We start from the raw sequence: 72,089 nt of genomic DNA on the forward strand, positions 1-72,089 counted from the left end.
GAATTTGAACCAAGAAACATATAGGGTAGAAGATGAGAGCAAAATCAATGTCCCACAGAACCATCAACAAATTTACTTTTTTTCTTTCTTCTTTTTGTTTTTGATTTTGGCTTTGTTTTACTTTGGTTTGCTTGTCTTGTTTCAAGTGGAATTGAAGCTGTTACCATAAAATTCTTGACTAGGCCATATCTCTCTTGTGGTCATTTTATTTGTCCATGGAAGATGTAAAAATGACCAAGATTTTTGAGTGTCTGGATGAAGGCATTATAATTGTCTTTAAAAAATTCTCCAATGTTATTTATTTCTTAAGTTGGTGGCATTTTATTTTCATTCAGAAGAAAAAATCTCCTTGAGAGGCCCATCCTATAGAAGAGGTAACATGACTTAATCTCTTGAAAATAACAGTAATTCTTAGTGTCCTCAGCTTTGATAAGCACCTTCCGTCCAGTCTCTATGTACTGTCTGAACGTGGTTCTCCCAGGGCAAGAGCCAGACTCCTTCACTGCCCGACACGCATGGCCTCATCCCAGCCCAGCCAATGGATTTCTTTAGAAACCCCCAAAGTAGTAAAACACTAACTGAAGCCTTGTTATCCCCTTACTTTTGGAAAATAATTCCTGAGAACTCCAGATGAAGCAGAGAATTGCTTATCCCAATCACTGAGGTTGACAGTCCCTCTAAAAATATCTGAGCAGCCATGTTTGTAACAACTGTCAAGTCCTCTCACTTGGCCCTGACCTTGGCCCTGGCCACCCAGCTCTGCCAAGTTTCTGATCCTTACGGTCTGGCTTTTATTTTTGTCCTTGTACTGATGACAATCCACAGTCAACTGAACTTCATGTCACATTCTCAGAAACTAAAAAATCTCAACTAATGAGAAAGCCAGAGAGTTTTACTCCACTCAGCCTGTACCATGACCCCTTTATAGATCTTCAAAGCTTTACTCTCTTGGAAAAAAAGGCTAGAATCCATTAGAGACACTGCATGTTTCACTGGACAATGCTTTTCAAAAAGCTTTTTTGAAGTTTGCTAACTTATGGCAAAAACCGCCTTCTTCCCCTCTGCCGAGCATCAGGAGGCTTTATCTTCCCCCCATGAATGTCACAAGATCGTGCCTCCCCGACGACCACACTGCAATGTCCACAGGGGCCTTCTGTTGTATGTGTGGATGTTTTTAAGCCTGTAATTTGATGTGTTAAGGATCCGGGTGTGGTACTTCCCAGGCGTCTGAGCGGTGCATACAGTAATCCCCCCTTATCTGCAGTTTTGTTTTCTGTGGTTTCAGTTACCTACGGCCAATTCCAAAAATATGAAAGGAAAAGTTCTAGATATAAACTATTCATAGGTTTTAAATTGCATGCCATTCTGAGTAGCATGGTGAAATCTCACGCCAGCCCGCTGTTCCACCAGGGACATGAACCAGCCCTTTTCCAGCACCTCCACACTGCACATGCTACTCGCCCACTAGCCATTTAGTACATGCAGTAGCCGTCTCATCTATCGGGTCAGTTGGCAGATGTTTTCAGAGAGAGAGAAAGAGCATGTTCACATACCTTTTATTATAGTATATTGTTATAATTATTCCATGTTATTATTAGCTATTATTGTTAATTTCGTACTGTGCCTAATGTACAGGTTAAACCTGATCATAGGTGTGCATGTATAGGAAAAAACAGAGCATGGGTAGGGTTCAGTACTAGTTCCAGGCACCCACCAAGGGTCTTGGAACAGGTTCCCCATGGATAATGAAGGGCTCTGCTACTTTTCTCCTCCCTTCCTACAATGCAGGGGTTTTTTTCTATACAAACTTTTAGGTTAAAAGCAAAAATTGGCTTTTCTAGTTTTGACCTTCAGCTGTCCCTGGTACCAATATTCTACCCACTGTATTAGTTACCTATTGCTGTCTCAGAACTCAGTGGCTTAAAGCAACAGTAAATATTTATTATCACCCAGAGTTTCCATGGGTCAGGAACTCAGGAGCAGCTTAGCAGGGCCATTCTGACTTGAGAGTCTCTATTGGTGGCCAAGAGACTGACCAGGATGACTGTCAGTCTCCTGGCTTGACTGAGGTCGGAGAATTTCCTTCCAAAGTGGCCTTTTTATATGACTGACAAATTGGTGTTGGCTGTTGGCAGGAGACCCCAGCTTTCTTCACCTGGGCCTCTCCACAGGGCTGCTTGAGCTTCCTCAAGTCTTGGGGACTGGCTTCCCCCAGAGTGAGAGATCCAAGAGGCCAGGGTGGAAGTGGCATGGTTTATGATCTAGCCTCAGAAGTCACAAACTATATCAGCTGCCATACTTGATTGGCCCTATGAGTCATTTTGGGAGGAGCTTATACAGGGGTGTGAATACTAAGAGCCCAGGATCCCTGGGGCCATCAAAGAGGATGGCTCCCACATTTACCGTCTGATCCTTCCCTCCCTCTCTGCTCCTGGCCACCACTTCACAAATCCCATTTAAGTCCCTGGAAACCCATATAAGGAGTTGTCTACTTGGATGGACCACTATCCACCATGTTTATTTAAGCTGTTAATATTTAAAATTATTAAAAATGTCATTATTTATTAGAGCAAAGCTTTTCTCTTAAAAATATACATATAGATGATGGAAAATTAGTGAGAGCCACACGGTGTCAGCTTACTAGAGAAAAGATCAGGCTTCATTGGTTGAGCATAAGCTCAGATAATCAGAAGTGAAGCATAATTGACTAAAACAACCTGTCAAAAACAAAATGGCCATTGCAATTCTAGGCTATATCAATAGATGTAGAATACATTTGCCAAAGAAGCTGACAAGCATACTGATGACTAAAATAGTTAGGCCAGACTGGAACTTTGAGCTTAAGTTTTATGTTATACCAAAAGGGACTTTGATGACCCAGACTAGGCTGAGATGAGGGAACACAGATGGAATCTACATTGAAAGTATACTAAGGATGCTAAGCATTTTACAATCACTGCTATGATCAGAATGTTTTTGTCAGCCCCCATTCATCTTTCCATCCCCCTGTGGCATTCATTATAAAAAACACAACCCTACAACCCCACAGTCGTTTTGTTAAAGCTTAATGCCCCAGGTGATAGTATTAGGAGGTAAGGACTTCATGAGGTGATTAGGTCATGAGGGCAGAGTCCTCATAAATAGGAGCAGTGTCCTTGTAAAAGAAACCCCACAGACCTCCCTCACTCCTTCTGCAATGTGAGGATACAACAAGAAACTTGCAACCCAGAAGAGGGCCCTCACCTAAGTATGCGGTACCCTGATCTCAGACTTCCACCCTCCAGAGCTATGATAAATAAATCTCTGCTGTTTGCAAGCCACTAGGTCTTAGACAATCATTACCTCCAACGCATTGTCTGGCCTGTTTTCTTCCCATCCATTACTTCTCTTAGTCTTCCCTTTCCATATTATCCAGCTCTTACCCCACCTTACACTGACAATGGTGCATTCAGGCACAATACTTTACAGTTTGCCTACTGCTGGCACATCTATTATCCCATAAAGTTAAGGTTAGCCTTATTCTCTGGAACCCCAAGGAAAAGCAACAAATGATAGGCACCTTGGAGTACAGAGAGGGGATTATATATTTGCTTATTAATCTGAGGAAGAATATTTGCACATAGGTAGTAGTGCAACCTTAGGACATGGGAGAACAACAATGGAAGTGCTTTCTCCTGTTGCGGCAGCTTGGGAGCTCTGATGGTGGCACCCTGCGCCAGCCCCCAAGAGCTGAATGCAATAATAGTTTACACTTGTCAGCCCCCATTCATCTCTCCATCCCCCTGTGGCATTCATTATCAAAAACACAGGCACCAGGGAGGGGCAGGAGCTAGGATCAGGAGAATGCACGGGCGCCCTTTGCTGTTGTTAACGTCTTTCTTTTCCATTTCTAATAAATGCTATTAAAAAGCCTGTGCCTGGGAGTGTACAAAAGTGGAGCACAAGGAACAAAGCAAACATCTATTTTATTTGTGTGACAAAAGCTCATGGGAGAAGCCAGCTTTGGCATAACAACGCGGTTCTTCTCCATGTTACGTGAGCAAGAGAATTCAAAAGAGCTTATGGGAAAGACACAGGATTATTTGGAACATGGAAAGGTTTAGGGGGCAGAATCTGACAAGCTCTACCAGAGCAGGGGACCAACAGGGGTGGCAAGGGGTTTCTGAATTTAAGCAAAGCAAAGCATAAATTCCCCTTCTCCCAAAGACTTGGGACAGAGAAGGAAAAGGAAAGAGGGGGTTGCCAGAGGAAGTCAAGTACTGAAAATTATCTAAATTCTTGCCCTCCCCCAGTAAATATCACAGGTGGCTTTGTCCTTCCACACCCTCACAATACCAAGTATCAACTTCCCACTTCTTAACACACAACTGCAAAGGGCTGGGGACTGGGGCTAGCAATTTAAAAAAACCAACAACTGTCTTTTATCAACTTGGAGGAAGAGAAATCGGGCAGGTCATAGGGACTTGCCTGCTGGGGCCTCAGACCCCAAGGCAACCCCCAGAAGAAGCCTCCTGAAGGTAGGGGTATTTACTTCTGCCACCCCATTCCCTATCCACAAGCCTGCAGAGAAGACCCAGGTTGCTAGAGTCACAGGAGAACCCAGGCCTCAGAGTAAGTTAGCCCTTTCAAAGTTTAACGAGCCACCTGGAAAGTGGGTCAAAATGCAGGCGTGCCCTGGCTTGTGTGGCTCAGTGGGTGGAGTGCCAGACTGCAAACCAAAGGGTCACTGGTTTGATTCCCAGTCAGGGCACAAACCTGGGCTGAAGGCCAGGTCCTCAGTAGGAGGCATGGGAGAGGCAACCACACATTGATGTTTCCCTCTCTTTCTCCCTCCTGCTCTCTCTAAAAAGAAATAAATAAAGTATTTTTTTAAAAAAATGCAGGTCAACAAGAGGCCTGAAAATCTGCATTTCTAGCAAGTTTCCAGGTGACATTGACCCTGCAGGTCCACAGGTCACACTTTGAATAGCAAAGCCATAAGTTTCCATCTTCTCTGCTGTAAAATGGATTTGATTGATAATGATTACTGATTAACAGTGGTTAATGGTTAAAATGACTAATACAGTTATACCATCCTCACTCTCCCATTATGAGAAGTAACTAGAACACTGGTTCTAAAACTGCGTTGTAACCTGTAAAGCACCCTACATGGGTAATTAATATTCCTGGGTGTCCTCTGTACATCACCCGAATGCACCTGAAATACAGAGAAATATGATCTAAAGAAGTAATGGCAGGGGGAGAGTTCAGGCCACCAGAACACCCACCTGATGCTTCTCTTCTTTAATTAGGGGTGGCAGAGAGGAAGTTCATTTCTACAGTCCTATCACTAAATCTGTTTCTCTTTTGCTTCTCACTATGATTGTGATGGGACCAAAATTTATTCACCTGTAAGGCTCACTTTCCCCAACTCAGACAGAGCTTTCAAGTAGCAGAGATGACAGAACAGGGATGCTACGGGTGAGAAAGGGTCCTGGGCTAGGAGAGTGACAGGCTGCTGCTGTATGGGTGTTTCAGACACTGGGATAAAAAAAAAAATAATCACAATGGACTTGGGTTATGTACGGGGGTAGGTAGGATCCACGGTGACCTCCAGAGCAGACTCTGTCCCCTCAACATGCACCATTCCAAGCATGCTGGTAAATTGTTACTGCAGAAAACTGCAGCAGCTAACTCTGCCTGCTGGCATTCTCTGGTATGGAGAACTCACTCCCGTGATGCACAGAGCAGCCTGTGGAGCAAGGGAGTTGATGTCCCCAAGACATCGAATCTCTTAAGATTTGGTGAATAAATACTCCTGTTTTCTTGCCCCTCAGGTGAGGCAACTGGGAAGTGTTTCTTCACAGCTCCAAGAGAATCCCCCAAGTCGGATTAAGCCCAAGTTGCCCACAGACAAAACCAACTGATTAACACACCTGAATAACATTCTTCCTTCCCTGTTGTATGAGTTTCCTGGGTCTGCTGTAACAAATTACCATAAACTTGATGGCTTAAAACAACTAAAATTTATTCTCTTACTCATCTGGAAGGCATAAATCCAAGATCAAGGTTTCAGCAGGGCCATGCTCCCTCCAGAGGCTTTAGGGGAGAAACTTTCCAGCTTCGGGTGGCTGCAAGGATTCCTTGATTTTGGTCCCATCACTCCAACCTCTGCCTCTGAGACCACATGGCCTTCTGCTCTGTGCATGTATGTCAAATCTGCCTCTGCCTCCTTTTTATAAGAGTACATGTGATGACATTTAAGCCCCCCACAGATAATCCATTATTAGCCACCCATCTCAAGAACATGAACAATCACATCTGCAATGACTTTGCCATGTAATTTATCCACAGGTTTCAGGGATTAGGACAGTATGAAATCTGATGGGTGCCATTTTTCAGCCTATCACACTGTGTCCCTTCCCTATTGCCCACTGCACCCCCATCTACTAAAATCCTTGGGATCATTTCCCAAATAAAATCCTTGCACTCAAATTCTTGTCTCAGGATCTGACTCTGGAGAAATCCAAACCAAGACAACCCCCCCTATCTGTTTGACAACATACAGACTTGAATTTCTGTCTGTACCAGACTTTTTAAAATACAAACTTGCCATTGGACTACACTAGATGGGCCAGGGACTTATTGTGTTCTTGCAATAGAAGAGGAGTCCTTCCTCATAGCAAAAGCTATGGAACCCTCTGGTTCCACTGCAGATTCTGGTCCCTGCCACCTTTTCAGGATCTACGCCAAAGTGGCTGTCACTGCCTTGGTGGTCAGCCTTTTTCTCTTCATTGCCTCTGTCTCATCTACAGCAACACTCTCCAGCCTTTTCCATCATGGAAAAAAGGTGCCACCTCCAGATGTGAAGCAAATGGACACAGGCCATTGAGGTTAAATGGGGCAAGCTGATAGCTCATTCGCTAGGAAAAACACATCAACCTCACTTATGTACCCTTCAGCTCCAGACACTCTCACCAGCAGAGAGAAATAAGGGGTGCAGCTTAAAAGGTTAACCATGACTCTCCCTCTGAACTCCAGCCCCAAAGTATGACCACAGAAATACCAAAGGACTTCTCCATAATTTTCTTCCAGTGCCCTAATGTTTTCTTGAAAAATATTATTGACCAAGCAAGCTGTGCCTAGAAGGTAGTGGCCTAGATGGGCATCATAAAGGCCAATGCTCTGCGGAGCACCTTGTCTGCCTATTACACAGGTCCTCACCTTTTAGAGTAGTATTACTTCTGAAATCTCTATCATACAAATAAGAAAACTGAGTCTTTCAGAAATTAAGAAATTAATTTACGGTATCACAACTAAGAAGTGATAGAGTAAACACTCCAGACAAGGCTGATGGACTTCTGACCACTCCTCTAGAGACTTCCTCAATTATAACTATAGGATCAGCTTCAGGCTCACACCATGGCCACCTCGGGAATGTGGAGGAGTTCAGGCTCAGCTGGTCAGAAACCCTGCTCTATGCTGACTGCCATCCTGCCCTCTCCCCAAGCCACCTCCCAAGGCCTTGCTGATTTTCTGAGCTGCCTTTGACTGTTTCCTGGAAACTGATAGCAAGGTTGAGTGACAGTGTCAGGAGCTCAGACCTCTGCCAGGAAGAGAAAAAGGAGTTCTGATTCCAGCAAGGAGTGTCTACGCCCCTCTTGGTGAGCATCTGCCAGCCAGCACCTTATTATGCTGTGAGGGTACACACAGGCCTATTCAAGCCTATTCATCATTGTTCTGGAAAGTTCATGCTTTGATGCAGTAGCCTTGATGGTGTTTTTCCCATTGCTCCCAGCTTCAGCAATCTGGAAAGCGGAGCAATAGGTAATCAGTCTCTCTATCATTAGGGCGAATAGGAAAGATTCTCCTGTGGATTCAGCCTCCCAGAGTGGGTGAGCAAAAGGGCAAGCTGGGTTTTTTTAATGAAAGGGCTGGCTCATGGAGGCCTATCTCCAACCAGAGGCCACATGAAGATGAATAGTGTTGCAGCATAGGACACTGGGAGTGTCCTTCTATGTGGCTCATGGGAGAGGGATTGGCTGGGGCTGGGCCATGCATGGAGAGCCTAATCACTCTGGCATGTCAAGAAAGCAGCCCCTTGTTTCCAGAGATGGCCAGGAGAAGCAGAAGTCTGAGGCTGCCCAGAGAAAGGGCAGCCAGCAGGGCTAATGACTGGCACACAAGCCCTAGGGTTCCTAACCCAGGCTTCATTCCTGACTTGCCTCCTTGTCTAGTCATGCAATCTTGGGCACATTACTTATCTACTCTGAGCCTAGATTTCCTTAACAATAAAATGTATATGGTAAATGTCAGTGGATTTTTCAGGTTAAAATGCAATAAAGTACATAAAATGTCTGGCACAAAATAAGTCTTCAGTCAGTGTTAGCTGTCATGGGTCTCATTAACAACAAAATGTAAGCCTCGATAATGGGGACTTTCTTTGGCCTTAGAGATGGGAAGAACATATATGGGTCCTTAAATGGTCCACTATGTCCAAGCAAGACCACAGGAAGAAAGCATGGGAGATGCCGGTGAGAGGTTTGCATCTAGCAGGCCTAGGAGTTGTGCCAATCACATTAACCCATGTTCCATTGGCTAAAATTCAGTCACATGGCCCCATGCAGCTGCAAGGAAGGCTGAAAAATATCTGTGGACTCCGGAGAAAAAAGGAAATGAGTTTTGATGGACACATGCAATAAATAAAAATGAACAATTACAGTGCCTTTTCTCTAGAGGCCAGGCTCATTCTCAGAACCTGGTCTTCAGGGCTCTGGAAGGATTCTGTGTGGAAAGGCACTGCTGAGCCCCTGTGGCCTGGAATTCACCATAGTCATGTGACCACCAGGCAGCCCCTTCTCTTTCGGTCTGCCTTTAGATGAAAGTCCACGCACATGGCAGGAAAAGTAATGTGGGGCATGCCCCTTTCTGAAAGGGCAGCATGGCCAAGATGTGACATCAAAGAAAGGTGAAGAAGCTATCCTTGGTTTTTCCTAAGGACGAAGAGACTGTGAGGCCACAAGGTGACACATTCCCCCATTACTTTGGGCAAGCTGACCAAACCAGACTGGCCTTGAGACCACACTGCTGCTGGGCTCTCTGCTACCTTGACAGCTGGGAAGATATGAATTGACCCTTGAATGATTGATTATGTTTGCCCCATTGTCATAGCATCAAGCCATAAAATGATACAATAATTGTTTGATCTCCTGGGATCAAGGGTTTTAACTAACAGTTCACTGATTTTGAAAAGAGAAAATATTCAAAACCATGCCATGCAATCTAATGATAAGCCATCATCCAAATTATGAGGGTGATTCTGATTAACTTTTAACTACCTGGCCAGGTCACTACATGGCCATTGCTATTTAGCATTACATGGATAGTAGGAGAGTCACTCTAGTTCCTTCTATAAAATAATATCTGTGAAAACTAAATGGAGATGCAAAAAAGTGGCCTTGTACATAACAATTCTGGTAATCAACACAAAATGTTTTCTCTAAGTTCCAACTGAGAACTATTGCACAGACACAACATTGATCTCACTGTGTTTCAGTTTTCCCATCTAAAAAATCAGAAATATGAGTATCTCTCCCTGTACAGATTAGCTTATCATTTGGTAAGTATTCACTCCCTCTCCCAGCCATCATGGAAGGAGTATGTTTCTGTCCTACAAATATTGGACTTGGCCATATGACCTGCTTTAGCCATTGAAATGTGGATGGAAGCCACAATGAACCACTTCTAAACGTAGGCCTTAATTGTGTCATTCCACTCACCCCTCTGAGTATTTCCAACCTCTGTCATGACTATATCTCTCCCCAGATAGCTGCTATCCCTATTCCTGAGCCCAAGAATGAAAATATATTGAGCAGAGCCACCTGAGTCAACCCTAGCTGCCCCACAGATATATGTGCATGAAATAAATATTCATTATGTACCACTGAGCTTTGGGATATCTTGTTATGCAGAATTATGGTAGCAATAGTTATCTGATACACTCTCCATATAGCAAGAATACAGCAGCATGCACAGTTTATAATAAGAGACAACTTAATACAAAGTAACCAAACAATTATCAAGTTTTTTAGGGGCCCTAATATTGGGCAAGGCCTTTGAAACGGAGCTCTGTTGGAACATGTCTGTGGGTCAGGTTCCAGGAAACTTGCTCTCCTCTCTACATACAGTTTTGTATGTGGCTCCACTATCATTTACCCAGCAAGTGGAGAGGGAACTTCGAACTCATTTTGTTGTTCATCTGGAAAGTTTATCATTTAATAATTTTGAAGTCAGGTTAGCCACACAAATCCTGTTTTTGATAGTGCAAATTTCCTCCTTTCCAAGGAAGGCAGAGATAATGACTCTGGCACAGATGGAGGAGATTTCTTCAGGGGAAAAAAAGCAGCATTTAGGTTGGTTAATGCCCTCCCTGGTGAGCCTTTGTACTCTTGTTTGGGGTTTCCAGGCCCCCATTTTTGATACAGTGAGACTCTTCAACTGAGATTTATAGTGCAGAAATAGTCAATAAGAGCAAATGAATCAATCTGGGAAGCCATCTTGCCCTCCTCATAGTACACTGCCTTTTGCTTCCCCCAAGTATTTACCCTTTTCTTACAATCATTATTTATCTGATGAACACATATTAAAGCACTTTCATAGATATACTCAGCCATAGGGTATCATAGTATACAGGTTGATATGATTCCTGCCTTTCTTAAATATGTCATTTTATTCATCTATTTAAGAAAGTATCATGTATTTCTATTATGAATAAGTGCTAGGGAATATCAGTTTGGGTCCAGTCATGTTCTAGGTTGTAGAGGGAAATGGGTAACTAGGAAATTTCCTTGGTTGTTTACTCCACACACCAACATTCTAGCGGAGCTCTCTTTTCCAGCTTGAGTTTCAGACAAAAGGGAGTGTGGCGAACACAGGAGATTGTACATGGAATGCTGCCCTTGCCCTCTCCCACCTGTGTTCTCTCATTGCCTCAGCAATCCCATTCATTCCCACTGGTTTGAGGATTGCCTTTACACTGACAACTCTTACATCTAGACCTCTAGCCCAGAACACTCCCCTGAGCCCAGATTTATTTTAAAAATAGTCTATTTTACACCTCCACTTTGATGGTTTACAAACATTTCAAATATAATATGTCCAAACAGAATTCTTGATCCACTCTCTCTCCCCACATACAGATACCAACTCTCCAAAACTGGTTTTCCCCCAACCCTTCTCGATAAAGAACACTTCAGTCTTTTCGGGGACTTAAGTGAAGCATCTGGAATTCATCCATACCCCTCAGTTTCCCCCAGCCCCTAAAACCAATCTCTTATATACCGAGTATGTAAGACATATGGAGTCTATTTTTAAAATGTGTGCAGGAGATTTCAGCACTTCCTTCCACCATTGTCACCTTGGATCAAGCATAATTACTCTTCTCTGGACTCTGGCAAACTCTTATATTTGGCTTTCCTCTTTCCATTTTCCATATAGACAGCTAGTGAATGTTTTTTAAATGTAAGTCAGACCATACCATAGGCCTCTTCAAAACCCTCTAGTGACTTCCCATTGTAAAAAAAAAATTACCACAAACTTAGAGGCTTAAAGCAACACAAGCTGATTATCTTATAGTTCTGGATGTCAGAAGTTTGAAATAGGTCTCACAGACTAAAACCAAGGTACCAGCAGGGCTAGTTCCTTTCTGGAGGCTCCAGAGGAGAATCTGTCCCATGATGTTCTTAGCTTCTAAAGGCTGCCTACACCCCTCAGTTCAGGACCCTGTATCACCTCAGTCTCTGCTTTTGTCATTTTATCTCCATCTCTAACTCTGACCCCTCTGCCTCCTTCTTATAAGGACCCTTGTGATTACATTGGGCTCATCCTAATAATCCAGGATGATCTCCCCCATCTCAAGATTCTTACCTGAGTCAAATCTGCAAAGTTTCTTTTGCCATCCAAGTATAAAGTAACATACTCACAGGTGCTGGGGATTAGAACAGGGCTCTCTTTGGGGCCATTATTCTGCCTACCACACTCAGTATCTCACATAGAAGAATTAAAAGTTGGGTTTTTTTTTTACGTACAAGGCCCAACATAATCAGGAGCCCTGCTACCTTTCTGATCTCGTGCCCTACCGGTTTCTCCCTGTTAAGTCAAATTTCATTGGCTTCCTTGCTGTTCAAAGAAGCCAAGCCTGTTCCACATGTTTCCCTAGCAAGCATTCTCCCAAATGGCTGTGTAGCCCACTCCCTCATGTAGTTTAGGTCTCTGCCCAAATGCAACTTATAGAAAGGCTTTCCTGACCACCTGTCTAACACAGACCCCCAACACACACAAGCACATCACCGTCTCCCCCTTACCCAAGCTTATTTTTCTTCTTAGCATCTGATATAATAAATATTTATTTGCTTATTCCTTATGGAACCTTCCCTTCCAAATACAAGCTCCACAAGAGCGGAGGCCTTACTTTTATTCCAAAGTTTTTACTCAGCGCCTAAAGAGTACCTGGCACATAGAAAGAATTCAATACATATTTAGTGAGCAAATGAAAAAAGAATTAAGTCTGTAATACAAGTGCAATGGGTCATACACATGGGGGTTGGCTAATTATAACTATTCAAGGAATACTTAACAGAGAAGGAAACAGGCACAATTTGGAAAGATATTGAGCAAGTAGACAAAACACCTAATAAGCCTTCCCAGATCTAATACTCCATGGGTGAATGAAGTAAATTGAATTTATGCACCAAAAAGTCTAAAAACTGTCTCAGCTCAAGGAGGATAACCAAAGGGCTCTTTACCTTGAACCATGCCTACTGCTCAGATATTTGTTTGTTGACAATTCAAATTTTTTCCAATTCACCAAAGACTGTATATCAGTGCCAAGCCAGACAGGAAAAATAACTCATGTATGATCAAGGCAAATAACCACACTGAATGAGGAGCAAGGGTCTTTCTGGTGGGAGATTTTGGTCAATCATAAATCTGAGTCCAATTAAGCTATACCTTGGGAATAGAGAATTTGTCTTTTTTCCACTGTTTGGATTCCCAACCTAACATGTTCGAAGCATGGAAGATGCAATCTTAGTCTGTTCCCCTGGGGTGCCATGGTCTCATGACCTTAAGCATGCCAGTTCCCCAACCAGGGATAGGGGACACAAAGAGTAAAACCTCATCCCTTCAGGAAGGAAGGAAGTTGAGCAGAGCAATGTTGGTTACTCTGACTCAGACCCATTGGACCTCAGTTAGACTCGGTAACTGAATGTGATCAGTGGACAGTCTATGGAACAGGGGATTGTGCCTAAAGTGATTGCACTGAGACACTAATGAACGTTCTGTGCCTCCTTGATCTAAGTCTTTAGTAGAACCTCTAATTCTCTTGTGATTTGCTATGGCTAATGGGGCCAGAGGCCTGATAAAGTACTTGTGCAATTCTGTTTCCTCTCTTAAACCCATGTCACTGCCATGGAACTAGGTGTGCAGGGTCACCTATGGGAGGAATTGGAGAGACACTTGGGAAAAAAACTGACTTATTTCAACAAAGGTCATCCCAGACTAACTAGGCTCAAAACATACCTACTCACTGAAACTGACCACAGAGGTATTGGTGAGCCCTGCAGAGATCAGCCACACCTGACCCAGAGCAGTAGAACCACCCACTCATCAGTTACTCACGGAAAGTAGGTAGTTGCAGTTTAAACCACTAAATTTGGGGATGGTTTGTTACACGGCAATAGCTAACTGACAGAGGGTAAAGACAGATAGATGGCTTGTCCTCTGAAGGGGGCCAACACAGAAAGGTAGGGAATGTTGTGTCTCAGAAGTTCCATGGTTATGTTGGCCATTACTAGGCCCACTGGACACAGAGTCTATTGTCCACGCAATCATATCTAAGAATTTTGAAAGGTGGGAGGTGTTACCTGCCTTAGTATGATTAGCTCAGACACTGGGCTAGTTTGGATCCCAATGTGATATGTGGACTGATCAGTAATTTTATTTTACCTATCAGAAAAAACAAATGTGGGCTGATGTCGATGGCCTATGAAAGCCGCAGGAAAACAGAAGAGAACACAAAGTTCTCCCTCCATTCATGAAAGTAAGCTCCTTGGTAATGAAGGGCAGGGCATGATGCTCAACAGTCTATCATGCCCTGCAGACTCAGCAGCCACCCAGAGACCCTGAAGGAGCAGCACTGATGAAAAACAAGCAAAATTTCAAACCATTCCCTCCAAAGTTTTGTCAGTGTTTGATGGACATGAATAGATATTCTTCAGACAGCAGAGCTTGCTCTCTCAGATTCGCCCTCTCCTTGGAATAAAATCAACTGGACAGAATTTTTCTTTCCAAATGTAAAACGTTGTTTCCAAACAAAGGAAGTGAAATGTTTTCTACAGCTGCTCCACATCCATTATGCTTTGCAAAAGCATTGTTCATAAGGTGTTTATGATGCAAAAGCGTAATTAAGATGAGAGGCACTTCTTGTCTCTGAATCTTCTTTGTTTAAACATGTTTTGCAAATGGCCAATATCTCCTGTTACTTAGGTTAGCATCCAGAAAATGTTAGCACTTGATTATAAAATCAGCAGCTAATATGTTTAATGACTGTTCATTATACCCTATAATAGCTGCAGTGGGCTATAAAAATTCATTTGCATTCATATTTCTTTGATTTATCTATCAGAACCTTGAGGCAACCATGCTCTAACTATTTACTAACAATGGCCCCGGTTAACCTGGAGACCCCCAATATGGTGTGCTATACTCACAGAGGGAAGTAAATATTTTCTGGAGGGAAAAGCAGAGGATTGGCTTGCAACTAACTTTGTTTTCCAAGAGCTCAGAGCCCATGGTTTAATATTGAACAGGATGCTAGGCTCCCCAGGAGCTAGTGAATCTCAAGTCTCAATGGGGAGGATCATATGGGAAAAGGCCCAAAATTGGTGGCTAAGAGATCCCTGTGAAGATGACTGGGAGGACTTGATGCTAAGCAGTACCTAGGAAGTCTAGCCTAGGGTTTCCCAAGCTCCACACTGTTGACATTTGAGGCCAGATAATTCTTTGTGGTGGAGTGGTCCTGAGCACTATAGGATACTAGCAGCATCTCTCACCTCAACCCAACAGTTGCTAGTAGCATTACCCAGGTGTGAAAACTGAGAATGTCTCCAGACATTGCAATGTATCTCCAAAGGCTGGAGTATGCAAAAATCATTGCAGCCCAGAACCATTTCTTGAGCCTATATGTTTAGCTTAGAGCATTGCTTCCTAGAGTCTTTCAGGCCACATCATATAACCAAAAAAAAAAGAATATAAACAAACAATGGACCCCAAGGTGTGCCAGACAGTGGAGGATGTAGTTTGTTGTAGGAGGGACCAGCTGCTCCAGGCCCATGCTAGTCACCAGGACCAGCTCCACAATTTATAGGGCCCAGTGCAAAATGAAAATGTGGGGCCCCTATTCAGAAATTAAAAATTTTAAGACTAAACTAAGCACCATATGACTATAGTAGTGGCACATCCCTGAAGCTGGCACACTGAGAATCTTTGCTGAAGGACCCCTTGCTGTTTGGGAAGACCTACCCTAAAGGATTCTTTATCTATCTGTCCTCCCCCATAGTGATAGGATCACCAATGGTCTGGTGCAAGTTTAATGAACTGAACATTGGAAGAACAACTGTTCCCAAACTATTCTGTTTTGCTCAATTTGTTGTTCAATAAATTTCCAACTAAGAAGGTGAATGACTTGGTCCCCCAGTGAAATAAGTCAGATGGAGAAAGACAAATATATGATTTCATTTATATGCTGAATCTAATGAAGAAAATAAACTATCAAACAAAATAGAAACAAATTCATAGATACAGAGAATAGACTGACAGCTGTCAGAGGGGAAGGGGGTTGGGAGGCTAAGTGAAAAAAGAAAAGGGATTAAGTAAAGAAAGTAAAACTCTTAGACACAGAAAACAGTATAGCAATTACCAGAGGGAAAGGAGGTTGCGGGGAAGAAGAGGGTAAAGTGGAGAATAAATGGAGATAGAAGGAGACTTGACTTGCAATGGTGAATACACAATACAATACACAAATGATATATTATAGAATTGTACCCTTGGAACCTATAAAATTTTATTAATGTCATCCCAATACATTCAATAATTTTATTTTTTAAGCCACCAACTGCTAATAAACAACCAAAGAAGGTAAAGATGCTAAAAAGCTTACTCTTTGTAAAATTGTTTGGTGCTATGACAGAGGGGTCAATGTGGGTAACCTGAGAATTAAGTTACTTGACATACAGTGATAAATTTCCCACATGCATTTCTCCTAAATAGAAGGAGCTTGTCTTGGAGGACCCAGGCTACCAGTGGAAGTAGAGAGCCTTTGTTATCTTCTCATTGTGCTTTAACCAAGATGTATAAAGAGTTGAATCTGGGAGTTGGACTAATAGTTAATCAAAATGATGATGCAGAAAAGTCAGATCCCCAAAAGAACTGGTGAGCAGAAGAGAGTTGTGGTCAGTGCATCTCACAAAAGGCCTGCCTGCCTCCTGGCACAAGTGGATCAAGCCATAAGCAGTGAGTAGCAGCCATGAATGAGCTCCAGTGAAAAGCTCTAGGTGAAAGAAAATTATAAACAGACATAAATAAGTGGGGTGGGGATGGGGAGGACAATGGCTCTAAAAAGTGATAGGAATCAGCTGATTTTAGAGCAAAGGCAACCAGCCTTATCCAGATATTCTCATATTTCTATCTTGGGCTAGAATACCACATCCTGATTTCATTCTTATGGTAAATGTATTCACTCATTTCCTACAGCTGCTGTAACAAATGATAGACATTTATTCTCTTTTAGTTTTAGAGGCCAGAAACCTGAAGTCAAGGTGTCGGCAGGGCCATGCTCTCTCTGACAGTTCTAGGTGAGAATCCTTCCTCGCCTCTCCCAGCCTCTCCCAGCTTTTGATGGCTCCAGGTGGTCCTCGGCTTGCTGCAGCACCCCTCCAATCTCAGCTTCCACATGGCCTTCTCTGTGTCTTCTTGTCATTGGATTTAGGACCTATGTCACTAATCTAAAATAATCTCACTCAGCATCTTTAACTTAACTATAGCTGCAAAGATCTTTTTCCAAATAAGATAACATTCACAAAGAATGGGTACTATGATGTAGTTCTATGTTTTTAGGGGGGCACAATTGAACTCCATAGTTTTTAATAACAAAAATTAACATTATGTTTTGGAAAATCTGTAACTTTAAACAAAGATACCCAGCAGGCCAGATCATGTGCTATCATGGGGAGACTCAACTGTCCTCCTTCCATGTTTCCATGAGGGCACCTCTACCCATTCCCTGGGACAGGCTGAGACTGGGTTCTGCCTGCCTCCCTTGTTCATCCTCACTCACTCATTCCTATGGGAGGGCTACAGACCAATTTTATTCTGGAAACTGAGGAAAGCTTGACATCCTTTGGGCAATTTACCAAGGATCGATATGCAGGCATCATGACTGTATTCCCCCATAAATGACAGGTCACTGGGCAGCTGGAAACCCTCCACTGGCTGGAAACTTGCTATGAATGATTACTGAATACCCAGCTTCACTCCAGATAGGTCCAAGGCCTAGATTTAGGAGTTACCTGCAAAAACACTTGTTTTGACTTCAGGTCTTCAGGTTCTCTAGCACAGCTAATCGAAGAACCAGAATTTGAAGGGTTTGGTCCTGGTCTTGCTCACTAATATATCTGAAGTTTCACTTGACAGTCACCTGGTTCTTCGTGTCTATTTTCAATTTTATAAGGTTCCACAGGGAGGGAAAAGGCAGAATTAGAATCTTTAATTTCCAACATGCCATTTTTCTATTTTCTCAAATTATGCATCCCTAACCATGTCTCAAATATCCAAGGCAGGGCCATCACTACTATTTACTAACTGTTAGCTATGGAAACTGAAAGTGTATTGTCTAGAAAAACAATCAACATTTATTTATGATCCTGGCCTTGTAAACTTAAACTTAGAAAGTGATAATACATATTATATAATCTGAGGTGAGTTGCATAGTAAAGCTCTGTACTTGACAACAAAATATCAACATAAAATCATAAACATTTACTTAACCATATATTGATTATAAAACAGCAAGCATTAAGCCCTGGCTGGTGTAGTTCAGTGGATTGAGTGCGGGCTGTGAACCAAAGTGTCACAGGTTTGATTCCCAGTCAGGGTACATGCCTGGGTTGCAGGCCATGACCCCAGCAACCGCACATTGATGTTTCTCTCTCTCTCTCTATCTATCTATCTATCTATCTATCTATCTCCCTATCTCCCTCCCTTCCCTCTCTAAAAATAAATAAATAAAATCTTAAAAAAAGAACCAAACTTAATATACACTTAAAGAAAAAAACAACAGCAAGCATTCCCTAGAATGAAACAAATAAAGTATTACCCTCATAATAGTAAAAAACTAGACACCACCTAAATGTCTAACAGTAGAGGATAGTTTAAATGAATTCTATTACCTCTGTGCACTGGGGTAGTATATGGCCTCCAAGAAAAAGAAGGCAAATTGCATAAAAGTAGAAGTTGCAGAATAATACATAGTATAGGACCTCACTTTTTATACAAGAAACAAATCATATATTTCTATATGTACCTATACATGAAAATGCTAGGGGAAAAGGCTACAAAGATTCATACTGATAGTAGCAGTTGCCTCTGGGAAGGGGAACAGCTTGGAGGCAGTATGGGACAAGTGAATGGGGTTTTCACATTTTGGGTATTCCTTTGATTTTTGATGATTAGCATGTATGTTCTTCCTACTTGAACAATTTAAATAATCTATCAATCAATCATTTTATTTTTAAAAAGGCCACTGACAAATACTAGATTTTTTAGAGGCTATAAAGGGACAGTTAAGTTTTATAAAATATAATAGACACTGAAAAATAACCAATAACCAAACAACTGTTTGATAACCAAACAACTATTCATGTGTGTGTGTACACTATAGACACAAAGCATACCTATATAGTATGAATTTATCGACAACTAATTTTATTTACAGATGTTATTAACTTATGATTCTTATTTTATTCTTTCTTTCTCTTTTCTTTTCTTTTCCTTTCTTTTTTCTCTTCCCCTCTCTCTCTCTTTCTCTTCCTCCTCCTTTTTCTTTCAAACAAGTAAAAGTTGCATTTCACAAAAGCACAATTCCCTATTCACCCTTCTACCCTGACTCTCAGGGTTAGCCCTGGATGCAGGTTGAAGTGAGCCAGCCCTGTACTCTGACAGATAATAGCAGCAAGACCTCTTTCATGTAATTAGTGCAGGTAAAGAAATCTCTGGTCATGACCGTGGGTTTGAAAGAAAAGACCACATGACATTGTCAAGTCAGCAAGACTTTGGAAGTATAATCAACCTAATTTAGAATTCTGGCTCTACCACCTTGTAATTAAATGGCCTGACAGCATAATTTTATGTCACCTATAAAATGAGGGGCAAAAATAAATACTTCAGAGGGCTAGAGTAAGGGTTCTAGGGGGTATCACACAGCAAACATCCAGCTAGAACCGGGCCTGGTGTGGAATACAACTGAATGAATGCTGGCCCTTTGAAGGGCTGTGTAATTTTGTCTTGGTCTTTCATGAGTGAGAGGCTCTGGGCTTTGAGTTGAAGAAGGCAGTAGGGAGCAGCAGAAATAGCTTCCTACCAACTTTGTGCCTCGTACACCTTGACCAGGGCTAGGTTCAAGTGTACATTCTGTTACTGGAAGTTTCCAAGTCCCCAGGAAACAAACACTATATTCACATCTTTCTCATTTTAAGGCTTTTGTGTTAGTGAAATTGCCTCACAAGCTTGATTCTTTATTTAGTCCAATTAAAGTACACTTTCTTTTCTCTTATTTTTGAGGCAAGGCCGTTACATGAAACAAGGTTCTAGAATTCCTTTAAAGGAAAATACCACTCTTCCATTCCTGCTGGCATTTGTCAACATGTTATGATTCTTATTAGTTAGACTCCATCATCTTTCTTTTTGTTTCCTTCCAGCACCCTCAATGATATCTTCAACAACTGGTCATGCCTCCCTTAGTATTCACAGTTTCTAATTGCTTAGAGCAGTGCTCCAAACTTCCTGGGTGAATCAGATGCTATATATAGAGCATCCACTCTTCTCTTATAAAACCCGAACTCAGTCCACCCCTCATCTCCATCATGCGCTCATTCACTGTCAGACCCTGCCAGCAGCTCCTTTGCCTTTGAGCTTCTCATCCACCGAAGATACCATGGGTAAGGTTGGTGAACTAGTATAGAGCACTTAACTGCCAGCTAGACTTTGCTACACTCATACCAGCAAAAGGTTGAGACTAAAATGGTGAGTGAATATTGGCTAGGCATGCTGTGAGTGTTAAATTACATAACGTACGGGAAGTGCCCAAGATAGTACCTGGCACCTTGTGGTGGTGGTGATGATGATAACTTGACTCCCTCCTCCTCCTCCCTCCTTTTTCACCTCCTTCTCCCCAAACCCTACCACTGTTCTTCCTCCTCTTTCCCCTTCTTCTTGTCATTTTAAACAATAATAGCAGCTATTATTTCTAGAGTCCTTACTACATCAGGCCCCTAAGCTAAGGGTTCACCCACCACATTGCATTTCATCCTTGAAAAATTATCTGGAAGGTAGACATTATTAAGCACTCCTGACTGAAATACTTAATAGTAATACACTGGCATTTCTGAGTCCAAACCACCACCTGGCACTTATTAATTGTTGGTCCATGAGCAAATAATCTCTTATCTGGGAGCCTCATCTGTAAAATGGTAGAATAAATATAGTAACTAGCATGCTGAGCTGCTGAGAGATGTCAGGTTATAGCATTTGTCACATAGTAAGACTCTCCTTGTAGCTGCCTTCTTGCCCCTATAGTTTAATTCTATAGACTAAAGCTGTCCAATAGAACAATAGATATGTGGAATTGTATGTGCAAGCCACCAAGGTAATGAAATTTTCTAGTGGCCATATTTAAAAAAACAAAAACACATGGGGATATAAAGTGCAGCATAGGAAACATAGTAACATAATAATGATGTACGGTGCAAGGTGGGTACTGGAAATATCAGGAGGACCACTTGGTCAAGTATATGATTGTCTAACCACTATGCTGTGCACTTGAAACTAATACAAAATAATATTGAATGTAAATTGTAATTGAAAAAAATTAAAAATTAAAAAATAAAGTGTTGAGGAAAAAAAACCAAAACACAAAAAGAAACAGATGAAATTAATTCTAACAATAAATTTTATCTAATGCAATTGTAGGAGACAGTTCTGTGTGGCGTGGGCCATTCAGAGATGCACAGGACCCACACCCATGGATAGGTTCTCCCGTGGGGAATCAGGCCTGCAATGCACCTAGGCTGCTTTGAGACTTGCTTTTGCTAAAACTCCCTCACCTGAATTAATACAGCAAGTGTTCACCGTAACTTCCTAAAATCCATGCTAAACCTTCCAAGGAGGAGTGTAACCTTTTCCCCTTTTCATTTGCAAATACCTTTCTTCTGTGATGTGATTAGCAGCATCGGCTCCTTTGTTTTCTGTAAAAGGTAACCACCTAAAGTGAACCTGTGCATAGTAAATAAGGACCATCATATAATGTGCCAGAGAAAACCAAATAAAGGCCTGTCATGACGGAGGCTGTGGCTTTTTGCTTCCCTTGAGAGAAAAAGCCATGCTGTCCCTTTTCCTCCACAGGACTCCGTAGTCCATGTGAATGTCTCTCCCCCATCCACAATGTCTCAGATCCCACGAGCCGGAGTCTGCATCACCCAATGTACCAAGAATATTATCATTTTAACATGTTAACATGTAATCAATATAAAAATCATTAATGAAATAGTTTATGTCCTTGTTTTAATACTAAGTATTTGTCATCCAGTGGGGACTTGACATTAGCAGTACATCTTGGGTCTCACCAGCCACATCTCAGGGGCTCAAGACCTACACATGACTGGTGGCTAAAGCACTGAACAGGGCAGTGACAGACAAAGAAGATGGGATAGATCAGCAAGGGTAAGTCATCTGTCCCAGGCCACACAGCACACAGGTGGTACAACCAGGATTCAAACCATGCCTCTCTAGCTCCTAAGCTCTGATGATTTTGTCATACAAGCAGTTAAATAGTGGTTCATGGGCCTACTTTAATTTATTTCTTCTAGGTCTCCATGTGGAATGATTATTATATTGGAAGGGTGACTGGAAACTCAGCCCTTTAGTCTGGTAGGTTATCCCCCATATCTCTAACCAGTTATTGTCATACTAATGTTCATGTGCCTTCTTGAGGAGGGGACCACTCTTATTCTGTTAAGAAATAAATACAGCTGAGTGCCTCAACTGCCTTTATTCCCAGAGGTAACCTCTTTCCTTAAGTTGGTGTCCTTTCCACTTAAGACCAGACCTTGACAAGTCTGAGACATACTCAGGGAATAGGATGACTAAGTGGTGCTGGTCTCTAGGGACAGCGCACTACTTGGTTATTCACCACAGTTAAGCACACATAAGCCTCAGTAATCTCCTCCAATCACTTTGAATTGCTTGGCTAAAATCCATGTATCTCTATCCCACCACTAATGCTCCCTGATCCTGGAGCATTTTGGAAAACATGTCTGCCTGAGGTGACCTTCATTCATTCATTTATTTATTTATTTACTGATTTTTAACTCTTACTTCTCTTTAGTCATCAAATTTCAGTTTTAACAAATAATCTTAGAACAATTCAGGTAACTAAGATTTGGGGGAAAATAGTCCTTAATTACACATGAAGAACTATTACATGCTCCATTTTCTGTAAATAACTTTATTAGCTGGATTAACAGACATTGTCACAGAAACTGAAGAACATTCAAAGCCACAGATCACTGCAACTGATATTTACAAAAAGCCATAAGCAAACATGCATTGCTCTTTTTCTAGGAGGACTTAAACAGATGTGTGAACACTAGGATTTCATCATGTTTTAGAGGTGACCTTTAAAAGAGCAGCACTGATGGTCTCCCTTCATCCTCGTGTTGTACCTCCTTGGAGAAGGTCACTGGGGAGCCCCAAATTGTTCTGAAAGGTGAGTGCTTCCTGCCCTCTATACCAACAATTCCTAATAGCTGGTTGGAGATCAAATTCTCACTTGTTCTCCACAAATGGACAACATTTTAAGTTTTGCCATAGATGTAAATTATTCAATATAGGTGATCTTCTTTGTTGTCCCAGCCAAACTGTATAACCATTATGACCAGTACTGGTTAGGGTGGTGCCCCAAAGGGTACAGACTTTGTCTCTCGGGTTAAAACTCTGACATACACCACACCAGAACTGGGGATACTGGAGCCCCAGAAGTATACATCCCCCACATGGGAGCTAACCATGTAAGTTAAAGAGAAATGAAAAATCTACAACACTGCATGTAATTTTAATTTCCTCTGAAATGGTGGTGTGCATTTCCTTACTTGGCATGATAATTTGATGATCCTATTTAAGTTCCCTAGAGTTATACATATGTAAGTGCTCACACATAGTATTGTATTTAGTCCTAAAATTATTCTGCTATGTAGATATTATGTAGATCTATAAAATGTCTGTCTGGGAACCAGAGATCTGATACTTGCCCAAGAACATGAGATATAGGAACCCTTGAACACTAACAAGAAATATACAGATCAACAAACTGAGAGGCAGTAATAGAGGAGAGTAACAGCTCTGCCACTTTCTTGGGCTCATCATTGCTTCCTGTTCTGAAATGAGTGGACCAGCTTCTTTCCATCATGACACTATTAGTGAAATAGCAACTAATATGAATTGTGTTGTTCATTCTACAAAGCATCTGTATGCAATACCAACTTCAGTTCTCAAAATAACTCTGTTGGATAGGGATAAGTATTCCTGAGTGAGATAAGAAGATCAAGAGGCAACTTATCCAAAATAGCTGAGTTAGTAAGTGAAATGGCTGGAATTCAAACCTAGATCAGTCTGATTCCAAAGCTTGTATTCATAACTGCTGTGATATAGTATGTTGCATAGCTGTGTGGAAGCAAATGGAACATTTGGGTGTAAAAAATATATACTTTATTGTGGATTTTGCATTCATCTTTGATATGGACAGTTAGCTTCGGTGTTTGGGATATATGATTTGGGGATGCCAAGATCTCTGGTTCTGATGTGTTAGAAGTTAGACTTTTCACCCAGGGGAGTCAGACTGTGCCATTCTGACACTGGCCACAATGGGAGTACAGAGAGAATGTGACTGGTGCAGGGCAAATCCCTCTGAAACTGTTGCCTTACTACTCAAAACACACACTCCATTGCAGAAGGCAATTATCACCTCCCATTTCTCCAGTACCTCCCTGTGCCTAGCCTGTACTCTACTGGGCATGATGTCCAAGAGTTTTCTGGGTACTGATCATTTCATCACCAATGTCTCCACATTTCATTCTGTGAGAGGAGTAATAATTACACTAAAAGGTTTAAATGAGGTGGAGTTCAAATGGAGCTTAAATTTGTTAGAAGCCCTTACTCTTACTTCGATCATAGTTTCTCCACTCCCCTGCACCACCACAAAAGACCAAGTGAGCAGATTTAGAGCACCATCCTGTGGCAGTCATGACTGCACCTACCTAATTGTGAAAAGGGGACTAAAGTGAACTCAGTGGATTAACACAATGCACACAGTTCAGATTTAGATAATTACTCAGCCAGGTCTGTGCATGACTTGAGTTCAACATTTAACAAAAGCAAATAGACTTGGCTCCCACCACCCTGGAAACCAGTCTTGGCCTGCTGCCGATCAAAAGCGAGAGAATCATATATTCTCATCTGCACAACCTTTATGGGTATCTATCTATGGTTTGGTTCAGGTCCAGGCACAAACTTGAATTAAAGGTTGAAATTGATGACTCAGAACTTAGCTGGAAATGCAGGCAATAAATGGAGCTGTGAACTGGAAGGAAAATGTGTCTGAGGATGAGAGGGAGAGACAAAAGAGCCAGATGCTCAGACCCACATCCCCCCAGCCTGGCCCAGGAGCTCCAATAAGCTGCCATGCTGTGGGCAGTAGAGGGCACTATCAATACGTTTGGAAGTGAGCAGCACACTTGAATAAACAGCAGGTTTAGAATAAGTTTAAGTTTGGCACTTGAGTGGGGGAAGGTCATAGGACTGTAGCTATCACCTTTATTGCTTCCTATTCTCAAACTCACAGATTAACAAGATTTTAAAGTACAGAGTGGCTATAGAGTGAAACTGGCTTCTGCATGGAATGTCAAGGGTTTAGGATCTAAAGTAGAAACACACACACACACACACAACCATGTTAAATAGAATTAGAACAGTCCAGCTGCATGGTGCTAAATGCTTTACATGCCTTATCTTATTTAATCTTCAACTCTGTGAGGGTATGTACTGTTGCCATCTCCATTTTACAGATGAGAAAACCAAGGCTCAGAGAATTCAAGTGACTTGTTCCGAGTTATCAACTGGTAAGTGGCAGGGCTGGGATATGAGTCAACTTCAGATGCCAAAGCCCATACTGGTAACCACCCTGCTATACCACAGGGCAGATATCTTCCATAATGTAAGAAGAAAACACCAACTTCTTAACTACCAACAGGAACTGAAGGTGTTGTGATTCAGTGCTTTTAGATCTATATCTCAAAAGTTATTCAAAGTAAGGGTGCCTAACCCTACTGTAGTGTCTCTTCCTCTACCAGCCTGCTCTGACCTTGTTCCAACAAAAAATCTGTGTTAAAAAACAGATAGCTCTGCTAGATGTTAAATCCTGAAAATCTTCATGATTTTAACCTCAACACCAACTCTCAAAGTAACCCAACTTCTTAGGAAGCCATAAAGTTAGGAAGTGTTCATCCTTTGATCCGTTTCTATCAGAGTAAGTGCTCAATAAGTGATAAATACATACATTAATCAACCAATAGAAACCAAAGATTCAATGACAGGCAAATGAAATCAAGAAAATCAGCAGATTCCATAGGTGACTGACTTTCTAGAGATAACACCAATGTAAATGTATCTTATCATCTCTAAAATAGTCCTCTTGGGAACTCCTATGATACTAAATTTCTGGATCCTTCCAGAAGCACTGCTCTGATTAATATCGTGTTCCTATAAACTACTGGGATAGGGATACAGAGGTTTTTCTTATTGTAATTTTCAGTGTTTGGAGTGCATTACAGGTTTTCTAGTTCAATTTTTTTTCCAGGGACAAACACATGGAGTGTGTGCCTCTTACCCTTCCCACTCTCCATTACTAGGAGATACCTTGTTAATGGATCATGACACTTCTCCCATTGAGCCCAGATGCCCAGTAAACTATCCATCAGACTGAATGCACAAGGTAAAACCTGCTTATTTTCCTGACTCCAGACATTTAGAATCACCACTTCAGCATCACAGCCAAGTGATGACCCAGCTCGTGTCTGAACATCTCCTTAGACTGGAAACACATTCTCAGAGAGATATAGCACATTCCATTTTCAGAATTCTTTTAGAAAACATTTCTTGGGGACACTTCTGGGTGAACACAGAGACAGAACACCTGTGCTTGCTAAGTCTGCCACTTTCCAAAAATTTTTATTAAAATACGCTTGAAGATACAAACAACAGACAGCAGCTGGCCCTTGCAGGGAAAGAAAAAAGACAAAAATCCAAGGGGAATTTTCTCTAATTGCATCGATGATAGGGATTGATGGAAAAGCACATTTTTGGAATATACCATATGTCCTACCCTTTAATCCATAACAGCAGAAATGCCCCCAAAGAAAGTAGGAAACACATCAGCCCTTTACTCTACTAAATTTCACTTAGTGCCCTTATTTCTACAGTGCTCAGGAATGAAATGGAAGGCAATCCCCAGAAACATCCTTCTGAGATAGCCAGAACTAGGGTCATAGGAGGCCCCACTAATGGCTTCGCTTTATCTCCATTCACTGTAAGACAGGAGCATTGGCATGTGCTGTGGCAAGAATTAACTTTGATTCTAAGGTGCTTGGCTATCTAAAGGAAAACCCTGTTGCTAGCAATGTGGTCTCCCATGCCCATGTTATACAATGAAGAACAACAGCAAACAGTATCTGCAACACCAAGTTGGGGTTAGAAAAGCCCGCTCTCACTCCAGTAGGCCTGCACTAAACAGTTATTGCTTGCTGAGCATGAAACCTGAGCTTGTGCTTATGTACAGCACTGAGTAATCAGAGAGAGAAATGTTAACACCCCAGGGAGCCCTGAAGGGGGCCTAAGGGAAATCTGCTCAGTCTGCTGACAAGACATACCTTACCCTCTAAGGAAGTGCTAATAGATTTGCAACAAAATCATACCCAGAGGCAAAGAGGCCCATAACAAAATAATGTGTTGAGCAAATGAATAAGAGAAGAATAAGAGAATGACTGAATGAGAGGATGATAAAATGAACAAACTTAAAGGGATAAAGGGCATAAGGAAAAAGAAAATGTCTCTAGAAATTATGTTATTTAAGAAATGGGCCAAGCGTGGATTTTTGCAGACCCAGGCCAGGAGCCACGGAGAGGAGCATATAGAAGGGATGAGGAAGACACCATGCAAAGAGCTCACCGGGAATCCAGACATTCAAGTATTCAGTAGCAGAACCTAGGCCCTCATTGGAGGCAGTGAAGTGCAGAAGACACAATGTGGAAATTAAATCGAGTAGGCACCCTTGAGAGCTGAGAACTCCTGGATGGGCCAGGAAGCTGGGATTGTTCTCCGGGGTTCTCCCTCATCACTTGGGTCATTCATTGGAGATGCCTTCCCTGGCGATCTAAAATACAGCCTCCCCTGCACTATTTACTCACTCTGTTGTGCTTTTCTTCATATTTATTTGTACATATATTTATTGTCTCCCTGACTGGAAAACCCATAGGGACAAGGTCCTTATTTGCCCACTACTGAGCCCTTACCCCTAAAAGAGTGCTGGATACATAGAAGGTATTTTATGAGTATTTATCATATGAATGCATGAGTAAGTCAAGGAAAGAAAAATTTACTACAACCAAACCTACTTTACTTTTTCAGAGCAAGGGTAGTTTAACAATAGGAAATCTACAATATAACACATCATATCAATAAGTAAATTTTAAAGGTACATTGAAAAATAAATCAATAAAATGTAATACCTAGTCATAATGGAAAGGAAAACAAATTTTGGCAAATTAGGAATGAAGTTAAACTGACAATGTGAGACAAAAACTAAGTAAAATCAACTTTAATATTTAATAATGAAACATTACTAACATTCCTCCTAAAACTGGAAATTAGATAAGAGTACATAACATCCTAAATTATTTTAATTTTTTTTGTGAATTATAGTCAATTCAGTAAGTACCAGATGGAATAAAGAGTTAAATGTAGATACAGGGCACTTCTTAAGTTTATAAAAAGTGAAAATTAGCTGATTTTTCTCAAAGTATCCAAGCATCAAAGCAATGAAAAACTCACAAGGAAAAAAACATGTATTTGTCTCAACAAAATTTAAGTATTTTTAACTTAAGCAGTGAAAGACAAATACCATATGATCTCACCTTTAACAGGAACCTAAACAACAAAACAAAGAAACAAGCAAAATATAACCAAAGACAGTGAAATAGAGGTCAGGCTGACAGTGCCGGCAGAAGAGAGGAGAGGGAATTTCAGGGGACAGTGGGAAGGGTTCACGGGAACAAACTTAAAGGACACATGGTCATAAACTAAGGGGAGGGTGGTAATGGGAGGGAAGTGAGGAGGGGTGGGAGTGAGGGCTGGATTGGGAGTAAAAAGGAGAAAACTGTATTTGAACAATCATTAAAATAAAATTAAAAAAATAAAGTACATTTCTTAAAATTAAAAAAAAGAGTAACAAAATACAGAGAAAATTACTTTAAAACCCCCACAAAGTGTGCAAAGTGTGTGTGTGCATGTGTTTGTATGTATATTAATTATATTTCAATACAAGTTTCAAAAATATAACAAATGAATAATGCCTCAATATATTGACAGTGCTTATAAATCTATAATAAAATTTCTTAAGCCAAATTTTTAAAATTTCAAATCACAAAAAGTCAAACTATAAAGGGAATGTAAATGTCCAAATAAAAATTATTCAATTTCTCCAATAAAAAATTGCAAAATACAAAAATAAAATCAAATTTTATTTCAAAAGTTTTCATTTCAGTGATCATGTGCTATACTTTTGAAGTCAAGTAAAGCAGCTTCTCTTATTTACTGGTAGCAGAAAGATAATTGTTGAAAGCAAAATGTTGAAATATACTTTTCTCTCACTTCTAATCTATTCTCTACATTACAGCCACAGTAATCTTATCAAAGGGCAAATATGACCAGGCCACTTCCTTATCTAAAACCCTTCAAAGACTTCCAGCTGCTTCTAGAATAAAGATCTATAGCACAGCCTACATGACTCTCTACAGTCTGATCCCTGCCTCCCCGCTGAACTGTACATCCCAGTATCTGTCCTGCATCAGCAAGAGCTTTCCTCTCCACTCAGTGTTTCTCAGTCCCTGTCACCCCAGGTTTACAGGTGTGATCCTTTTTCCTGGAATACACCTACCCTTCCCCCAAGTCCTCTTTATCTTTCCTAGGTCTTAACTTAATCTTTAGTTCCCAAGGAAACTTTCTGTTTCTCTAGATGAGTTCTCCCAGTAAAGGTTATCTGAACACCCTGGACCTCTCCTTCCTGGTACATATCACAGTTTTAATTTCAAATATATTTTTGGCTGGTTACTCAATATCTTCCTTCTTCCCTAGACTGTGAACTCTGAGATCAATGTCCAATCTCATTGTGTTTGCTATTGTAGCCTGAGTATCTGGACCATGGGAAATGTTCAAAAATATTTTTTGCAAGAAGCAAACTCTTCCAGTTCATCTTGGCCTCTCCTAAAATGGCAAGACCTAAAACTTGACCCATGCATGGTTTTGCCAAGGCAAATAGGTACATGGCATGCACATTTCTGAATATAGCCTTACTACGTGGTTAAACAAAAGTGAAATTACTATCCTCCACATGCCACCATTAGACTGTTTCATCTAAAATTTTATTCTTATGTACTTGTATTTTGGGATTCCAAAGTGAAATGTTATGTTTATTCCTACTAAATTTCTTCTTGTAAACTAAGTCCATAACTTCAAATTTTTTAAGATCCTTCCAAATCTTGATTGTGTTAAATTACATGTTTCCTCTAGTTTTATGTCACCCACAATTAGTTTTCTTCTAAATTATTGATGCAGGTTGTATAATTGCAATAATGACTATTAGGGTCTCTATTGTCTATTGAGCCCTTACTTAAAAACACTAGATCCTGTGACAGCTGCCTTGCATGCTGACTCCTATCACCTTCATAATGACATTGTGAGGTGGGTGTCTTCATCTCAGTCTTCAGAGATGGGAAATGTGCAGCTCTGAAGATCAGATAACTTACTCAAGATTTTATAGCACATACATGGAAAGACAGGGATCTGAACTCAGGCATCCCTGTGATCTGAGCATGTTTATATGAATCTAATGGTTTTCAAACATTTTTTAGCCATGAAGTCTATTGTTTCAGCAAATCTTACATGAAAGCCTGTAATTCAGCTAAAATCAAAACAGATTTCTGCCTAACATAGCTTCAAAGTCACTGCAGTGCACTGGGTTCCTTTTCGCCAAAGAAGGCCTGTGTCAGAGGACTGGATGAACCCCTAGAAACCTGTTAGACTCGCGGTGTATTGATCAGTCACTTGTTCTAGAATATGCAAGAATGTTCTAGAACATTTTAAAATAATGTAGGACAGTCTATAATGATGAAACCGTTTAATTCTGTGTTGTCCAATATGATAATAACTTGTCAGTTGTGCCATTGAACACTAGAAATGTTAGCTAGTATAACTGAAAAACTGAATTTTTTAATTTAATTAATTTACAGTTAAATTTAAATAACCACACAAATTAAAAATTAGCCTTATTATACCAGTGTCTATCTCAGACTTCCTTGTCTTCAAAATCATATAGTTATGAAAAGACATGGAAGAAATAAATGTACATGCATATTGCTAAGTGAAAAGAACCAATCTGAAAAGGCTACATACTGTATGATTCCAACTACATGACATTCTGGAAAAGGCAAAACTATTCAGACAATAAAAAGATCAGTGCTTTCCAGGGGTTGGTGTGGGAAAGGGATGAATAGGCTGAACACAAAGTGTTTTTAGGGTAGTGAAAATACTCATTACGATGCCACAATGATAGATACATGTCATTATACAATTGTCCAAACCCATAGAATATGGGCTATAACAGTAAGAGTGAACCATAATGTACACTATGGACTTTGGGTGATTATGATATGTCAAGGTAGGGCCATTAATTTTAATAATGTATCAATCTGGTGTAAGATATTTGTTATAGGGAAGGCTATGCATGGGTGGGGACAGAGGTTATATGGGAAGTCTCTATAAATTCCTCTTAATTTTGCTGTAAACAAAAAACTGCTCTAAAAAATTAAATCTTAAAAACACACACACATAAAAGATTCAGACCAAAATTTTGATCTCAGGCATCAAGAAATGCCTGGCAGAAAATGTTTATATAAATGCGGGGGGCGGGGGGCAGGGTACATATTCCAAACAATATAACTAGGAAGATATGAAAAGGCAGGTCACAAGAGAGGAATAAGTCTTCATTGTCTGAAGCCTCTGAGATTCCAAAGTTAATTGTTATAGCAGCATTGTGATGCCTAAGCTGACTAATAGTAACAACAACAACAACAAAAACAGTCAAACTTCTTGGCAAAATAAGAACAACAAAGAAGCAGCAGAAGCAAGATTTAGAGAAGTGAGGGACCACAGACAATAAATACCATTAACAGTAGCACTGATTTTTGCACTTGTCTCTGGGGGAGAAAGGAGGCATTTTTACAATAATTATCATTCAGGTTCATAATAGCAGATAATTAGGAATGGTAATTTCCATTCTGTTATCCTACAGTTTGCTCATAAATAAAAACTTCCCCATACTAAACACCATCTTGCCTCTTTCCTTTGGAAACAGTCTTAAGCCAACTATGTTATGTAAGTGGAGATTGTAAAACCTGCATTAGCAATGATTCCTCTGGCAGCCTCAAGGCCCTGGAGCTATCACTTGGCAATTGTTTAACAGGACAAATGTATACCTTTGATATTGGGGGTAATGTGGGAAATAGACATTTATGGCTATAGCTTATCAGACAGTACTTCCTTTTGTTAAAGGTAATTCCTGATAGTGATGACTGCTAAATTCCCCAGTTTCTGCTCTTGCCAGCTTAAAAAAATAGTGGCCAGTTGAGCACCATTAGCTAAAACCCACTGCATCTTTTGCTAACAAGGTGCCTTTGTTTGGTATTTACAGAATGCACCTTTTTTTTTCAGACATGTAAGCCACTCAGAGATTTCTCTGCAAGAACATCTCAGGTCTCCTGTCCAGGGATATCCAGGCCTTATCCTGAGGTCTACAGCTATCTCCCTGCCCCTTGAGGATGCAGGAAAATGTAAATGTCATTTCTGAATATCATGGCCCTGTGAGAGTCCATACTCTATTCAGATGCACTTAGTTTTCACCTATTTTCCTTACCTGTTTCAGGATCCCACCCAGAATCCCACATTATTTTTAGTCATCATCATGTCTCCTTAGGCTCCTATGGGCTATGACAGGTTCTCAGACTTTGTTTATGGTGACTTCATCAGTTTTGAGGAGTGTTGTCAGGTGTTTTGTAGCATGTCCCTCAGTTGAGATTTATCTGGTGTTTTTCTCATGCTCACACTGGGGTTATGGGTTTGGGGGAGGAAGATCACAGAAGTGCTATTTTCATCTCATCCTACGCAGGAAGCGTAGTACCAACATGATCATTGCTATTCACCCTGATCATCTGGCTGAGCTAATGTTTGTCAGATTTCTCCACAGTAAAGTTTCTCTCCCGTCCCTCCATGCTCTAGTCTTTGGAAGGAAGTCACTGTAGTAGCCCACACCTAAGGAATAGGGAATTGTGCTCTACCATGTGACAGTGAAGTATCTATGTGAAGTGAGCCTCATTCAGAAAGGTACACCATTCCCCAGGGACATCTCACAGTCAATAACTGGCTTATGAGGGTAGACTAAAGACCAGTACTGGTGTCTCAATTCAAAGGACAATCTTTTGGAGCATTTTATGCCCCAAAGGACCCCATGGATCAATCAGACCAAGGCTAGACTTCATCTAAGGCTGTGTCCTTGCTCAGCTTTTTTTTCCTTTCCTATCCTACTGCCCTTTACTCCCTTCACAGGCTTTTTCTTAAGAGTAGTCCCTCAGTATTTCACATGAACATGAATCCCTGATCAGACTTGACCTCCAGGAAACCGAACCTAAGGCAGCTGGCATACAGAGGAACATGAGAGTCTGTGTTGAATTATTTGCAGGCTGGTGAGCAGTGAAGATTCCCATCATGAGAGCTCTGAGAAGCACCAACCTTCCCTGATGTGTGGGCACAGTGTAGCTCCTAAGACCTTCACCTGGGATGAACTGGAGCATGCTACAGGTGGAGGGGCAGGCACTACCTCATACAGTATCACTGATGTCTGATACATAAGGGGATGAAGGGAGATATAAATTCAAAGAAATGTGGAACTGAGTGATTGTTGCTTAAAAAAATTGATTGATGCTTTGAGGAGAGAGAATGACAGAAAAAATTGAACAATTCTGGGAAAAATAACCTGGGACATGAGAGCAGGCATCCCTGGATTCCCATCCTGTCCCTTGATGTTCCAGAAAGTTATGTCACCTAAGAGGGTATTCCTAGTTCTCCTAGCCTATATGTGTATGATATCAACATTTCTAGCTACTTGGCCAAACAAATGAACATAGAAAATCAGTCAAACGAGTTATTCAGTTTTATGGACTTAGGCAAAGAAGAGACTGAGAATCTTAGACTTTACAGCATGTGGTTTTGTCAAAGAGAGGGCTTGCAGCTTTTCCCAATTCAATTAATTGGAATCTTACAGAAAAGCAAATGTTGTAAAATAAAAGACTCAAACATCTGGGACCCCAAGCACAATCTAGTGGAAAACACTAATATGATGCAGTCACAGCTTGTGGATGGGAATTATAAGAGCCTTTATTTCTAAGAACCACTGTTCAGAGAGAATGTGGCTTCTTTTTACAGCTGGTACACAGGGCAGGTTTAGATGGTGGTTTTTCTTAGAATGCAATATAGTGGAGCATCTCCAATGCATTCATTCAATTGAAATACATTAATTTAGTACCTCTTTGGGAACAGCCATGGTGTTAGGGTATAATGGTGAGAAAAGTTAATACAGGTCATGTCTCTCCCAGCAGAGTTTGAGGTCTAATTCCATTGCAAAAACTCCTGACCCAGCAGGAGAGAGTCATGGAGAGAAGGTGGCCCTGAGGACACATGACCTTTAGTCAGAGGACATAGCCAAAAATGAGGCCCTTTACCCTCCTTCTTCCCTCTTTGGACTCTCCATTGGCCAACCTAACCAGAAGCTAGAGGGCCAGGTGGCACTACTGATGGAGTCCATACAGAAGAGCCACTGCAGACACTGAGCAAGAAGAGGGAGCAGAGTGGATCTGGAGGGACAATGGAAGATACTTGGTGCACAGTCACACTCCGGGGATGACAAAGAACTATTGTCTCAGCTTACTACTCCCATCTGGCTGGCCACATACTCCTGGAGCATCCAGAATACTCCCATGGTATTACTTGTCATATTTCTCTGATTTAATTCTAAATCAAATAATTTACTCTATATACCTGGTTCTTATCTTCCCATATAGAAAGTCTTTGTCTTCCTACATAGTGTAATGCTCACTCCTTTTCTGTTTCTATGTGACCTATTTCTTTGGAGCAAATTGAGAACTCTGGAATTCCTAGAAGATCATATTTAACCTTCTGGTATGAAAATATTGATGCAGATAAAACCTGTAAAATCCCAATTTGACTGCCAATTTGTGTTCAGAGCCACTTTCAAATGAGGGCTCATGAGATTATTAAAGAAAAAGGCATTCTGAAAATGGTAAATATATGCCTAAGGGATAATAAGGTATAATCAGAATTGTTACTATTTAACACTGAATACCACCAAGAAGAGTTTTATGGCAAAGAATGACCTTGAGAGAAATCCAGCCTAACACTGAGGAGGATGTCATTGGTAATATGATGCCAATATTAACAAAAATAGTAACATGGGTACATAACATTTTTCAAGTGCCTACTAGGCGCCTGACACTTAGTGTCTTAGTCACTCTATACTCAGTCTATACTTAGTAATCTAATAGTCTATTAATCTGATTATATTCACTTTACACATATCACTTAATACTCAAATTGATATTATTTTGGGATTTTTATTTTGTACATTTTATCTCACTCAACACTTAAATTGATATTATTATTCAACCATGTTTATACATATTACTGTATACATTATATACATTGTTTAAAGATTTTACTTATTTATTTTTAGAGAGGGGAAGGGACAGAGAAAGAGCGGGAGAGAAATGTCACTGTGTGGTTGCCTCTCGCATGACCCCTACTGGGGACTTGGCCCACAACCCAAGCTTGTGCCCTGAGTGGCAACCAAACTAGCGAACCTTCAGTTTTCGGGCCAGCACTCAATCCACTGAGCCACACCAGCTACGGCTATATTGTATACATTTAATACTCAAATATTACCTCAGCATTTTTATACATATTATTTTATGCATTTTTATATGCTTTATCTCATTTAATACTGGAACTGATATTATCATTCCAGCTTTACAGCAGAGGGTACTAATGTACAGAAAGTGTATGAGTCATCACTTAGAACCACAACACTGGTAAGGGCTAGAGCGAGGCTGAAATGCAAGCCTGTCTGGCCCCAGTGCTCTTCCTCTCTCCACCACAAATAAAGTGCCTCCCCCAATGGTAAGAGCTGATATGTGAAGTCTTTGTCACAGGCCAGGCACTGCATTATCTATGTTTGTATGTATCTTTTTGCATTTGATCTTCACAACAACCCTATGAGGTGGGTTCCATTGTCAAACTCTACTTTGCATAACTCAAAAAACGGCATCCAGACAAGTTGTAGTAGTTAAGAGAGTATTCGTACTACCCAGACATGTGCTGGGAATCTGGCTCACACAGAAGGTCTGGAGGGTTTCTACACTGGGGGCTGTTTTATCTTTTCAGTGCCGATGAAGCCATGAGGTGACCTGTGACTGAGGGCCTACCATGGGTTAAGGTAGAAAGATGAGTAAGTGATGACAAGATGGCAGAAGGTCACAGTCTGTTTTCCTGAGGTTCTTATATGGAAACAGAAAAAGCAGCACTGACAGATAAAAACCCTGAATTCTTGGAAATGGGTTTATTAATCCTCACCTGAGGACATTTTCTCATTGCTTTTAAATAGAGAGGAAAGGGGAGAGAGAGATACATCAACGTGAGAGAGAAGCACCAATGGGTCACCTCTGGCATGTGCCGGGACACAACCCAGGTATGTGCCTCGACCAGAATTGAACCCACAGTCCTTTGGTTATGGGCAAAGGTTTGGAAATATATTCTTTTTTTTTAAGAATTTTTTAAAAGATTTTATTTATTTATTTTTAGAGAGGGAAGGGAGGGAGAGAGAGAGAAACATTAATGTGTGGTTGCTGGGGGTCATGGCCTGCAACCCAGGCATGTACCCTGACTGGGAATTGAACCTACGGCACTTTGGTTCACAGCCCGCGCTCAATCCACTGAGCTACACCAGCCAGGGCTTGGAAATAAATTCTTTTGAAAGCTGGTATGTGATAGTTCTGTGGTTATAAGTGACAGCAGTGATTCTGACTACTAGAGCAAACAACAACTATAAAGGAGATAAAAGAAAACATGGGCATGGAGTTTTATATGCTAAATAGTTACATGACTTAAAATACATGGAAGATTCTAATAAGATTGTAAAGATAAAATCCAAAATTGCTCCAGTAAGAAAGAAAGGGAATGAAGCCAGCAATGTGGTATTGTGGCCCTCTGAAGGCACCGAGTCTTAAAAGACCCAGAAACAAAGACGGAGCATGTGATCAGAGACAGAGATGTTACATCCACACTGACCTGGAGGAAAGCTTTGGGGAAGGGAATATCCTAGAAGTAAAGTAGGCAACAGCCACAGAATGAAGACCAAGGGTGCATAGTACATTTCTCGGGAGCACTGAGAACAGAGCTAGCATTCCTTGATCTTGGTGGTTGTGAGTTTGGGCTCTGGAGTCTGATGAAGTTAAGTTGGAATCTTGGTTGTTAGTAAACTAATCTAGTGACCTTAGGTGGACCCAAGATGTCTATGGAACCATGCTCTTGTTCAAGCCTTTGTTTACACCATAACCTTCTCAATGAGGCTACCCTGGCCATCTGATTTAAATCAATACTCTTTCTCTCCCCCACCAATCCAGTACTTTCAATCTCCTTTTCCCTGTTCTACTCTTTTTTCCATAGGACTCACCATTTTTATCATACTAAATCAGTTTGTTATCATTATGTGTAGTGTATTGTCAATGCACCACATTCACTAGAGCAAGGGTGTTTGTTGATTTTGTCCAAAGATGTATCCAAAGTGCCTAAAATAGTATCTGTAAACTGTAGTGGTATCTGCAAAAGTGTAGTGTTAAATTCTTTAGTTTCTCTGACTCATCTGTAAAATGGAGACAATGTTCACTGGGGTTTGTGAGGATTAAATGTGATGATTCAGGAAAAAAACACCCAGCATGGTACCTCACAAAAGGCACCTATTTATGTAGGTGACCATAGTGCTTTTCATATCCATTAATTTTCTCATTTAATCCTCATATTAACTCTGAAAAAAACTTGCAGATGAGAAAAATGTGATCCAGAGAAATAAAGCCAGGCATTTGTTTAATCTAGAATCACAGAGGCTTCATTTGTGGGATGGTATAAAGGGAAGGCTAGAGAGACAGGCAAAGGGATTCACTCCCCATTTTGGTCAAGACTTTTCCAACAATGGATGGTTAAACCCAGACTCACTACCACAGAGACAGAATTCCAAAAACAGTGATCAGGTATGTGTTCAGTCAACATTTTATTTCCTATTGTAGTGATCATTAGAAATTTCATTGCTTGCCTTGATAATGTATGATGACAACAGAGAAAAGCTATAGGCAAAGCACAATGTATCTTCATTCCAACAGGGAATATACAAGGGCCCCCCTTTAGACCTCATGCATAATACGGTGAAATATGGGTTCACCAGTTGGATTTATCACCCAGGTCAACAAAGATCAGCAAACTTTTCTGTAAAAAGCCAAATAGTAAATATTTTAAACTTTGCGGGCTATACAGTCATAACAGTCATAACTATTCATTTTCACCATAGTAATGTGAAAGTAGCCATAGATAATACATAAACAAATAAGTTTGGCTGTGTTTTAATAAAACTTTATTTACAAAAACAAGCTGCAGGCTGGATTTAGCCAACCCATGGCTTAGATGGTTGGATGACTATACCCCTAAATTTGCCATGGACTGAACTGACAAACAGTCTCTATTGCAATGATATCAGAATAGGTTGACTACATTTATGAGTGATACAAACATAGGAAAAATATCCAACATGATGGATGACAAACTCAAGATTTAAAATTAGGCTGAGAAGCTAAAATGATAAGTCCAAATTAATGTAATATAAGTTAATGCCTGGAAGTGTACTGCTCTTTGATTAACAATGACACTAGCTATATTCTACCAACACAACAAAGAGAAAACTGTGTTTGGCAGTCATCACTCAGAAATAATCTGGGGTTGGCCATATGTTTTACTTAATCATTCATTCATTCATTCATTCATTCATTCACTTGTTTTCAGCAACCAGCTCCCATTGTTTACTAAGACCCCTTCATAGTGCTGAAGTGGTTTTAATGATAGATAAAATAGTCTCTATCCTTAAAGATACACAATATAATCTATTGAACAAGAAATATACCCTTTTATTTATTTACTCATGCATTCACTCATGTATGTATTCCTTTGCTTTTTCAACAACTAAATATTGCAGCCAGCAATATAGTGGGGCCAGATCAGAGTACGGGGATGACAAAGGCAAATGAGATTTAGTTTTTGCCTTTGAGGAACTCTGAATAATCTTGGAGACATATTATGTAAACAGATCAATTACAATACAGCATAGTATATGCTGTTTCAGAAATATGAATCAAATACTCTGTAGGCAGAAGGAATGAAATAATTAATTCACCCTAGAGGATTCCATGAAACTAACATTTGAGCTGCTTCTAGAAAGTGGATTAGGAGATTTACCATCAGATGTTGTTATATCCTTTAATGTCTGAGGGACTTTTGTGCCCGGTTACAAACAGCCACAAATACACGTGCTTTGCTCAATGCTCCATTTGCTAACATCTATTAGATCATAAAGCAAAATTTTCAAAACAACTTGTTTGATAATGTAAATGTTGCTTACAAATTTGACTAACCTTCTTTCAAGAAATTAAACTCTAATTACAAGTGTAGTCTCCTAGTTTTCTGCAGAAACATTCCCTGATCAATCTTTGAGTATGAATAATATATTTGGGAGCCATAGGGACATTGGTGAGGGTGGGGATTGAGAATCAGTCCAGGTAAGGAGAGTCAGCCCAGACAGGTATGTTACTAACCAGCTACCACAGTTAGTGACTGAAACTTAATCTTGCAAAAAGCTCTAGGAAGTGACATAAAGCCAAGGGGCAAGAGAAATGAGGCATCTATACTCCCTTACCTGTCAATCATTAGACAGGGACTGTTTCAGGGTGGTGATGGAGGTAGTTAATCCAAGGCACTTCCAGTGTGCCCTGGAGGTCTATGCTGTGCACATATGCAGTTGGGTTCTGGAGTCTGTGGACAGCCCACTGGCAAAGGTGCAGTGCAGGCTGTCTGGTGTTGGGCTGCAGTTCATGGAAAGGAGGCTTTGAGGACACATGGGTAAAATACTAGCAGCAGCTACTGTATACACTATGTATGGGTCTTGAAAATTTCAGACAATCCAAGAGCAGACAAAACACACATATAATACTTACACATGTACTAAAACTTACTCTAAAACAGCAACACCAAGCATTCTATTCATTGTTTCATTATATTTGTCTTTGTACTTCTAACTTTTTAGGGTTATTGCTAGGCAGCTTTGTTTCTTCTGGGGCTTTCACTGTAATATTCTGACAGCTTTCCTGACTGCAGTTGTTACACTATACTCAAAGTAAAAGGATAACCTCTCAGACCAGCTGAAGTTAAAGATCCTAAGATAATGAGCCTAATCATAAGGCTGAGTAAAGCCCATTCAATACATCCCAAAGATAGGGCTTACTAGATCTACTCTTTTGCACAGGTTTTACTTTTAGCAACTTGGGGAACTTCCTGAAAACTGTATACTTTGAACATCTTCTTTGGCCAACATTACACCTCTTTGCTTCATATGCTGTCATTTAATTTACTGATCTTGTCTGTCAGAATTATTAAAAATGTACAAACTTCTGTTTCTATCTTATTATAATCTCTAGATTTCTTGAGGTTTTATCTCCTAGGAGACAAGCAACTGAGTCTATGTACTGAGCATGCCTCTTGAGGACTTCTGGCTAATCAATCACGTTAGAACACTGGGTTGAGCCCCACCCTTCTAGCTGGCCATTATACATGACCATCAGTGCTGATCTGTCCTGCCTAAACTGAACAAAATCTACTTTGATATTTTTGGAATTACTTGACTTATGAACACTTGTCTCTTTTATTCTTTCTTAATTACTTTGAAAGAAAAAACTACATATTTTCACTTAATATACAAACACTTGATTGAAGAATATCAGAATAGTTGTGTATGTGGGCACACAGACTCTGGAATCAAATGGCCTGGATTTAAATTCAGGGTCCCCCACACACCAGCTGTGTGACCTTGGAAGGCTGCTTAAACTTTCTGTGTCTCCACTGTCTCATTTGTAAAGTGAGACTAACAGAACCTACTTGGTTGTTGTGAGTATAACATGAGTTATTAGACATATGGCACTTAGCACAGTGCCTGGCATGTAGTAAGCCCTAGGTAAGCATTCGCTTTATTACTCTTATTATAAAGATTATAAGACACCAACTCTCCCCTATTTATTAAAATCAACCCAAGCATTGGACATATCTTATTTACCTTTTATATAAAAATTACCCTATATAGTTTATATTAACATTATTGAGTAGCATTATTAACTCACAGCTTTTCACAAACATAAATTTTTCTAATTAACCATAATTACTTCTACTATTTTTTCTATCACCGATATTCAAATTGCTACCACTTGTCTAATGGGAGTTCCTTAAGCTGGTTTCTTTGTCCATTCAGTGCACCCTGGTGATTTTGAAGCATTCTTGCTATCTGGCAACAGGAGGACATTCCAAATCCTCATCCCCCTTTCATCCCAAAGTCATGGAATCAGCAAGCTGGTGTTTTTTAGTACAATCAATAGCTGAAATGTAGGCACTGGGGTTGGCGCTGGGCAAAGGCATGTCAGTTGCTGCCATTGCTGTGCAAGAACAGAACTATGTTATTTTAAAATCACAGGTTCACACTTACACCCCTCAACATAAGAAATGCATTTGTGATATACCACTTTTCAGCCAGGGCTGGGTTTTTGAATACTGAGATTTTATCTCATCTTGACAGCAGAAAAAAGGATGGAAATGGGAGGATATGGAAGGCAAGGAGAACACCATGAGGAAAGGCAGAGTAGGAAAGAGCATGCCGTAACCTATACCATAGTAAGGTGGTAGGGGTGAGACTGAGGGGAATCTACTATTGTGAGATCCCTGGACTCTGGAGTTGCTTCCTTTTACCTCCCTGACCAAGGTGAATCCCATCCCACTACACTTTTCTACTACAATGTAGCTCTCCCTATACTACATATCACAGTTGCAATTTTACATTTTTGTGTGGCTCCAATATGCCTTCCACTAACTAAAGCTCCAGAAGGAAAGGATGTATTAGGGAGAATAACGAATTCAAAAATGAAGATGGACTAATCCACTATAAGGTATTTTTTCCCTCATTCAGCTAAAATGTCATTGGGTATTTGGGAGGCAGCCTTGCACAAGTGACTTAGGAACCTGGGCTGTTTCCATTTCATGGTTCTGCCAACCCCTGGGGCTTGAGCACCCTTCCTTGATCTGTTGCATTTAAGTAGCAGCTGAAAGGGGAGAGAGAATGGAAGATCACAGATGGAAAGTTTTAATGGGCTAGCCCTGGTGGTAGTGTTCATCATGTCAACTCATCCTGATATGAGTGGAACCTTACAGTATTTCATGGTTTTGTGACTGCCTTATGTCACTTAGCATGATGTCCTTGTGACAGGATGTCCTTTCTTTTTAAGGCTGAATAATATTTTACAGCATGTATATACTGCATTTTCTTCATTCATTCATTCATGATGGACATTTGGATTGTTCTCACATTTTGGAAAGTACTTAACACTACTGAACTATATACTTAAAAATGGTTACCTTGGTCTTAAAAAATAAAAAGGTGATGTGTCTGGGCAACCTTTTACAGTCCACCCCATAGTGATAAAATCTGAAAAGAAATGCTCCTTCCATATGAGCAATAGTAGTTTTAAAAAGCTGTTTCCCAGGTGCCCAAGGTCCTTATATGTCTATATGTCTGATGGCTTCCTTTGGCCAAGAGGTCTTCAACACAGGCTATCATGCACTCTGGGTCCAAAATGTAAGTGCCCCAAAATTCTGTCATTCCAACTCTCCCAGAATTTCCAAGAACTCCATTTCCAAATCTCCATTCTCTTCATCTGGGACATTTCCCACTTGTGAATATGAAATTCTGTCATTGAGATCAAACAAATCTAGGTTTGCAGACTGACTTCTGCACTCACAATCTGTGTGTTTCAGGAATTAATTTGTTTGAGCCTCAGTTTCCTAGGCAGTGAAATAAGGCTAATATAAATTTGCTCTTGAATATTTTCTCCAGATAAACTCTCTGTGCAAAAGCACTCTTCTCTCTGCTTGGTGGACTAACCAGTAGTTCTCAAAAGAGATAACTTTGCCCCCACAAGAGACATTTGGAAATCTGGAGACTTCATGGGTATCACAGCTGAGGAAGTTGCTATTGGCATCTAGTGAGTAAAGGCCATGGATGCTATTAAACGTCCTATAGTACACAGGTATATTCCTCACAACAAAAAATGATACAACTCCAAGTATCAATAGTGCAGAGGTTGAGAATTCCTGGACTATACTAACAGGTTTTCTGACCCTCTGGCTTGTGGTTGGTGTCAGCCAATGTGGAGCCCTAGCAGGAACCAGAAGAGGGAGGAGTGGGAGGTTAGGCTGTTCATTCCCTTTGTTCCCACTGTAAGGGGATACCTTAGGCTGGCTGTGTCCCTCCCCTCTAGGCCCCTGCTCTATGCAAGGTAGGCTTTTCTCCTGGGATCAGGCAGCTACTCCCAGTGCTCATCTCTTTGGCCTGCAGGAGGTATCAGCTCTGCTTATACTGGCCCCAGAGTACCACACTTCCTTGAGGTTCCTCTGTACCTTACTACACCCTTGTAAATAGTCAGTCCCCTTTCAAATAAACCCTCTTCAAATTATCCTAACTTGATGATCTGTTTTCTTTTTGGATTCTGAGTGATATCAGTAACAACTTCAGATTATTTAAAGGTTTCAGTAAGATAATAGAGATATTTGGCACAGCGTAAGGCATCTTGTGAATGTTCAGTAAATCATAACTTTCTCATATTCCACTTTGGGCATTGCTATTCCTCTGGGTACTATGAATAGATGATTCTTCTTTCACATGAGCCACCTGAAAATTTTCTCCCTTTTTAATCTGCAGCATGCTTAAGAGCAGGTCAATTGTTTTACAGCTATGTTCCAGTGTCTAGAGGTAGCCACTCTGCTGCAGAACTCAAATATGGCATTAAAATATGTTTTGAGTTAGAAAACCTTTGCAGAAATTCCAGGTCTGTCTCTGCTCTCAGAATGGAAGACTTATTTGTGTCCCTGTCACATAAATTTGAAAGCAGTGTCCATGCTGGCCTTTTTCTCTCCAGGTTTTCTGACTCAGTAGTAAAAATGAATGAGCCCAATTTTTATTCTGGGTGACAGGAGGAGAAAGGTTGGACTGCAGCCTCTGCAGATACAGTTGGACGAGATTCAGACAAGGCAAGGGAAATTGCCATGCCCCTGCCCAGGACAGCAGAAGGCCTTGGGCAGCATCACTGTGGGCAAAACATAAGACCAGAGTCCAGCCATGTGCTTGAGGATCTGTAGGAACCACTGGGGCAATTCATTCATTCCTACCAATACACAGGGTCTGGCACAAATAATATCCCTTTTTTATTACAAAATCTTTTATTATAAAAATCATAAGCATGTAATTGTATAACATAACAATATCACACTCAAGAACACAATATGATATTTTAGGTGAAATGTTCAAATTAAAACTATAAATTATTGCACCCATATTATTTACCCTACCAACCACACTCAAGCAGGCCTTATTTCTGCTGGACCCTATATATTGATATTTGAGAGTAATCCTGACTTTTTCACTGTCTATTCTATTCTATCACCTCCAGTACATAGAACAATAATAATTATAGGTAATATTCACCTTTCATCTACTGTCTAACCCAGGTATTTCTTTTTTTTAATATTATCCGTTTTATTTTTACTTTTTAAAATTTTAATCATTGTTCAAGTACAGTTTTCTTCCTTTTATTCCCATTCCAGCCCACCCACCCATCCCTCCCCACCTCCCTCCCATTTCCACCCACCCTAGTTTTTGTCCATGTGTCCTCAATATTTATTCCTGTAAACCCTTCCCATTCTCCCCTGAAATTTCCTCTTCTCTCCCCTCTGGTCACCGTCAGCCTGTCCTCCATTTCAGTGTCTTTGGTTATATTTTGCTTGTTTCATTGTTTTGTTGTTTAGGTTCCTGTTAAAGGTGAGATCATATGGTATTTGTCTTTCACTGCCTGGCTCATTTTGCTTAGCATAATGCTTTACAGTGCCATCCACGCTGTTGCAAAGGGTAGGAGCTCCTTCTTTCTTTCTGCTGCATAGAATTCCATTGTGTAAATGTACCATAGTTTTTTGATCCATTCATTTACTGATGGGCATCTTGGTTGCTTCCAGCACTTGGCTACTGTAAATTGTGCTGCTATAAACATTGCAGTGTGAAGGTTCTTTTGGACTGGTGTTTCAGTGTTCTTAGGATATAATCCTAGCAGTGAAATTGCTGGGTCAAAAGGCAGATCCATTTTTAGTTTTCTGAGGAAGTTCCATACTGCTTTCCATAGTGGTTGTACCAGTCTGCAGTCCCACCAACAGTGCACTAGGGTCCCCTTTTCTCCACAACCCCTCCAACACTTGTTTGTTGCTTTGTTTATGATGGCCATTCTGACTGGTGGGAAGTGGTATCTCACTGTGGTTTTAATTTGCATCTCTCTGATAGCTAGTGATATTGAACATCTTTTCATGTGTCTTTGGATCCTCTGTATGTCCTCCTTAGAGAAGTATCTGTTCAAGTCCTTTGCCCATTTCTTAATTGGGTTGCTTGTCTTCTTAGAGTGTAGTCTCGTGTAAGTCCTTTGTATATTTTGGAGATTAACCCCTTGTCTGAGGTGTCATTGGCAAATATGTTTTCCCATACAGTTGGTTCTCTTTTTATTTTAATACTATTTTCTTTAGCCATGCAGAAGCTTTTTATTTTAATGAGGTCCCATTTGTTTATTCTTTCCTTTATGTCCCTTGCTCTAGGGGACATGTCAGTAAAAATGTTTTTGTGTGAAATATCTGAGATTTTTCTACCTATGTTCTCCTCTAGGACTTTAATTATGTCACGGTTTATATTTAAGTCTTTTATCCATATTGAATTTATTTTTGTGTAAGGTGTAAGTTGGTGCTTGAGTTTCATTTTTTTTTTTTTGCATGTAGCTGTCCAGTTCTCCCAACACCATTTGTTGAAGAGGCTATTTTTCCTCCATTTTATCTTGTTGTCCCCTTTGTCAATTATTAATTGACCATAGAGGCTTGGATTTATTTCTGGGCTCTCTGTTCTGTTCCATTGGTCCATGTGCTTGTTTTTATGCCAGTACCAGGCTGTTTTGATTACAGTGGCCTTGTAATATAGTTTAGTATCAGGTATTGTGATCCCTCCTACTTTACTCTTCTTTCTCAAAATTGCAGCAGCTATTTGGGGTCGTTTATGGTTCCATATAGATTTTTGAAGTGTTTATTCTGTGTCTGTGAAATATGCCATTGATACTTTAATAGGTATTGCATTGAATGTGTAAATTGCTTTGGGTAGTATGGACAAACTCAGGTATTTCAAAAGCTCCATGAAGTGGTTGTTCCTACTGGCAGATTTTAAGGATGAGGAAATTGAGACTTGGAGAAAGACTTTAGCCCAAGGTGTAGGGTGGTGAACTAGGATTCACATGGAAACAGATGGACTTTAGAGTCTGACATGCCAGCCTAAGCATAGGAATGTTACTTTGCTTTGTTGACCCTTTGTCCTCTATAATACCAGGGTAATGGTGTCCACCTCACTGCCTGATCCATGGCCAATGCTAAGGACTAGCAGCTAACACTATTCAAGAGTAAGAAATGTTGAGTCTCGCATGCCTGAGTTTCTATCCTGTTCTGCCTACAAACAGATATGTCCTTCAAACAAATCATTTAACCTGCCTGGGCTCAAGTTTCTCATATGCAAAAAGGAGGATAACAATGCCTGCCTCACAGGATCGTGGTGAGGACTCAATAACACATGCAGAGGTCTCCAAAGGGGAGTGTGTGCACTCCAAGGTGGAGTGCAGGAAGAAAGTATCAGAATTTTAATTTCTCACCTGTTTAATTCACCTCAAAATAATAAAAGGAAATAAGCTTCACTCATATTTAAGTATATATAGATGCTTGACACCATTTCAGATTGACATGTCAGCTCATTTCTTTCTTCTGCAGTGCAGAGTAACTGGTAACACGTCCCCCTGCCCATTTCATTCACTACTGATCGGCAAATCACCTGTGTCACAGTGTATGTGTGCCCGAGTAAATGGTTTAAGTATTATAATAACCAGTTCTTAAGCTGACACACTTACAAAATAAACATGTGAAATAAAAAACAATCCTGCTAGGAATCTATTTTTTAAAATTCTGAAAACATAAGTATAAGTGCACAACCAGAAAATGGCGGAGCTCACTTTTCTTCCACTTCTTTTAGGGTTTTTCCTGGGTCACCCCACAAGGTAAAGAAAATAATAATATAATCTGAGCTGACAAAACGCTGCCCCAACCCATCCAAGGAAATTATCATAAAATGGTTTCAAATGTGGATTACAACCACTATCATGAATGATAGATTTCCCTCTGTGTGTAACTTGTGCCTGGAGACAGTAGCTAAAGAGAATACAAAGCCACCACAATTAGAAAGACATTAAATATTATTTATTCCAAGTTAAGTTCATCCTTTTATAATTTCTTGTTTTGTGTATGTTTTATAAGGTACTCAAAGCAACATTTGACAATATGTAAGTAAATAATCAAAAGTAATCATTTGGTAATAATGCTTAAAATAATTTTATTGGTGAAGCATACAATTTAAAAATTATGGAGACCCCTGAGCTAACATATATAGTAAAGTATCTGACTTAAAACTGCCATGCACAGTAGACACTCAATAAAAAGAAACTGTAATTGCTACCAATTTCCCATTTATTGAGCACTTACTACATGAAATTATTTTTTCATAGGTCTTAAAACAATTTTCAAATGCCCCAGACCTAAGCAGAATAGTTGTATGAACTCATGGACCCTTGCCCAGCTTTAACAATTATTATTGTGCCAACCTGTTTTTTCTCTTTCCCTACTTTTCTGGACTCTATTAAAGCAAATGTCTGTCATTTAAATTGCAAATAGTTCTTTCAAACCTTTGATAAGGACTTTTTGTTTAACCACCTTGCCATTATCACACCCAAAACAATTTTATCAGTAATTCCTTTAATATCATCTACATTATTATTATTATCATCATTATCACTTTGAAAATGCAAATAGGATTGGACCCCTCCAGCATCACTCCCCCTCTCTTATGATCATGTCTAAACTCCTCATGGGGACTAAAATGCACAGCAAGACCTTGCCCTGCTGCCCTCTCCTCCTTGCCCACCCACCATACTCTCAGCACAGACACACCTCTTCCAGTTCCTTAAACAGCCTCCTGGGTCCCTCCCTGCTCAAACCTTGCACCTGCTGTTCCCTCTGCCGGAATCACTCCTCCCCCTTCTCTCCAGACTGACTTTTTCTCAATCTTTGGATCTCAGTTCTAAGGTTACCTTTGCCCTACAGTTGGACCCCAGTTTCAGCTTTGCTCTCCCACTGAATAATGTTCATGTTTCATCACAGTTAGGTTTGTTCCTTGCTTATTGTCAGTCTCCTTCATTTGACTGGAAGGAGCTTGGTATGTATTAGTCACCAGCTTCTTTCTGGAGTTGAGGTAAGTGCAGAGCAAAAAGTAGCAGACAACACATATCATGGAAAGACTGAAAAAGGAACAATGAAGTACTATCTCACTCCTGCCTTCTTTTCCATTCTTGTCTTCTCTTTCAGCATTTCTCTTTTCTGCTCCTTCAACTTGCAGGTCTTCCTCTTCCCTCTCAAGCCAACCACCCATCTGTTCACACCACATGCTACCTAGCCTTCAGGTTCCTCTGGGAAGCCCAGGCTGCTTCTGTGCTTGCTCTCTGTGATCACCTCCATCACCAAGTTCATTGTATCATCCATTCTCTCTCACCCTCTCCACACTCTGTGCTCCTCAAGAACTGTGATGGTTAAATTTGTGTGTCAACTTGACTGGACTAAGAGATGCTGGTAAAACATTATTTCTGGATACGTCTATAGCAGTGTTTCCAGAAGAGATTAGCATTTGAATCTGTAGACTGAGTGGAGAAAATTTGCCCTCACCAATGCAAGAGGGCATCATGTAATCTACTGAGGACCTAAATAGAACAAAAAGTCAGAGGAAGGGCGAGTTAACTCTCTCTTCTTGGGCCAGGACATCCATCTTCTCCTGCCTTTGGACATCAGCTCTCCTGGTTCTCAGGCTGTTGAGTTTGGACTGGAACTACACCACCATCTTTCCTGGGCCTCTGATTTGCAGATGGCACATAATGGGACTTCTCAGCCTCCATAACTGTGTGAGCCAATTCCTCACGGTAAATCTCATTGTGTATATCCATAAATATCCTATTGTTTCTGTTTCTCTGAAGAACTCTGACTCACATAAGAACCAAGACCCTGTCCTGCTCATGTCTGTAGTGTTGCACAATGCCTGGAGCTCAGTGCCTGGGGCATCTCCGTACAGGCTTTAGACCTGGGTAAATGAATCAGCAGGAAATGAGTGGGAAGGTACACATAAACCTAATGGGCCAGAAAGTGGAGAACAAGTAATGGCGTGGAGATCAGTGGGGCCCATACGGGATGTCACACAGGGAAGGTCTGAGTCAGTGGATGAGACCTAGGACCTGAACAAATGGAAGAGTTCCAGGTTTCTGTTTAAGAAGGTGCCAAGTGTGATTTCAGGTAGATAGCAACCCTTTGAGTAACTCTAGAATAATCAGAATATAAACTCCAGTAGGAAAAAACTTTTCTGGGAGAAAATTTTTATCTGTGCTATTACCTGCTGTATCCATAGTGCCTAGCACATAGTAGGCACTCAGTGAAGATTATTTTGGATGAATAAATGAATGGATAAATGAATTCAGGGCTGCTGAAGAGAAGGCAGAGATGTAAACTGAATGTGAATAGACACAGGAAAGTAGTTTTTCCTCATTACCCCTCTGAAGCCACTAAGGGAAAAGACCCAAACCCACTAACCCTGTAACGATCGATACCATGCCTATCCCATTTAATCTTGCCTTCCAATGCCCAGTAGAGCCTGGCATCTAATAGGGCTCAATAAATCATTGTGGGTTTTACTTAACTTGAAATGAATTAGGATTCTCAACACTATTTATGTCTTCAGTGAAAATTCTATATTAGTTCAATCTCCAAGGGTTTTTTTTTAGCCCTGTCTTTAAGAGTGTTGAATCAATTCCAACTTATCAATCAAGGTCAGATTTGTCATTGGAGCATCTGCTTGCTAACATGTGTTTGCGTTTTGCTGAACTAGTTTTACTAGGCTGACATACTAATGCATGGCAGGCCATCTCCAGATGATGATCTTGTCATAAAAGGGGCACATGTGTCTTGGGAACTACTAGTCATTTGTCTCTTGGGGGAAAGAAGAGGTTCTGAATACACACAGATTTTGCAAATTCTGCATTAAACGGAGTTTTTCAATGCAGGATTACTTACAGCCTTCATTATGCTAATATAAAATTATGATTCCACTAAGAGAGAGTATTAAAAGATAGTAATCCCCAAATTTCTTTATTGATTAAAATCCATTTTTTAAGGTGTTTGGTGGAATACCATTTCACAAGCCAGAGGTTGCCTATTGCAAGAACAGTTACAGAAATGCCATTCTCAAGAATACCAAATCAAGATGATTTTTTTCATTTTCTGAATCACTTAGTTTGCTGAAATGACTGGTCTACATAACAGAATCATATTCCCTTATCACTCCTCTTAAGAGCAGCAGCACTAGTCAAAAGAGATTGGTCTTTCCTGTGAGCTTGACTTGGTATAAGTCTCAGCTCTGCTACTTACCAGCCGTGTAATATTCTGCAGGTTAATTAACTCTCACCCACAGTTTCCTCATCCGTGAAAACAAGACCAATGACACTGTAGAGGATCTATGTAACTGTGACGGTTGGGAATATCTTCAAAGGGCATGGCAAAGTCTGACATGTAGGTGATATTTCATTCATGGAGTGTCAGGCACTAATAGAAAATCTGCAGACGAAGCTGTAAACAGACAAAAGTCCCTGCCCTTGGGAGATGCTGGCCTAGCAAAAGGAGATAGAAACTTCCACAGAGTTCAGCTTGCCAGACAGTTCCAAGTGGCAGCCAGGGTGAGCACCAGAATTCCAGGGCAATAGCAGGTGCCATTCATGGAAAGCCTGCTGTTCCTGGTGAAAAGTGAGGAAGCTGTGAGTTGTCACATTACTGAGACCCACTCGAATACTGCCTCTGCAGTGTGGCTGCAGCACACCCAACGGGAGAGGATGCCCTGACTTCTCCTCCTCTCCACTATGACAGAAGCATATAGCAGCAGAATATCTGTGCAGCCTCACTTTAAAATGTCTTTGGACCCATGTATCCAGCATCCTTATGGTGAGTGCCAAAGACAAAAATAATGAGACCAGTCAGGTCAAACCCATCTCTTCACCTGAATTATAAGATGAGGCCTGATGCTGGAGACTGATGCCATGGATACCTGTGGGTGATACAGCCAGGACAGAGACCCGGAACCCTGTTCATTCTGCAGGAACTCATACAACTTTTTGAAACTGGTGGCACATGCCTCAATGAACAGCTACTCGGTTTTGTGCTTCTTCTTCCCATTGATTGGGGCCAAATGGTCCACTGAGCTCTCTGCATCTTCTCCATCACCTGCCTCGCTGAGAGATGGAGTTAGTCTCTAATTGTGCTTGCTGTTCTTGCTCTGCTTGCATCCCTCCCACTGCATATCTCTTCCAGGCATTAGGCATTTAATTGTGCATGTCACAATTTATTGTGCCTGGGGCTTAAGCAGGGGCTGCCAGCTCTAGCTTCTTCACTCTGCAAACTGAGTGCACACCAATTCCTGTCCTGCCTGCTTCATGAATCATAGTTGAACATGTTCTTGTAATTATGGTATCTCATGTTGCGGCCTTGAGAGGAAGATCCTAGTGAGCTCAAGAAGAAGGTGAAATATTTATTTTGTACCAAATGAAGAATACAACTGTGTACACTTCCTTTGTATATCAATTAGCAGCATATGGTGAGAACCAAATGCACTAATAGAGTTATAAAGAAATATAAGGGTTAGGGAGGCAGTCGCTTCCTCATAGTCTCAGCCAGGAACACATGCTGCTAACACAGCAGTTTCCTATACAGATTGTCTGAACACTTGCAGATGCTCAAGAATCCTCCTACCCTAAGTACCCTCCTTCATATCTCTTTCAACAAGATCATCTTAATTCAGGGAGAAGTTTGGTGTTTAGGTGGGAGAGGCAATATGGCAATCTTCATTTCACATGCCAACCCCAAACAATTGGGGCTTCCTGGTATGCTGTGTTGAGAAGGATTCTGAGGCTGCACTTGGGTTCAATGGCAATGAAGACTCATTAATTACCATCTTTATCTTGAGTAGGGCACAGAGCTAGGAAGATAAACATCTTTGACATTTCTGCCAGTGAAAAAGAGAGTTAACTGAGGAACTAAAGATCCTGTGGTTTTGGGGAAGTCATTCACTGACTTCAGCCTGTTTCCTGATCTGTAAAATCAAGATGCTGATATTATTTCCCTTACAGGGTCATGGTGAAGATCAAATCCAGTGAAGCACATAAAACTGCTTTGGGAATCATAATGCATTACACAAATTTGAATTAATGTAATTGCAAAAATATCTACACTCAGATAACTGTGTGTGTGTGTTTGCTTTTCTAACACTCTAGGGAAGGGGTTTTCAACCTTGGCACTGTTGATATTTTGCACTGCATTATTCTTTATGGTAGAGGCTGTCCTGTGCATTGTAGGATGTTTAGCAGCATTCCGGCCTCAACCCACTAGTTGCCAGTAGCAGCCCCCAACAATCAAAATGCCCACCAAAAAGTCCGAGACATTGCCAAATGTCTGCTGGGGGCAAAACTGCTTCTGGTTGAGAACCACTGGTCCAGGTCAGTTGTCTTCCCCTCTGGCTTCATATCAGACTCACCTAGGGAGCTTTTAAAACTGTATCAATACAATGCTCTCTTCAGCAGCACATATACTAAACTGTAAATGCAAAAAATAAATGAACTTGGCTTTTGTATCAATCTATCAATAGATAGATACATATATACATAGATATCAACGCTAGTCCCAAGCCCAAACCAAGAGATTTTTGTTTAATTGGTCAGGTGTGGGTGAAGTGCCGGAGTCTCTCCCCCAGGTGACTCTCATGCACATTCCAGGGTTAAGAGCTTTCACAAAGCTGTATGGAGAATTCCTTTCTGAGGTAACAGAGGTTCTCCTCTCCTGCCCATTACAGCCCTCAAAGGCTTTCTGGGCCTTGAACATGTGCTCTTTCAGAGAAAGGCCAAGGGTCCTCCCAGGGGGATCTCAGGCAGAAGGTTCCCACACCCCATCAAATATACAATCCCCTTCCTTCATTCGATCACAAAAAAATCAATTTTTAAATGAGTATATGAACAATTTATCCTTTAACAGATGATTGAGGGAACGTGAAAAAGGAGATAATTAAACATGATGGATATGCACACATGTCCATCTTAAAATACCTTTTCAAAGACAGTGAAAGCCCTAAGATCCCTTTGATGAAATGGAGCTCGACAGAAACATAGCAAGTAACATATGACTGGGTACAAGTGATAAAATTAAAGGCAAACATTGTTGATGAGCTCACTAGAGCCTGAAGTATTAAAGCACAATATTAGCCTTGGTGGAAAATAACTTCATTGAAATATGTCCTTCCTGCTACACAGCTTTCCTAAGGCTCTGAAGCATTTCGTTTCTCAGCATCTTGCTCTCTGTCACCAGGCATTTTCAATAGAATGAACAGAGAAGAGAGTTTGGGCATGAAAGTGAAGGATAATTGAAGTCTTGCCTTGATCTATTGTTACAACTGAATAGGCAGAGAGACAAATACTCTGTCCCTGCATAGACCCTCACAGAAGTGCCGCAGCTCCTCAGGCTGGCATAACAGCCAGTCAATCAGTATATACTTACGGAACATCCACCATAAATAAGTCACAGTGCTAAGCTCTCTGGGGATACAAAGATGGATAAGACACAGATCCTGCCCTCAAGGTGTTTGTACTCTAGTTAGGGACCTATAAAAACATAATCAGTAATACTGAATGGTCTCAGTTTAGCTCCAAATGAATGACTTCAAAGAGATACTTGGGAGATTTCAGGTAAACTAAATGAAAATCGAACATGGAAGCCAAACAATCCAGTCAGTCCCCAGGCATCACTTCTTGTGAACTGATGTGCAGGAGGGCTGTTATTCTCCTGAATGAAGGAGGAACATGCCTCTAGAGTCGGGTACCTCCTGGGACTGGGCAATCTATGGGACTGGGCAAAGCTATGTTCCTGCACAGGAGATGAGTGCCCAGGCAGAAGTAAAGGGATGAGAACCGTGGCCTGACCAGCAGAGAGGCTGGTGCAGACAGGAGGAAGTTCTTGCCCTTCACCCTGAGAGAGAAGCAGCCTCCAGGGCACAGCTCTGTTTTGCAGCAGAGGAAAATAGGATCTCAGTATGGAGCAAGGATGTGACAAAGATGCTGAGCTTCCAGCAGGGCAGCATGACACCTGGGGAGCTTTTAAACCTGTATCAATGCCAGGTTCCCAGTCCCAAACAAGAGATTTTTATTTAATTCATCAGGAGTGGGGAGGGTACCAAAGTCTGTCCCCTTCAGTGGTCCCAACCCTCTTTTGGCACCAGGGACCGGTTTTGTGGAACAGATGGTTTTGGGATGATTCAAGCACATTACATTCAAGCTCACCTCCTGCTGGGTGGCCTGGTTCCTACAGGCCATGGACTAGTACCAGTCCGAGGCCCAGAAGTTGGGGACCCCTGCCCCAGCTTACTCTAATATACAAGGGGAGACCCAGAAAACAGAATTGACTTATAAAAATGTGTATTCTTACATGTTTAAACTTCAGTCACCTTCAAAGTACTCTCCATTCAATGCAGTACACCTATCAAGATGTTTTTCCACTGCTCAAAACAGCTTTTGAACTTGTCGATTTTGATGCTTCTGCTGTTTTTTGTTTCACCTTTTCCACATCGGCAAAATGTTTCCTATTCTGGACTTTTTCCACCCAGAGAAACAAACAAACAAAAAAAGTCACTTGGGGCAAGATTGGGTGAATAGGGAGGGTGGGATTCAGGGGTCATGCCATTTTTAGTCAAAAACTGCTCAACACTCAACACGGTGTGGGCAGATGTGCTTCTAAATCACCTGTCATGAAATGCACAAATGCATTGAAAAGGTCCTCAAAAAAAATTCACTGAAACTGAACGTAACCTCTCACAACACCACCAGCTGGTACATGGATACAGATGGTTTCCTAGAACATTCATCTAGCAGGGGAAGCCTTTACTACAAGGGGTCCACTTCCAAAAGATAATTCCATTTTATGGGGGGTACCCCCTCATACATTCCACAGTTGAGAACTTTAAGCTGTATGGAATCCTTTCTGAGAGAATGTATGAGGCTTCTTATTTCCAGCAAATTAGAGCTCCCACAAGCTCCTTGGGCCCCGGGACCCTCAAGGAGCCTGATCCAGCAGCTTGTGTCCCTAGTGACGGCTTGCCTAGGCACAAGGGGCATGGCGTGGGACTTTAGGATTGCTACTGTCAATCCACCATCTGGTCCAAACGTCTCTCTACTACTTCCTAATGACTGATCCCCTTGCCCCTAGGACATATGTTCCACATGGCAGCAGAATGAGCCTTTCAAAACTGCAATTAGACCCTTGTTCTCCCCTGCTCAGCCATCCTCCAATCCCTTTCCCTCTCAATTATGAAAAAAAATCCAAACTTTCTCCCATGCCCACTGGCTTCACAGGCTTCACCTTGTCTCCTACCCAGACTCATTCTCCAACTTTCTTTGTCATGCTCACTTCACTTCAGTGACAAAGGCTTTGCTTTAGACTTAGAACAACCCTAACTCATTTTATGCTCCAGGCCCTTTGAACATGCTGTCAAGATGTCATTTTCCATATATTCTCATGGTTGTTTTATCTCCTCTTTCAGGTCTCTGCTCCAACTCTCTCCCCAGAGAGCTCTTCCCTCTCCTTGCTCCCTAATGGAGGCCCCATAACCTTCTATCTCCTTCTATTTAATGCTTCTTCATTGTACTGACCTCCCAAATATCACAGGTAAATTTACTTGAGCACTTTTTTTATTGTCTCTATCCTGCATTAGAATACTAACATCAGGAGAGCAATCCAGCACCACTACCTAGAACAGTACCTGCCAATTAGTGTACAATATGTATCAAATGAAAGAATGAATAACTCCTTTGAAGATCTGGTTTTAGAAACCACTAACATGCACTGAGCTTCATGGTTACAAAAGTCCCCAGAACTAAATAAATGGTCCTCTTCTATTTGTCATCGCCTCACCACCTGACACACCTGTCCCCGTCCCATCCCAGCATGCATGGACACTGCTGACTTACTACTTTCGTTTACTCCATTTTGCCTCTGTCCAGCCACAGGAATATCAGCCTCAGGACACAACAGTTGTACCTGATTTGTTTATTACTATGGCAAAGAGTAAGTGCTCAGTAAATTTTGTCAGATAGTCATCTAGCAAGCCAAGATTCTCTTATACCTATATTTTGTCAGTTAATATTTTGCACCCTGGGGACAAACCTTACAGTTACTAAAGTTATTAAATATCACTGTGTTAGATTCAACTCCTCATTCCAGTCCACTGAGATCTTTGTGATCCCGATTCTGTCATTTAGCACAACACCGTGCCTGCCTGTCTGCAGAAACTTCATAAAGCTGCCACCATGCCATTGCCCTGACAGAGATGGTGGTGGCAGACAAGTGGGCAAGCTCCCCCCAACCCCATCCCACTTCCCAGCTTTCCAACTTCCTTGCTCCCACTGCACACCAAGTTTGGAAAGTCAGGGGAGAGCCTCCCCTCCCCCACTCCCCAAAAGGAGGAAGTACACAACAAACCAAGGGCTTGGGAGCAGGCTAGACCACAGTTTGAACCCACCTTCTCTATTACTTCCTTTGTAAATTTTGGCAATGGCAATTCTCTTCATCTCTCTCCATCTAAGTTTCTTTTTTTCTAATACATGGAAACAATAATTCCTATCCCTAGAGCTGTTGTGAGAACTGAACTGAACACAGTGACAAAGTACCCAGGACCACACCAGGCATTTGATAAATACATCGTCTACTGCATTTAAAAGAAAACAAACAACTCTGGTAGGCCAAATTTGGAAGTGAGAGAGGAGACTGAAACCCATCTATTTCAATGAGTATTTTTAAAGTCAATAGGAGAAAACATCTGTACATTCACAAATTAGTGCCCAATCAGAGGTCACGTGGACAGTTGTGCTCATTGGTTTAATGTCCCCATTAAAGTCCCTGTGCATCCATGAATGGGAAGACACAGGGCTGCACAGCTTGTGCAGGGGGCAGCAGGAAGCTGTGTAGGGACACAGGCACCTATGCAGACTGGCAGGCCTGTGGCTACACATTCACCACCCTACCTGCCTTCCTACAGCACCAATGCGGTATGCTCATCCAGCTGGCATTTTTGCATCTACCTCATGCTTATTTAAGTAATAGGGCAAACTGTAAAGATGGGGAGATAATCATAAAAAGCTCAGGGAAGTATGCAAATAGAAAACTCTACAAACTCAGAGAAGGCTGGGAGAACAAAGATAATCAAGAGCATTATCAACACACCGCAGGTGTGCACGCACTGGAAGCCTGAGGGGGAGCACGTGCCAGGAGGGGGGCAGAGAGCCCCCACTGCTCCTGGTCTGATAACACATTTTTATTTATGAACTTGCTCTCTCTAGCTCCAGAGAATTCTGACAGATGGAGCTCGAACACATGTGATAGTGGAGAAACGTAGAAATTAGGTGTTTCCCACAATGTCTATTCTCTACCCTGTCCCTTTAATATGTTCATCCTGATAGGTAGCCACAGACGTGCATTAAAAATGCATCATCACCCCTCTGCTCAAATATCTTCAGTGACTTTCACCTCACTCAGAGTAAAAGCCAAAGTTCACCCACCCACCTAAGGCTTTCAAAGGTATGCCCAAACCTTCTGATTCCAGCCCTGCCTCCTTACCATGCCTCACCCAGCCACACTCTGCTCCTTGCAGATCCTTGAACACACCCATGGGACTCTCAATTCCAGCTTTCATACCCCTCCATCCCCTCTTTCAGCCTTGGCTCAAAGGCTTTAGTCTCATGGAGCCTTTCTTTGTCTATGCGAACTGCAAATCCTCCTCCTTGACTCCCCCTCACTGCTTTAGCACTTTTCACCATCTGATATATTTTACACCTGGCCTCTTTCTTTGGTTTATAATCTCTCTCTTAACTAGAATCTAAGCCCAATGACAACAGGGCTTTTTGTCTGTATGACCCTGTGTTGTCAACTTTACCTGGCACGCAGCAGGGGGGTCAATATATAGTATTTGTTGAGTGATGTTTTGTTGTTGTTAACTAAAGCTCCAGGTGCTTGTTTTGACTCACCCTTTCTCTTCCCCTTTTTCTATCTCATAGTGTTGCTGGGAAGGCTAAAGCAGCTAATTCTGGATGGAAAGCTCAGTGCATTGCACCTGGTACCTGATATGTATTTAATAAAGGTTGGAAGCCTTTATTATTGGGCCAGCCTCACCTCAGTGTAAAGTGATCATCATCATTGGGAACAGAGGCTTCCTCACTGTGGCACCTAAGGACAAATCATGTAAAGATAGTGGTACAATCTGGCTCTATGGACATAAGAAAGAAGCAACTGGGAACTGGGCCCACCCCATGCGGAGAGCCATCAGGGCCAGGCAGAAACGGTGGGGATGGCAGAGGTAGAAAAGTCACAGAGGAGCTGGCTCACTCCTACACTGTCGTCCTTTAAACTATACCAACAGCAAAGCTGGCAGATGTGTACATGTGCTTACAACTAACTATAGATGACTCTGTCCCCTGCCCCCAAGGAAAACCATTTCCACAACATTCAAGTAATCAAGGCCCAGAGCCCAGCCTGCTTCCTGCAGGGGTTCACATTCTAGCCAGGCTGTGATTACTGGCCCCTGCCAACCTCATGAGCTTCATCTTGCTTGGTTGTCACCCACCCCCATTCTCAGGTCTCCACCACCACCAGTGCCTCTAGTTCTATGAGGGCTTCTGTCTGGACACTGTTTCCCCTCTACATGCTCTGGTAACCTCAGGTGCCTCTTAAATCATACCCACAACATTCCCTGGAGGCTGTTTTTCCTCCTGACGTTGGCTCCCAGCTGCACCCGTTTCCCTCCAATACCGATATCACAGTGATAGTTTCACATTAACTGCCAACCTGCTAGTCCCATGAGAGAAGGAGAAGGACTGAGTCTAGTTTCACTCACTACTGTAATCTTTGGTGTGAACACATCATAGTTAGAGTGTGTGTGTACACACATGCATGTGCATGTGAGTGTGTAATATTTTTAACTAATGAGAATCTCACTCTCACTGGAATCCCTCTACATGGGAGTCTGACTCAGACACCACTTCCAGCTCCCTGTCCTTCTCTGTCCGGTGAGAGTGACCTCCCTGTCTGCCATCCAAGCACTTCCACTCACATATTCCACTGGCCCCAGCACATCGCTTCCCAGAGACAAGCCCATTTCCTCTCAACCTTACTCCCATGAGATTAATCATCATCTCTTTTCTCACTATTTTCAGGCCCTCTGTCAAGGACAACATCAGAGCCCACTTGTACACCTACAACACACCATCTAGGAGATTGCAGTGTTGATTTCTGACCTGGCCTGAGTGCCCAATGGCTCCTTCAGAACTCAGCTCAAAATCATCTCTCCAGAAAGACCTCCACTGACCACCATGCATGCAAAGCATCCCTCCTCCGCTCACTCTCTGTCTGTATCTTTGTCATTTTGCCAATCTTCAAAGTGTGGCCCATGGATTAGGAGCCACAGCATCACATGGGAACTTGTTAGAAATGCAGAATCTTGGAATGTCACTCCAGATTTGCTAAATCAGAATTCGCATTTTAACAGGCTTCCCCAGGTCACCCATGTGCACAAGAAAGGTTGAGAAGCACTGCTTTAGAACACTTGTCACAGCCTGCAATTGTCAAATTTGTTTATTTAGTAATCACCTAAATCACTCCCAACTAAAAAGTAAAACTCCCTGTCCTGTTTACTATTATATTTCCAGTGCCTAGCTGCTGGTACATGGTAGGTGTCAAATAAATATGAAATAATAAGTAAATGAATGAATGAATACATTTCCAAAGTTTCTTTAAACTGTAATGTTTTATGATCAGTGGCCTTCACTTTTTAGTTCCTCTTCTCCCTATTGTCCAAAATGAGCATTTATTCAGTACCTTCTGTGTAGGATGTTCTATGCTGAGCACTTAAAATACTTAAAAAATAATGAAGATTGCACAGTTTAAAAGCTATACACACAAGGAACAGCTTTGGTCTTTTATCTGATCTTCATTTTCATCCCCTTGACCTAAGCAGTAGGTACATTTTTTTCCACCCCTGGTGGTCAAAGAATTGTCTGTTTTCTCCCCCAATGGGCATATAGGGTTCTGACTAGATACCTGGATCTTTGAAGTGCTTCCTGCTTTTCCATTTCTAATGAGCTTTTATCCAGTTCCTGACCTGCTGCAACCTGCCTTGCCTCAGCAGTAAACACTTCCCATGACAGCGGCCCTGGGGTATGAGTCCAGGGAACTTCCAGCTTACTTTGCTTCACAAGTTGCCTACCCCATTTCTCCAGAGGACTCCTCTTCACCCTTAGAGACTCAGTTTGTAGCATAGGAAAATTTATTCCCACAATTCATTACATCAACAATAAAAGGAAAAATCTGCGATCATATTAATATGGGCTGAAAGGCATTTAATAAACTTTGCAGCCATTCCTAATACATACTCTAAATAAAATAGGAATCAATAGGAAATGTTTGAATATGGTAACTTTTTTTTTTAAACTAAACTTTTTTTTAAGATTTTATTTATTTTTTATTTTTAGGGAGGGAGGGAGGGAGAGAGAGAGAGAGAGAGACATCAATGTGTGGTTGCTGGGGGTTATGGCCTGCAACCCAGGAATGTACCCTCCTGGCTGGGAATCGAACCTGGGACACTTTGGTTCTCAGCCCGCACTCAATCCACTGAGCTATGCCAGCCAGGTGAATATGGTAACTTTTAACAAAAGTTAATAACAACCTTTGAAATTAAAAAAAATTCCATAAAAATCAGAAACTGGACAGGGATGTCCACCATCACTAATAAATTGGTTCTGGCCAAAGCAGTAAGATAAGGATATTTAAAAATGGACCTAAAACCAAAAAAAGAAAGAAGTAAAATGCTCTCTTGCTTTGGTTGAAGATCTGATTGCACACTAGAATGGCAATTCTAAAATTCTATAATTCTAAAATTCTATAAATAATAAGAGTATTTGATAAGTTTCAAGGGTATAAGAAGAATTTGAGGGGAAAATACATTGTCTACATACTAGCAAGAAGCACCTAAAAGTGGAAATAGTAAAAAAAAAAAAACAAAATAGTGAAAAATTTAACAAGCAAGCTGTAAGACCTATATGAATACAACTATAAAATATTATTGAATAATGTAAAACAAATTTTGAACAAATGGAAAGAGAAACTAGGTTCTTCATTAGGAAAAGCTAACATCATAAAACTGTCAAACTATACATATAAACATATAAAATTTAATGATACTCCTATTAAAGCAGAAGTAGCATTTTCTTTCCTTTTCCTTGAAGGTAAAATAGTCTTCAGTTCATATAGATGAAAAAATGCTCATGAATACTAAAATTTATATATACATATATAAAGATTAAAGGTGGGGGATTTTTGCCTTACCAAAACATCAAAACATACCACAAAGCCACTGTAAATAAATCTATACAGAATTAGCATAGGAGTAGAAAAATTAATTAGTAGAAAAAGGATGGCTTATTTTAGTAAATGGTCATGTACAAATGTCTACTGAATTAAAAGAATGTGAAGTTGAACTATTGTTACCTGATACTGTATAAAAAATAAATTTATGTAGATTAAAGAAAGCTGTAGGTGCTAAATGCTATACCAAAAAATCACAAGAAAATATATATCTATTTATAGTCTAGGAGTAGAAGACCTTCATAACCAAAAGAGTAACCCTATTGTTTTAAAGGAAAAACAAAGTGTATTTGTTTATTTTATGTAAACATTAACTACAAGCCATATGCTATATAACTATAAACCATAAACTATCTAACTATATCTAAAGGTAACATTTTACAAGTTAACAGAGAAACCAAAGACTTGGATATGGTATATTTGCAATGCAGGTGATAGATAACAGGCTAATAACTATGCTAAACAGCTTACAAATTGACAAAGAAAAAATTCCATTGAAAAATGAACAAAAGATATGAGTAGGCAATTCACAGAAGAGCAAACCCAAATTGCCAATAAACATATGAAAAGATATTCAAGCTCATTGGTAGTCAAAGAAATGTAAATTAAAGTAACAATAAATTATAACTTACACTCATGTCCCAGGCAAAAATTAAAGCGAGTTAATACCTATTGCTGGTGGGGATGATGGAAAAGTTCTCTCACTTATTGCTGGTGAAAATGAGAAGTGCTTCTGGGAAGCCATCTGGATATATCTATTAGAATTAAAAATACACATAACCTTCAACCCAGAAACCCCATTCCTACAATTCTGCCCTACAGAAATAAAAGCTTCAGTACCTAAAGATATATGTTCAAGGGTGTTTATTACAACATTCTTCAAAGAGAAGGGAAATACTGCAAATAGTAAACATTCATTAGTAGGGGCATATGTATTAAATTATAACACATTCACACCACAAAATATACTATACTGTGCAACCAAATAAATGAAGAATATATTTAGAACAATTGTTGAGATTAGAACTATTGTAAAGTAAAAGATGCAAAGAAGCATATATATTATAATACTATGTATAATACATAAAGCATTTTAAACAAACCCTATGCATATGTATATGTGTGTATAGATATAAGCAGTTATGTAAGAATGGAGAAACATGAAAAATATACAAGACTATTAACATGGGTTAATTACATGAAGGGAGAGAGAACTTTTGGGATAAAGTGGTGGAACTGGGGAGAGAGATGGCAGAGCAAAGCAAGCCCACCCAAAAAAGACTGTGCAAACATCAATAAATCAGTGTTTATGACATGACTCTGTTTTCCTAAGTGTGTGTGTGTATTGGGAAATAAAAAGGTCACACTTGATCTAATTTATTTCTTTCTGCTCCATCCCTGACATAGTAACATTCATGGCATGGCATGGTGTTACTTAGCCAATATAGACAACCAAACATTGTATATGTTATGCACATGCTTACATTTGTTTGTTGTTACAAAGAGAAGGGAGTGGAATCCAGCACACACTACAAGCAGCATAGGGTGGAAGGACAAAGGGAAGGGAGTCTGCTTTTTGGGGGGATGATCACCCTATATGGATGTATCTAACAGTGTGCCCCAACTGATTCTCAACTGTTAATTTTCAGAATTTTGCAAGGCCATTGTTAATCCTAGCTATATAAATTATATAAACTTAAAACTAAATTATATATTAAAAGGGTAATAAATAGAGAATTTCATCACTTCTTAATTATTTCACTATTTTCACTATTGTCTATATTTTGAGGCTGTTTACAGTTCTTGTGTCTGCATGGTACAAACAGTGCAGAACAGGGGGCAGCTGCACGTCTCTTCCTGACTGTGTGTTCAGTGGCACCACATTGGTCGTCCGAGGCCAGCCACTGTGAGAGTGTTTATGCCACAGAAATCAGCAAGCACTTCAAGCCCAGGTTTGATTTATGGCCTTAATGGTTGTCTACATTTAAGAAAGTGGTGGAGAAAATGTTAACACTGAAGATTATACCTAAGAGTGGGTGTCTCTTAGGTGTAAGATGTTATATTGTGAATAGCACAAAGACTGAAAAAACATGTAAGTTATCAAAAATTATTATCCAATTCAGCAAACATGTGCCTCACATCATTGATGAACAAGTGAAGCTCTGACATGTTTTTATTGTTTCACTTTTGTCTTGCATAACATTCAAACACTTCCTTGTTAACATAAACACATTAACCAGCAGTTATATTAGAAGTATACTTGTTTGTTAACTACAACCATAGGTTGGCTAAGAATATAGGAGTTTGGCAAAAATCAGTGAAAGTATTCTGTGAAAAACCAATTGGCCATATACATGCAATTTACAGTAAACAATATTGTATGTTTTTGTTAACTGTAAATTATATGCTACATATCCTTTATATCAGTAACACAAGTGTATATATGTTTTTATATGTATGTAAATGTATATACTTTTTTTCCCAAAGAACTGTGTCAAACATTTACTCCCATGCCACTGATTGCATCACTTATCATAATAAATGTGAGCATTTTGAAAAACATAAACAAAGATATTAAATAATTAAATGGCACCTCTATGGGAAGCCTTTCCTGGTTCTCTCAGTTTCTCCCTGCTCATTGTTACTATAGTGTCTTTCAGGTGTCTCTTGGTCAGTAGCAACTGTCACACTGCCCTGCAAAGCTTCTGGTTTCTGTCAATCTTCCCCCACCAGGTTGCAAGTTCCTCAGTGTGGGATGGGACTGCATGCAATCTTTTCTCTCACACTGCCACCTCATACAGAGTAGCTAGCTGCTCAGCACATAAATGAATCAATCAGCTGGAGAATCAGAATGAGGAAGGAGCACAGAAAAAAGGCTCTGATAAGATTCACATGGGGAACTTTGAGCAGGGCTTCCTCAAAATGCTTACCTGGGACCCCAGCAGATCAGTAGCAACTGAACCCCCTAACAGAGGTGTCCCACCTTTTGTCGTCTCCGTGCTGCATTAGAAGAAGAGTTGTCTTGGACCACACATTAAATACATGATAACATGCAATCACAAAAATATCTCATAATGTTTTAAGTAAATTTATGATTTTGTGTTGGGCTGCATTCATAGCCATCCTGGGCTGCATGTGGCCTGTGGGCCTTGGGTAGGACACCCCTGCAGACTTTTGAGTGTAATTCTTCAGCTGAGCACTCCTTATGGATTAATTTCATCTATAAAATTCTCAGATTTTGGATTATAAATTTGCACAAGAATGTTTGCACTTGTCTTTGTTTCTTCCATTTGCTTTCTTTTTTTAGCCTTTGATTTGCAGGGTCTAAAAGTTACTCCATAAATGAAGATATAATCTCATATTCTTGACAGGAAAAGGTCCTGGCCTCTGGTGGGATTTTCTTATCTCTTGTTGATGGGTAAACTAAAAAAACTCAATAGGAATGCTCAGCTTGCCCTCTGAGAGTCTCAGTGCAGCAACCAATCTGGATAACCATGACAGAGAGTAAAGATAGGCTGAGAAATACACTCTTAGTGCAAAAAAGTTAATGTCTTTATTTTTCCAAGTGAAGTCATTCCTCTCGGCACGGGGATGCCAACACAGCATGGGGAGTTTGAGCATGGGGTTGTCAGACAGACCTGATCTCAAATGTTAGCCCCATTGCCAATGAGACCCCGGCTTCCGGCAGGGTAGCTGACTGTGGTGGACCTCAGCTTCCTCATGTACAAAATGGGAATTGTGAGAGTGCTACCCCAGCGTTTGTTGTGAGGTTTAAATGAAACCATTTGTGTACACACAGACTTGTACAAAGATGTTCATAACATTTTATGTGTAATAGACAATGGAAACAATCTCAAAATCTACCAACATATAAATGAATAAACACATTGTATTATATTTATATAATAAAATACTACTCAGAAACAAAAAGGAAATAAAACATTAAAATATATCACAATATGGATGAATCTCAATGTAATTACATTAAGTGAAAGAAGTCAAATAAAAAAATTACATGCTGTTTGATTTCATTTGTATAACATTCTAGAAAATGCAAATTTAGTGACTGAAAGCATGTCTGTGGTTGCCTGGGGCCAGACTGGAGCTAGGGGAGAAGAAATGAGGGAAGAATTAGAAAGAAACCTGAGAAAACTTTTGGGGTGGTGGATTCATATGTTCATTATCTTGACTGTGCTGATGGTTTTGTTACAGAACAGACAAGGGGGGCCTGAGACAATATACTATTATTGAAAGAAGGCCCTGGGTCCGTTATGTCCGCCGCCCTAGGACAGACGTTTCTCAATGCCAGAGATTCGTGAAAAGGAAAGGAAATGTTTATTTAATGCTATACAGGCTTCAAGTAGTGACCTAATGTCTTCATCAAAAATCTCAAAGTCCCTTAAAACACCCACAAACACGCAGTCCTTCCTTCCTTCCCCCTTTGCCCAGTCCAGAGTACCATATCTCAGGGAAGGAAATAGAAGTCCATGGCTCAGACAGTCCTCTGGTTCTTCCCAGTTAATACTCCATCTCGACTGGGAGACTTCCCTGGGTTCCCGGCACTCTCGGCTGAGTCGCCAGGATCTCTGCTAAAACCAGGTGGTGGTTCCCCCTTCTAAAGCTGCAGGGGTCCCCACTCTGTCCAGGCCTCGTGGTTCTCCCTCTCAGGGCTGCAGGAAGGGGAGAGTCTCCACTCCGTCAAAGCCGCGTGGTTCTCTCCTCAGGGCTGAGGGAAGGGAGAGTCCTCACTCTGTCCAAAGCCACATGGTTCTCCCTCTCTGGGATGCGCATAGTTCTCTCTCTCAGGGCTGCGGGAAGGGGAGAGCCCCCACTCTCCCAAAGCCGCGTGGTTCTCCCTCTCAGGGCTGCGGGAAGGGGAGAGTCCTCACTCTGCCAAAGCCATGTGGTTCTCTCTCTCTGGGATGCGGGAGTCTCCACTCTGCCAAAGCCGCGTGGTTCTCTCTCCTAAAGCAGCTCGGTTCTCTCTGGGATGCAGGAGTCTCCACTCCGTCAAAGCCGCGTGGTTCTCTCTCCTAATGGCCGCCAAGTCTGGGTTTTAAATCCCCTCGGCCAATCTTCCTCTGCAGCCTCATTTCCGACTCCTCCCACACTCGGCTTCACTTGCCAGAACTCATATCCTTCCAGGTTTACTGGGCTGCCATCATGAGTCTGGGCAGGTGTGACCCCATGTCCTGGAGCCAATCTTCTCCGAGCTCCCATGCAGGCGCTGTAGCTTGGGAGATCTGCCCCCAGTCACCTGTTGGTGGGGAAGTTACTTCCATTCCCACCCCCCCCCCCCCCCTCAGAGATGATCACAGCTATTTAACATATCTAAGTGACCAGCCAAAGGCTATAGATATGTTAAATGACCATGCCAGAGGGTAGCTGCAAGGCTGTTGCTATGCAAAATAGCTCTCAATGGTCCTGCTCCATTTGTCCCTTCCCCCAACCCACACCCTGGGTGGGGGGGATGGAGACATCTTAAAATCTCCTGGACACCTTAAGTTCTGGACCCCATTTCAAATGCCCATTTGGGGTCCCCCCTCTTGGCTGCACCCTGTAACAGTTTCATGGGTATACTCATATGTCAAAACTTATCAAATTACACATGTTAAATATGCACAGTTTATTGAATGTCAGTTATACCTCAATAAAGCCATTAAAAACTATATGCGATAACAGATTTAAAGCACTTAGAGCAATCTCTGGAAAATAGTAAGAGGTCAATAAGTGGTGGTTTTTATGATGAAAATGATGAAGATGAAGAAGCTGATGATGATAAGGACAACATTTCTGTTGCTGTCGACCTGGGAGGGAACACTGCTTCTCACTTGTATCCTTGGAGTGTCCACACTCCTTTCTCTCCCCCCTTTAGTGCCTTTGAAAAACTAATGACCAGCATAGTGTTTACCCCCTCAATGCCCCCAACAGTCATTCCTTTCTCTGATTGCCAATATCCTCTATAGTTCAAAATCTTTCTCTCAGCTGTGGAACAACTGAGAGCCTTGACTTTGACCTCAAGTAGACATGGGTTGAAATTTGCTTTCATACTTCCTAACTTGATCAAGCCTCAGCTTTCTCATCTGTGAACTGGAAATGGTAACTACAGAGATATTGTTGGCACTCTCAAGCATTGAGACTCAGAGAATAAACCTGTGAAACATGGTAACTTGATGTCTTATATTCCATCTCATATTGGCTGAGTTGTCTATGGCCTACCCAATAGCACCATCTTTTTTTCCCTCAGCTCTCAAAAACTGAGACATGAGATGAGCAAGTGACAGATAAAAGCCACCATAGCCCTTTTATTCCCAAACAAGCCTAAACTGAAAGATGTCCCTTAAGGTAAAAGCAAACCTGATTCTTAGTACTAAAGATTAAAATCTGAGAGATTTATTCACATAGTACAGTAATGGCAACACTGAATTTGGGCAGCTTCCCAACATAAGGGTACCAATAGCATGTTCTGTGCCTGGAAAAGAACAGAGGAATTATGCTTTCTGCGGGCAGGTCACTGACAAAAGAAATAAATGGGCTTCTGATCTGAGAAAGTCAAGTTTATTATTCCTGAACTGCATAGCACACAAGTCTCTCCTCTCTCACCCTTCAATGGTGTGGAGGGAGCAGAGGAACAGGGATAGTCCAGAGATGTCACAATAATGGTTCCCTCCAAACGAAGGAAAACATCAGGAGTGGGGAATAACTATTCCCCCTTTAAAATATTATTGCACCCATCATTTTATACATGAGCAGAAGTACCAATTTCCTAACTATATCACTTTATAACGGCTGCACATACAGAAAAACTCAGTAAATACTCCTGGCCATAAGTACTGAAATCATTGTTTCACAAGTCAACACGGGGAAAAGCAACTCCTCAGGGCAGCAGCCCTCTCTCTCTAAGGCGCCTCTGTCAAATCAACTCACCATCCAAATTGCAAACACTGGCCCAACAGCTCATGTAACTGTTACCCATGATTTCTAGATAAGTATTAAATAAGACTGTCATCTTCCATATGGAATCCCTTCAAATGGCTGAAGAAAGTTATCTGTATTAACCTTAAGTCTTCTTGGTCGTAGGTTACACATACTCTATGTTTTAATCCTTTCCTGCATATTATGATTTCACAAAACTTTTACCCTCCTAATTCTCCTTCATTGGACATACTCCAAACTGCCAATGTTACCTTAGTAAAATGTATCACCTTAAGACAAGAGCTACAGGTACAGAGTACCAATTAATCAATCTAATAATCACTAGCTGAATGAAATCAGGCATCCTTAGTGGCACAGCCTGTAGATAGAATCATACACCTCCCTACAAAGGAACTGAAGCTTACTCAAATGTTCTTGGCAGCACCCAGACTCTGTTGAATTTGTGGTCAACCTAAACTTGAAGGTATTTATTCATGTCAATTACTGGCAAGCCAAGATTTCCCAGTCTTCTACTTACACTGCTAATTTGGGGGGTTAGAACTTCATCTCACCATATTACAACTCAACTTTTTCAAGAGGTAGCCAATGTGAGGATCCAGGTAGTCATTAAGCAGACCTGGGTACAAGCTTTGGGTACTATTCTCTGAGCTTCTGTCTTCTCATCTATAAAATGGTAATAATGATACACATGTCATGAGATTGCTGTGAGAATAAAATACAGCCGTGTGTGAAAGCCTCAGCACAGTACATGACACAAAGAGGCAAATAAATAAATGTTAACTTCCACTGAATACATAAATGATATGAGAGGACATAGGGAAAAGTATGGTACCAGGTAAAGTCATGAATTAAGAGAAATTCATTTTAATCACTTTAAAAATTACTTTAGAACTGTGTGTATAAAATCATTGATATTATGCATTTTTAGTTATTCTAACTACATTTTAGGAAGGGATATTGTATATTCCAGTGTACTTGTGAATTAAGAAATTTGCAGATGTCTTAGGGAGATATTTCTTTCAAATGTCAAGGGTCAACCTTTTAAAACCAACCTGTCTTCTTTGGAAGGCTCTATCATTTATCCATGATACCTCACAATCACTGTCAGCACTACTGTACAGTCAAGTATTTCAATGGACTTAATAAGGAGCTACCTGCTTTTGCCCTGAATTATCTCTTATTCATATTTGTGCTACCCTTTCTTTTCCAGTCTAAAGACACTTTTCCTAACTAGAAACAAACAGCAGCTGGGTGCCTGAGCCACCCCTACGTCATCAATCTTTCTCTTTCTTCCCTTTTCATCTTTCTCTGAACATTGCTAAAAGAATCTTTCTTGTTCATGTTTATTTTTTGTTTTCGAGCCCCAGCTATTTTCAATATTGTTAAGATTATTGGTATCTTAATTAATTATAATTAATCACACCTCTTGATACCCCCACCATTGACCATGTAACTTTGCAGGGCCCCCTTACTTTGGACAGAGCACTCTGCCTGACTTTGTAATTCTGGGCTCAGCCACATGATGTACTTACGCTAATGGGATATTATCCAGCATGATGCAAGCTCTTGTACCTCTGCCACTACTACAAGCCCATTTCATAGCTAAGCCCTGGAGGATGAAAGCATTATCGGTTATGCCAGCCAAGACCATACTAGATCAACCAATAGCCATCCATACTCTAAACAGGTGAAAAAGTCTGGCCAACATCAGAAGAGCTACTTAGCCAAGCTGCAGCCAATTCCATATGCACATGACCGCCCCCCCCCAAATCAGCTAAGTCCAGCTGCGATGAACTAAACCATACAGATTTCCAGGCTAAACAAATGTTATTGCCGCATGCCAATGATGCTGTATGGTTGTTTATTACTCAGCATTATTGTGGCAATAGATAACTAGTACAGCCTCCCCCACATGCACCTACAGAACTGTGTCTGAAAGACTTGAGAGTGAAAGAGTTAGGGAAGCCTTTCTTCATTCTTATCAGCTACCCCTCATTTAAGCATTAGGAAGTAAAGAAAACTTGGTGAGTGGCACTCATGACTCTCTCTGAATAGTTGACATCATGGTCAAGCACCACACAAGTACAGAAGTTTGATGATTTCCTTGAATATAAAAAAAAGTATCATTTTCCACCAGTAGACATGATGGCTGGCCACAGAATCAACACTCAGTTTGACACTAATACACTCAAAATGGATGGCTTGTCTACTCTCTGTCACCAAGAACAATTTTACCATTGTAAGCTTGCTTTTGAAATATAAAATCTTGGGAGAGTTACAACTTTGTGTGCAGCTTGGTTTTTTTCTTTTGCAGAGAGCTATTTTAAATGCCCTCAAACTTGTGTGGGAGTGCCAATCGGACACATTTAATGGGCCAGACTGTGAGCCTCGGCGATGCAACACTCTTCAGAAAATTAAACATAGACATAATTGTTACTTTGCTCTGTTATTGTGGCTACAGAATGGCAAACCAATCTGTTGAAACCGAAAAATTCAGCCACTCAATTATCTGTCAGGCCCACGCAGCTAAATACCCATAAGCATTTTTTTCCTACTTAGCTAAGGCATATTTTGATTGAATGAATATATTGCTTGCTTGGCATTGTGTATAGTCAAGACTCAAAGTCCTCCTAAAAGCCTATCAGCTTCTCAGGAAAAGGTTGGTCTTACAAATATAGACAGCCATCCATCCATTCATTCATTCATTCATTCACTCATTCACTTAACCTTCAAGTATTTATCACATACTAACTCTGTACCAGAAACTGTGTTAGGTTCTGGGAGTAAGGAAAAGTTAAGTAACAATTAGTTAAATAAACAATTAATAAGAGGATAGATCAAGAATAGAAGCTAGGGTCTGACTTTAAAGCAATGCTTCTCAACTGGGGACAATTCTGCCCTCCCTAATCAGAGGACATTTGCCAATGTCTGAAGACAGTTTTGGTAATCATGAATAGAGGGGAAGGTGCTACTAGAATCTAGTGGGTAGTGGCCACACACAGCTAAGCATCTTACAATTCACAGTCTTTACAACAAAGGATTATCCAACTCAAAATATTAACAGTGTGGAGACTGACAAAACCTTGCTCTAGAGCCATGTGCTGGACTAATTCTTTGAGAGCAAAGTTTCTGTCTAATCCATCATTGTTTCATCTGTCCCGGCACAGGCAGGTAACACATAAATGCTGACCAGTTAGCTGACCAGCTGGATGGATGGACAAGTGGATTCCATACTTATAGATGGTATCATTAGATATATATAAAGGGAATTGAGCTATTTGGCCATCATAAACTTAGTAGATGGTTTAATTTTCCAACCTAAAGTTTAGGTGACC

At 40.8% G+C, this 72,089-nt stretch overlaps 1 long non-coding RNA gene across 1 annotated transcript; it reads left to right on the top strand.

The window, feature by feature from the left end:
- Positions 1 to 20,189: 20,189 nt before the first annotated feature.
- Positions 20,190 to 48,852, top strand: LOC123806182. Its single transcript, XR_006783437.1, has 5 exons — positions 20,190 to 20,249; positions 22,176 to 22,236; positions 22,930 to 23,074; positions 25,428 to 25,481; positions 48,680 to 48,852. It is a non-coding gene; the product is annotated as an uncharacterized LOC123806182 (long non-coding RNA).
- The last annotated feature ends 23,237 nt before the right edge of the window (positions 48,853 to 72,089 follow it).

Source organism: Phyllostomus hastatus, unplaced genomic scaffold (genome assembly GCF_019186645.2).
Source record: "Phyllostomus hastatus isolate PE091 unplaced genomic scaffold, TTU_PhHast_1.1 phas_scaffold_345, whole genome shotgun sequence".
NCBI classification, from domain to species: Eukaryota; Metazoa; Chordata; class Mammalia; order Chiroptera; family Phyllostomidae; genus Phyllostomus; species Phyllostomus hastatus.